Source organism: Physcomitrium patens, chromosome 14 (assembly GCF_059467195.1).
Source record: "Physcomitrium patens ecotype Gransden chromosome 14, ASM5946719v1, whole genome shotgun sequence".
In the NCBI taxonomy this organism is placed as follows: domain Eukaryota; kingdom Viridiplantae; phylum Streptophyta; class Bryopsida; order Funariales; family Funariaceae; genus Physcomitrium; species Physcomitrium patens.
The window spans coordinates 10,162,192-10,216,302 of record NC_143423.1 but is presented as its reverse complement, the minus strand read 5'-3'; the positions used below and the strand labels follow the sequence as shown (position 1 = coordinate 10,216,302).

Genomic DNA, 54,111 nt, shown 5'->3' with positions numbered 1-54,111 from the left:
CAAGTTCAATACAATCTTTTTACAAAATATATTAATATTGAAGTCTTTTATAAATTGTGTAAATTTTTATAAACTTATTATAAGTTGGAAGTATAGAACATGGTAAAAGATTAAATGAATTTTAAGAATCAGATTTAAATTAAGTTGTAGATATCAATTTGTTGTAATAAATAATTGTGACAATACTCATATGTTAATTATAGATATTTAGGTTAATTTTAAGATTTAAGTCATGTCCAAGACAAGGTTTCAGCATGATTCTATTTGGAATTGAATTGATATATGCTAAACTAAAATTGCTATTTGACCAACATTTCTAGTTGAGTCAACCATAAGCACGTGCTATTCCAAATTCTTCACCGTAGACTACTGATTATTAAAGAGTTTTTATAGTATTTTTGTAGAATGTCACAATCTGTATCCACTTAAATCAATATTAAATCATTTACAATCAATGGAAACATCACCAAGTGCAATCTAATATGGTGATAAAATAATTTATAATTTTTTGATACTAATATTTCCTTGACACCGCCTTACACATGACTTTTATTTCAAAAAGTTTTATTGTAGTATCAATGACCGGCTTTTGTCACAACCTTTACAAATGGTTTTATCCTTTTTTTTGTAACATAAAATATAACAGAAATCTTTGATGTTGCTTGTATTCCAAAAATGAATATATATATATATATATATATATATATTTATATAGCCCTTTTATAAAGAGATAATTTATGGAATTGCAAGTCATAAAAAATATTGTTTCAATATAATTAATTTTATTATAATCTAAATCAAGTTTTAATTTGATATTTGTTAAAAAATTATTTTTGTGTCTAAATAAGGTATGTTTCTACAAATTTGTATGTTCTTTAGATTAGGATTTTATTTTTATTTTTATTTAATAAATCATGATAAACCAAGTTTTTAAAATAATTACAAATTATTTCAGTTACACTTTTAAAGAAAAATTTGCCATTTATAAATCTTTAGCTTTCAAACCCTAATAACCATGATTAATTTTTTTGAGATAAAAAACATACTAAATCCTTATAAAATAAAATAAATTTAGTTTAATTTTTTTTAATATTAAATTTCTCAACAAGCTATACTGTTTTTTAAGCAGACTGTATTTCAGATCCAAAAAAAAAAAAAAAAATCAAAGATTAGCTAAACATGTGCATATTAAATAATTTCAAAATTGTGTATGTTTTTACAAATATGATGCAATTTAATGGATGTTACATCAAAGATTATACAATTAATATGGCATTAGAGACATGAAATCTTTTGCTAGATGTAAAAGTTATTTTCAAATAATTTAATTATGTTATGAAAAAAAAAAAAAAATATATATATATATATATATATATAGACTATTTGATTAAATAAAAAAGTTTTATATTTACTCAAATGCATCAAACATTGCAGTTTAACTAAGATTTGTCTGAAATTTTATCAACTAAATACACCTACCACTGTTGTCTATTTTCTACCTACTATTAGAAACAACTATAAATTAATTACCACTGCTAATTGCAAAGATTGGCAATCGTATCCATCTTTCATGAGCATAGGCACTATCCAATAAAAAACTTGTTTATTCTTTTTTGAGGACAACAAATCCATTAGTACCTAATCCACAAATCATGTGCTTCAGGATGCTTAAAAAAATGAAGATTATTCTTTAAAAAAAATAACTCCCCAAATATCAATAAATTAAGAAAAAATAATAAAAATAATAAAATTTGATTCCAATATTCTAAAGAAATTTTTGTACATAAGATGTAGGACTTTTGGTTAAGATATTTGTGTGTTCAAAATACAACCTATTTAGATTCATTCACATGAGGTTTATCTGAAACCTAATGTACGTGTATCTAATTAAACCTTTTTTTAAAAAATGGACATAATTCTATTTTTCAAAGTAATAAAAAAAATTGAAGGAAGAAAAGGATTGAATAAATAACATTTTTTAATATATCTCAAAGCAAGTATATATATATATATATATATGTATATATATATGTTCCTTAAATCTTAAGTAAATATTTTTTAAAAATTACTTAAAAAAAAACTCGTCTACGAAAACTTCTTAAAATCCCCTAAAGACAGTCAAAGTGCCTAGACACTTGGCATGGCCACACCATGGGGCACAGCGTTCCAAGGGGAGAACTCTCGCAGGGAACCACGATCACAGGTCGGGGAACCTCCTTCAGTGTCCTGGTTATTGTTATTATTAGTGCGACTGATTATTAGTGGAGCCATGCCATGCCATGTCAGCCCTAAGCATTCCAAGCCCCATTGGCAACCAATATTACAGGGCCATAGGCTATTTAAGGAGGGGGGGGGGTAATGAGAGTGTCCACTTTTGTGTCTCTTCCCTTCATCCAAGTCAGAACAGAGTCATATCTAGATATGCCAATTTCTCATTCATTAAATCATTCATTCATTCATCCATCCATTCGCTATTTCAGGAGGCTGTGAATCCGATCCACTTTTACTTTTCGAATGGGCAGTTTATTTTATATGCTTTTATCTGTTCGTTGTTTTTCTTGAACTGGTTGTGGATGATGACACACATTCTTCCACTGTTTTCTATCTGTACTCCCAGAAGGGATAAGCACACATCAGACAAGGATTCTGGAAAGCCATTGTCTCTGTGCTTAACGAACAGACGAAGGGACGAACGAATTCATCCATCCATATGTACTGACTCTGCTCCTTTGGGAAGAAGAAGAAGAAGCTTAGGAGCATCTTCCCGACATTAAGGCTTCTCGGAACTTCTGTAAAGAGAGAGAGAGACTGAAACAGACCCCCTGGAGTAGGGTTGGGTTCCGAGGCTAAGGAGGCTTGGGCTTGGATCCATACCTGGGGAGGAGGCCATGACTGACTTTGTGAGGGTTTTGACCGCCGGACCTCTAGCTTTGGTACCAAAGGGCTTGGTAGATTTTGGAGCCTCGCAGACTGTAAGCCCCATGTACATACTAAGCTCCTGGGATCACAAAAGACATCTTTTTTGTGGTTGGAAAACATTGCCCTTATCTTTATCTTGATGCAATAGTTTAATAGTGGATGGTATGATTCAACATTACAACAAAGTTTCAAATAAAGAACTTGATAATTGGATTCATAGTGTGTTTTCTTTTTAAAAGAAGCTGTAGTTCACATTTCAATATCAATTATTATTATTATTATTAACATTTCATTAATGGCATCAATAACATTTAAATAAAAAACTATACCATATATATATATATATATATATATACACACACACACACACACATATATATATATATATATATATATATATATATATACACACACACATATATATATATATATATATATATATATATATATATACATATATATATACATATATATATACCATGGACAGTCAATCATAATTTAAAAATTTATGATAAAGTCTTAATTACTTTTATTTTTTCTTCAATTGAAAGCATGAATTTTCTTGTTTTTTTTTGTTATATATTTTATTTTCATTTATTTATTTTCATTCCATGATGTATTTGATTGTAAGATTCAATATTACCCAATCTTTTAGAAGAAGATAATGATTGATTTGGAAATTGCAAATCCATCTCAAAAGGTCAAAGAAAGAGAACTGGAGTAGTTTCAGAACACAATCTGTTCAAAGGATAAACTCTTTTGCCTCTTTTTAGTTCAATGAACACAACCATGATAGATATATTTTGTTTTTCTTTCTTTTTTATTTTTTCTTTAATTCATATATATATATATATATATATATATGAAGTGGTACATTTAACCAAAATAAGTAAATAAAATTGAGCATTTCATATACAATCCAAAGTTCAAATAAATTGTTACAAAGAATAATATTCAAATGTAGTAACAATGTTTGATGCATTAGATTTTTTAAATGTTTATTTCTTAAATTTTATATTAGGTTATTTTAAAAGATAAGATTTTATTCTTTGAAATAATAATAATTATTAAGTTAATTTATTAAAAATGGTGCTTTGTTATATGTCTTAAAAATATTTTTTATATTTTCAAGTTGTAATGTAATGTGGCATTGGGTACCAAATCTCATTAGATGTAAGTAATTTAGTTTGATTTAGTGGTTTTTTCATCTGTTAGTTTTTTTTTTTTTTTTTTAATTGACTTTGTTAATGTCAACTAGGATTTCTATTGAAGTAAAAATGAAAGTAGAATAAATTACCTTGCAGAGGATATTATCTAAGGTAAGTTATTAATGGTCAAAGGGTTGATTCTTGGTATATAAAAAGAGCATCCTATAGGATGAGGTCAAGGATCAAGAATCAAAGTCAAGAGGACAAAGTATGAATTAGAGAATATTCATAAACAATGTATAAGTGATTAGTGTTTGGCATACGAGACCTTTGTGGTTAGTAAGATGCCAAAGGATTCAAGGACCATAGGATACCTTTGAGGTACGTTAGATACCAAAGGATCCTAGGACGAAAGATTATGTGTGTAAAAGTCAATGAGTGGAAGTTGTCTTGTAGGACAGCAACCACAACCTATAAATAATGGGTGTTAGAAGTGAGAGACATCTTACTCCATACTCTCTTTATGTACAACCTTGCTAATGCTATGTGTTGTGACTTCGAAGTTTTATTTCTTCAATAGGTTATGGGCCCACTCACCTTTATTTGTGAGTTTTGAAGTTCTTTGAAGTTGTTTTGTTGTTATGAGGAGTAGATCTTATGGTTGTTGCTGATGTTAGAGTTTGGTATCTTCTAAATCTCTTTTTGCATCTAGTTCTTGATGTAGTTATGCACTTACTTGTTGTTAAGTGCATTCATGGTCTTGGAGATTGTTTTACACTTCAGAATGTTGTTTTAGAACAATAGTGGTGTATTTCTTTGCTGATCTATCTCATTGATACACTAACATTGAATTTTCATGTGCTTAAGTTTCTAATAGATCTTCTTATAGTCATAAGAAGTATTATGAGACATTAGAGGTGATAAAAGAGTGGCAAAGCTTGTATGAGAGTTTTTGATAGTGTGTAAGACTTGTGAGAAGTCTTATAAGTGAAGTTGAGAGTGATTAAAGAGTGAAATCACTAGTTTACTCACAAAGAGAGCATTTTAGGATTCTAAGGCAACAACACCTTCTTGTTGATTTTGAGAGTTCTATATTCTCTTTTCTTAATTTTCTTTGATACACTCCTTTTTTAGACATGGCTTCAAATGAGGGTGACAGTTTGACAGTGATTGAGAAGTTTAGAGGTAACAACTTCTACCATTAGAAGAAAAAAATGGAGCTTTTGCTAGCTTCATTGGACCTTTAGGATATTGTTGATGAAAGTGAAGAGCCTCCTAGTGATGATGCTGATGTCAAGGTGAAAAAAGACTACAAACGACATGAAAGGAAGGCTTTTGGCATGATTATAATAAATATTGATGATGCAAACTTTTCACATGTAATTGCTTGTAACGGACTAGCGGAAGTATGAAAGACTCTTTGCAATATCTATGAAAGTAGAAACCTTGCTAATATTCTATGGACAATGAGGAAGTTCTTAACGGTAAAGATGGAAGAATGAGATGACCTCATGGCTCGTATCAACATGATAAAAATACTTACAAAGCAACTAACAGTTATTGATATGTCAGTCGATGATAGAGAAATTGTGTTTACATTGTGTCATGGACATACTCATGTAAGCTAGTAATTACATATACAAATAGGTAGAAGTAAATAAAAGTAGGTAAAAGTAAGTTAATTCTATAGTATTTAATACGAAAGCTTCCTAGAAGCTTGATAGATGCTGCTTTGACTTCATAGGTGTCTTTAATTGATTTTTTGGATTAGAAACATGGTCAAAAAGTTGGCCATGCGCCACACATGTTGTTAGCTTGAAGATCAAGCTAACTATGTAGTCCACACATAGAAAAACTTGCCTTGTAAGTCAAGGCATGTATCCTACAAAGTCAACACATATTGGAGGTCCTATAGAATGTCACCACGTAGCCCCTAGTTAGATAGTATATATAGAGACAAGAGTGAAGCCTTCTTCACTCTTATCAACTCCTTTCTTGCTTCTAGTTTAGTTTCAAGGGTCTCTAGTTTTCTTGTCTTTTGGTAATAGCCATTCTAGTTTCTCTTTCAATATACATACTTATTTATTTATATTTTGTTACCTTTCTTTGAATGAAGACTCACTTGACTGGATTGTTTTTTCATCGAGTTCTTGTCCTTGACAGATTGACAAGAATACACCTAAAATATGATAGCTTTGTCTAATCTTCATTAAGAGTGGATTATCCCTTTTTTTTGATAAGATATAAGCATATTAGAAGTTGCGGATTACCCTCTTCTAAACTGATATTGTCCTTAGTATTTTTTTTGTTCTCAAGTCCTCTCTTCTATTTGTCTTGAGCAATATTAGACATCTTCTCTTTTCTAAATGTTATCCTGGCAGAACTTGTTGAAATGAAGAATACAATGGCACAAATGCAAGAGCAATTGAGGGAGTTAATGCTTGCGATGCATCAACTCAATTTACCACTACAAGGAGCTACAAGATTGGCAGGAAGTATAGATATAGAAATGGTTGGAGCTTTTTCAAAATCTGCATCAAACCATGTCCTTTCTCCTATGGTGGAATGCCCTTATAGTGTTAGAGAACCATGAATTGTCTTATCCAAGAAGTTTGATGGCACCAAATTCAAGTTTCCAGGATTTATCAATCAAGTGTAACTTGTGATTGAACTTCAACCCCAAAGCTATCCAACTCTAGGATCGCAAATTAGATTTATTGGTACGCTTCTTTTAGGTTCAGCACTATCGTGGTTTTCATCTTTTCTTAAACGACGAGATCCAGTACTAGATAATTTAGAGGATTTTTTGGCGGAATTTTGATCCATGTATGGAGAACATGATGTAATTTGTGTTGCAACCAATAAGATCCATATTTTACGACAAGGCTATTGATCAGTAACGTTGTATGCTTCACAGTTTTGACAACTTGCAATTGATATCAAGTGGGATGATGCTGCACTTATTAGCCAATTTCTCTATGGATTACAATATGAGGTAAAAAAATTAATGCTCAACTTATCTGATCCTCAAACATTGAATCAAGCAATTGACTTTGCTGTGAAGTGTGACAATCGTCTTTTTGAATTTTGATCTGAGAATCGACCTCAACGTTACTATAATTCAATGGCAACACCAACACCTCTTCAACACATACATTCGGAAGTAGAGGATATGCAAATTGATGTAGTACATTTCAAACCTCTTACTGAGCAAGAAAAGACTCGTTGTCGTGAAGAAGGATTATATTTATATTGTGTAGAATCAAAGCACACTGCTCAACATTGTCCAAAGAAACGACACAATCACAAAATGAGGAGTATCATTGTGAAAGAAGACAATATGTTGGAAAACGAGTTTGTCTAGCTATAATAGGGATTGTGTGGCTGAAACCTTGTACAACATGTAGTAAAGGTCCTATTCTCTCCTCAGAGCCCTCTCCTTGTTTTACATTAAATATTATTTTAGGACCTAAACATTACAAAGTCTCTGCCTTGTTAGATTCAAGAGCCTTAGCGTATTTTTTAGATGAAGAATTTACTAAAAGACATAGCATATCTTTAGTAAAGAAAACTAAACCTGTTCATGTAGAAATCATAGATGGTCGTCCATTATCTTCTGGAGATATTATTCACGAAATCCTTCCTATAGAAGTAATAATCAATAGTCATAATTATTTTGTAGTATTTAATATCATTAGATCTCCCTCTAATCCAGTCATTTTAAATTTATCGTGGTTAAAAAAATACAACCCTCAAATAGATTGGATTTCTCGAACTCTTACTTTCTCTAAAAGTATAACTAACAATGTGGTAGAGAGTCATAAGTCTAGTTCAATTAAACCTATATTTATAGGTGTGAAAACTTTTTTGCATGCTGCTATGAAAGAATCACCATATATTATTTATGCCACACCTATTGTTAGTAGTGAAAAGACTTCAAGTGGCATTGTAAGCCAATATCAAGAATTTCAAGATGTATTCGAAAAAAAGAATGTGGATACACTCCCGTAACATCGTCTCTATGATTGTTCAATTGACCTTCAAGAAGGAGCACAACCTCCATTTGGACCAATCTATAATTTATCACAAAATGAATTGACTAAACTCAAGGAGTATATTGAAGAAAATCTAGCCAAAAATTTCATACACCATTCTAAATCTCCAGCAGGAGCTCCAATTCTATTTGTGAAGAAAAAAGATGGATCATTGCGGATGTGTGTTGATTATCGAGGACTCAACAAGATTACTATCAAGAACATGTATCCACTACCTTTAATATCTGGACTTCTTGATCAGCTGAATCAAGCTAAGATCTATACAAAAATAGATCTTTGAGGAGCATACAATCTAGTATGCATCAAAGAAGGAGATAGATGGAAGATTACGTTTCGAACTAGGTATGGACATTTTGAATACAACATCATGCCTTTTGGACTTACAAATGCACCAGCAGCTTTTCAACATCTATGAATGATGTTTTTTGAGAGTTTTTGGACGATTTTATGGTCTGTTATCTAGACGACATCTTGATCTATTCTAAGAATCCAGAAGAACATGAACTTCATTTTCGTCGTGTATTACAAAAATTAAAAGATACAAGACTCTATGCCAAGATAGAAAAGAGTGTATTCGACACTACTCAAGTTGATTTCTTAGGTTACATCATTTCAAATGATGGACTTATGATGGATCCTGAGAAAGTTCAAACTATTATAGATTAGAAGATCCCAAAAACGGTAAGAGATGTCCAATGTTTTTTAGGATTTGCTAATTACTTTCAGATCTTCATCAAAGACTTCTCTCAAGTTGCAGCTCCACTTACATGTTTGACTTGTAAAGACAAACTCCAATGGAATGAAGAAGCGGAAGTTGCTTTTGAATCTTTGAAGACAGCGTTTGTTTTTGTACCAATCTTGTATCGTGTTGATTTTTCCAAAGCATTCTTTATGGAAATAGATGCATCAGACTTTGCTCAGGGTGTGATTTTATCACAAATAGGAACAGATGACAAACTTCATCCAGTAGCCTTTCATTCAAAAAAATTCTCAGCAGCAGAAATCAATTATGAGATCCACGACAAAGAACTTCTTGTCATTTTAGATTCTTTTCAAGAATGGCATCATTATCTAGAAGGCGCTTCCAGTCCAATCACCGTGTAGACGGATCACAAGAACCTCAAATATTTTATGTCAGTATCCATATTAAATTATCGTTAAGCTCGTTGGAGCATGTCTTTATCAAGATTCGAGTTCATTATCACTTATCGGCTAGAAAAACAACAAGGTTTGTTTGATGCCTTGTTTAGACATTCTTATCTTGTACCAAAAGAAGGAGATATAGCTTTTCAGCAACAAAGAACGGTTCTCTTGAAGCCGGAGCAATTTCATCTTCGAGCAATAAAATCAACATTGACTGTTGATTTAACTTATATCAAACAAGTCCAGTTAAGTATATCTTCATACTCTCTTATTCATGATATCAAGAATAATTCTTCTAAATCTCATGATACCTCTAAATTTGAATTCAAGAACAACCTACTCTATTTCAAAGGATGCTTACATGTTCCAGAAAGAGAAGCACGTTTACGTGTTCTTCAAGCTTGTCACGACTTCCCAATAGCAGGACATTTTAGATATAATAAGACTTTGGAGCTGATATCTAGGGATTTTTGGTGGCCTCAAATGTGGAAGGCAGTCAAAGATTTTGTACAATCATGTGATGTTTGCTTCAGATCAAAAACTCCTCATCATCGATTTTTTGAACTTCTTTAGCCATTACCCATTCCAGAACAACCATGGTCTTCTATTTCTATGGACTTCATCATGGATCTTCCAATCTCAGGTTCTTATGATTCTATATTCGTGATAGTAGATCGTTTTACCAAGATGGCACATTTTGTACCATGTACAAAATCTATCACAGGTGAAGAAACAGCTAAGCTCTTTTTTGACATTATCTATCGCTATCATGGATTACCCAAGAATATTATATCAGATAGGGGAACTCAATTTATAACAAGATTTTGGCGGACTCTTTTGAAGATTCTAAAAGTAAATATAAAACTATCTTCGACATTCCATGCTCAAACTGATGGACAAATGAAGCATGTTAATCAAGTTTTGGAGCAATATTTAAGATGTACCATTAACTACCAACAAGATGATTGAACAACTCTTTCGCCATTGGCAGAGTTTGTTTATAATAACACGGTACATTCTTCTACAAAACAAACACCTTTCTTTGCTAATTATAATTATCATCCACGACTTGATACTTTTGACTTTTCAAAAGTTGATAATCTTGTTGTGAAAGATTTACCGATTCATTTATTAGAGCTACATGAAATGATGAAGGCACAGTTAAAAGAGACTCAAGAACAACAAAAGATCAATGCGGATGTCTATCAAAAGGAACAACCACTATTTTTCTTAGGTAATAAGGTATGGCTACTTCGTCGCTATATCAAGACCACTTGTCTTTGTGACAAGTTAGACTCTCGAAGGCTGGGACCATTTTTTATTTGTGCACAAATCAATCCAGTTGCATATTGTTTACATCTATCGGAGTCAATGAAAATCCATCTAGTATTCCATGTGTCTCTTCTTGAATCATATAAGACAGTGGACATACCAAGAAGACGATAAGCTCCACCTCCTCCTATAGAAGTAGACAATAATGAAGAGTTTGAAGTAGAAGAAGTCTTAGATTCAAGGCGGCGCCAAAATAAATTAAAATATCTTGTCCATTGGTACGGATATGATATTAGTGAATGTACATGGGAGCCAATAAAGAATCTTGCAAATGCAGCCAAGGCAGTGGAGGCTTTTCATGGACGACATCCATCAAAATCAAGATGAAAACCTTCTTTATAAAAGAAACAACATCTAGGCAAGATAACATTCTACTTTCAATCCTGGTTCATAGCTTCTTTGTAGTTGTGACGTTCAAGAGATGGAGAATCAACAACCAGTGGATTCGACTCAAGAGCCTTCATTTGTTGACCTGCCGGATGAGACATTACGATTGTCACAACCTTCAAGACGACGTAATCGAGATGAAGATCTTCAAGAACGACATGTTCTTCCTCGAATAGATGGCGAGATACAACGCGTTTGATATCATGATTTGGGAAGGGACTCCCGATGTTTGGTGATTTTGCTAGAGGTAGGAACAACTCCTGATGGTGTTCCAAATGTTTTATTCGAAGGAAGTTATGAAGGCTTCAACAATGATAAAATAAGAGGGTGGTCTTCCCCCCCTGGTATGGGACACTACCAATGGTTGAGAGGCCCTATCAATCATCTTCGAAGAGAACAAAGATCAGAGTATGTGGCGAATATAATTTGTCACATCATAGATTTTTTCAACATATGATGACCGCTCTTCGTGGAACTCATCCTTAGAAAGGACGGTAATGTCACAAACATACTCATCTAAGCTAGTAATTACATATACAAATAAGTAGAAATAAGTAAAAGTAAGTAAACATAAGTTAATTCTATAGTAATTAATATGAAAGCTTTCTAAAAGCTTCATAGATGCTACTTTGACTTCATAGGTGTCTTTAATTGACTTTTTGGATTAAAAACGTGGTCAATAAGTTGGCCATGTACTACACATGTTACCTTGAAGATCAAGCTAACTATGTGGCCCACACGTAGAAAAACTTGCCTTGTAAGTCAAGGCATATGTCCTACAAAGTCAACATATATTAGAGGTCCTATAGAATATTGCCACGTAGCCCCTAATTAGATAGTATATATAGAGATAAGAGTGAAGCCTTCTTTACTCTTGTCAACTCCTTTCTTGCTTCTAATTTAGTTTTAAGGGTATCTAGTTTTCTTGTCTTTTGGCAATAGCCATTATAGTTTCTCTTTCAATATACATACTTATTTATTTATATTTTGTTACCTTTCTTTGAGCAAAGGCTCACTTGTCTGGATTATTTTTTCATGGAGTTCTTATTGTTGACACATTGGTCATGAGCCTTTCTAAATCTTACAACTACCTCATTATGGCATTGAAGTCTATCATCATGAAGGAACTTACCATGAATTATGTCTCATTAAGACTTATACATGAAGTAACCAAGAGGAAAGAAAAGGAGCTTGATAGTGATGATTTGGCTCTATTTTCAAGACAAGGCAAAGGTAGCTTTCCACACCAACGTGATAATTCAAAAAGCAACGTAAGGAATTGCTATATTTGTGGAAAACTAAGTCATTTTACTAAAATTGCTACAAGGCCAAGAGAAGAGATAGGAAAAATGAAAATAATGCTAGTGATAGTTTTATTGGAGATGATTATGCTTTCATGGCAAGTGAAGGAGCTTCTATGGTTGCCATGTCTAAGTGGATTATAGATTCGGGTGCCATTAAGTACATGATACTATACAAGTTTATTTGACACTTATGAAGCAATTCCAACAACAAAAATATAGTTGGGAGATAATGGTATGGTGCAAGCCATTGGAATTGGCTCCATTGTGGTGGAGATTGTCTTGAAGGACCAAATCAAGAGGATCAAATGGAAGGAAGTCTTATATGTGCCAAAGATGAAGAAGAACCTTCTTTCGATGAGTAAACTTATATCACATGGTTGTAAAGTTCAATTTGACATGGATGGATATTTTGTGAAGACATTGAGTGGACAACATGTTACCAAAGGCCTTAGAGATGGCATCCTCTACTTCATCAATTGTAAGAAGGTAAATGGAGTTGAAGTGGGGGCATATACTGATTTTCCACAAAATCAAGACAAGTTTGGCATTTGGCATCAATGACTTAATCATTTGAATGCCAAAAGAATGAAGGAACCCCAATCTATGGTAAGTAGCTTGGATCTTGGTCAATTCAGCCACAATGCTATGATACTTGCTTGTGAAGGTTGTATCCAAGGCAAATAACAAACGACTTGATTTCTAAGTGGAATTGCTACATATGCAAGCAAATTATTGGAGATGGTTCATTCTGATGTTTGTGGACCAATGAAGATACCATCAATTGGAGGAGCAAGGTATTTTGTGATATTTATTGATGATTTCTCAAGAAAGGTGTGGATATACATCATTAAAGCCAAGAGTGAGTGTTTCTCAAGGTTTAAAGAATTCAAGGCATTTATGGAGAAGCAATATCAGTGCAACATAAAAATATTGCACATGGACAATGGAGGTGAATATATGTCAAAGCATTTTGATGAATTTTTGAGAAATCAAGGTATTGTAAGACAAACCTTTACTCTGTACACTCCACAACAAAATGGGGTTGCTGAAAGAGCAAATCACACCATTGTAGAGATGGCAAGGAGTATACTTCATGCACAAAACCTTGGGCATGAATATTGGGAAGAAGCTGTGGTCAATGCAAAGTATACAAGGAATAGATGTGCAACAAGTATACTCACATCAATAACTCCCCAAGAAGCTTAGAGTGGCAAGAAACCTTGTGTTTCACACATGAGGATCTTTGGATGCATTGCTTATGCAAAGATACTAGATTGCATGAGGTCTAAACTTGATGCAAAGAGTAGAAAATGTGTATTTGTTGGATATTGTGAAGGTACCAAAGTATATAAGCTCATATATTTAGAAACCAAGAAAATCATTAAAAATCGTGATGTAGAGTTTTTGGAGTACTTGGAGATGTATCCAAGTGGGAGTAATGGTGTGTTTGTGGACACATCTTTAGATTCAGCAATGAAAGAAGAAGAAGATGATGATGATGATACTGAAGATGGTGGAATTTCAAATCAAGATGAAGAATCAATGAAGGTAGATCATGAGGTGCCTATAATTGCTAAAACCAGCAATGAAGACAATCAAGATGTTGAAGATGATGATGGTGATAAGGAGTATCAACCTTTAAGTGTGAAGAGACAAGTTTTAAGAGAAAAGAAGATTGCAAGAGCTATTGGAGTGCATGAAGGTGAATCTTCATCAAGTGAAAGGAGATATCCTTTAAGAGATCGAAAACAACTTGGTGCATGGTAGAAAAGCCACATCTTTCCTCAAGTAAGTGAAGAATATGCCATTCTTGCACTCTTTGCTGATCCATTGAAATTGTTTGATGCAATGAAGTCCACGGATGCTATGAAGTGGGAGAATGCCATAGAAGAAGAGTACAAATCACTCATGGATAATAGAACATGGAAATTGACTCAACTTCCACCAAATCGATCTTCAATTGGTTGTAAGTGGGTATTTAGAATCAAAAGGGATGCAATGGGTAATATTATGAGATACAAGCCTAGGTTGGTTGCCAAAGTATATTCACAAGTTACTGGAGTTGATTTCAATGAGACATTTGTTCCCGTGGCCAAATTCCCCACCATTAGAACTATTGTGGCAATTGGGGCAGCAATGGACTTAGAGATGCATCAAATGGATGTGAAGACGGATTTCTTGAATGGAAAGTTGGAAGAAGATATCTACATAGATCAATCTCAAGGATTTTTTGAAGATGGCAAATAAGACCTTGTTTGTAAGTTGAAAAAATCCTTGTATGAGCTAAAGCAATCTCCAAGGGTATGGTACCAACGTATTGTTACATTCTTTGTAAATGAAGGGTTTGTAAGGAGTGAAGCTGATCATTCATTGTTTGTGATGCAATCAAATGAGTTCATATTGATTGTCATCCTCTATGTTGATGATTTGATCATCTCAATCAATACTATGAAGATGATAGATTGATTGAAGGCAAAGTTAGAAAAAAAATATTAGATGAGTGATTTGGAAGATCTTCACTATTATTTAGAAGTGGAGTTTGTGAGAGATTGTGCTAAGAAGACCATTACAATGAATCAAAGTAAGTACATTGAAGAGGTGTTGAAACGATTCAACATGGAGTAGTGTAAGCCTATTGGAACACTTTTGGAGGCCAATTTGAAGTTGGTGAAGCTCACGGAAGAAGAGTTTGCTGAAGTTGAAGGATAAATGCAAGGTGTTCCATACAAGATAGCAATGGGCTCACTAATGTATGCCATGGTTGGCACAAGGGTGGATCTTGCATATGCGGTAAGTGTTGTGAGTCAACACATGTCAAAGGTTAGACCAATCCATTGGGCAACCATCAAAAGAATTATGAGGTACTTAAAAGGTACTTTGAACTTCAAATTATATCTTGGAGGTGATAACATTACTATGCATGGTTATTGTAATGCGGATTGGGCTGGAGATGCAAATGATAGAAGGTCAACTATGGGATATGTATTCTTTTTTGGAGTGGGAGCAATTTCATGGAATTGTAAAAGATAACCAATAATTACAAGGTCAACAATGGAAGGGGAATACATGGCAGCAAGCCATGGTGCAATGGAGGTAATATGGCTAAGACAACTTTTAGACGACATTGGAGATGTGCAAATGGAAGCAACTTCAATGAAGTGTGACAACCAAGGATATCTTATATTTACAAAGAATCCAAAAAATCATTCAAGGACCAAGCACATTGACATTCAACATCACTTCATAAGAGAAAAGATTGAAATGTGAATGATTGATATGAAGTATTGTGCAATGGAAGATATGCTTTTGATTTGTTAACAAAAGCATTAGTAAAGGATAGACATCACATGTTAACTAAGGCATTTGGATTAAAAGTCTTTTGACCAATAGCAAAGTGGGAGTGTTGAAGTAAAAGTGAAAGTAGAATAAATTATCATATGAAAGATATTACCTAAGGTAAGTTACTAATGGTCAAAGAATTGACTCTTGGTGTATAAAAAGAGCATCCTATAGAATGAGGTCAAGGATCAAGAGTCAAAGTCAAGAGGACAAAGTATGAACTAAAGAATATCGATAAACAATGTATGAGTAATTAGTGTTTGGCATACGAGACCTTTGTGGTTAGTAAGATGCCAAAGGATCCAAGGATCATAGGATACCCTTGAGGTATGTTAGATAATAAAGGATCTTAGGACCATAGGATACCCTTAAGGTATGTTAGATACCAAAGGATCCTAGGATCAAGGATCATGTGTGTAAAAGTCAATGAGTGGAAGTTGTCTTGTAGAACAGCAACCACAACCTATAAGTAATGGGTGTTGGAAGTGAGAGACATCTTACTCCATACTCTCTTTATATACAACCTTGCTGATGCTATGTATTGTGACTTCAAAGTTCTATTTCTTCAATAGTTTCAATACTTAGGCAAAAAAATTCCTTGATTTGATATTCTTGTGAAGTCAAATTTTGTGAGTCTTAAGGATATGAATTTCAAAAAACTAAAAAATCAATAAATTCTTGTATTACTCAAAAGACTAAAAAATTATTCAAAGATGGTATAATATTAAATTAAAATGGGTATTACTAAATACAAGAAGATTAAAAAGTCTTGAAATGAGATTAAGTATTAGAAAAGCATTGACAAGAGTGAAGAAGGCTTCACTCTTGCATTCATATATACTATCTAATTATGAGCTATATGTTAATATTCTATAGGACTTCCAATATGTGTTAAATTTGTAAGATACATGTTTTAACTTACAAGGCAAGTTTTTTACATGTATGCCACATTATTAGCTTAAACCATAAGCTATCTATATGTGCAACACATAACTTATTTATTGATTAAATTTTTAATCTATCAATCAACTATAAACATGTATAAAATCAAATACACATCTATAAAGCTTCTAAGAAGCTACACCATAAGAAAATATCAAATCTATCTACATTTATTTTCTACCTAATACTTCCTATTTAGATAAATATAAATGTCCGTGATATTTTCCTCCTTCCTTTTCTCCTATTAAGAATGAGTTTTATGAGGAAAATTCATCATATGTTGCAAAAGTCTAAAAAGTAACAAATTTTGTTTGCCATATACTTTGAACTTTGTTCCTTTAGAAGGTGGTTGATAGGTCTTCTCAGCTATTGATAATGCTTCATACTAAGGCAAGGAGACCACCTAATTCTTTGAACATTACTCACTTCTTTGTAACTCCCTTCAAATAAAATATTTGAAATACCATCATAAGTTGTTCTTACTTCTAATAAAATCACCAAATATTGGAAGTCTCTTCTAAGGTTGTAATACCAAATGAGTTATATTTTGCCATCTATTTAAGAAAAAATATGTTATTCTTAAAAAACTTCATCTCTATTATGTCATCTTAAAGGATGTCTCATTTTATAAATCATCAATCAATAGCTCTTGAGCTGAATCTACTAGTTGTTGATTCTATATCTCTTTAGTACCACATATACATAAAAATTAAAAACAAAAAAATCTTAAATCATTAATCCTTTTAAAGCAAAGATTTTTTTATTTTTCATCTTGGTTTTGATAGATAATGATAAAAAACATCAACCTTCTTTATTGCATTTGCAAGATTCTTTGTTAACTTCCATATACTTTCACTAATATCATATCTATGCCAATGAATAAGATATTTCAACATATTTTGATATCATGTGGCCTTTGTCTCTTTTTCAATGTTGTATTGTGGTTTGGCTACCATGTGAAAATAATGCATATATATATATATATATATATAATTTACTATATAATGTATTGAGAGTGACATTATTAAATTTTAGTTGATTACAAAACATGATTAGATTGTTTCTTTGAAATAATAAGTCTAAAAGAGCTACTATCAAGATTAATTTTAATATTAATAATAGTTTTTATATACTTAAAGCTATCTTTATTATAATTTTTTTATTTGGTGTTTAGGACACATACTATGATTAAACTCATTAGAAAAAAGATTGGAGATGAATTTTTATATAAAAAAGGATAGTTAAGCCATCTATATGAATGAATGGAGATGGATGATGAAATTTCTATTCTTATTGGCCAAAAGTCATGTCCAATGGGCTTTAAGGAGGCTATTTAAGACCTTATTAGATATTAGGGTCATTTTTTTGAGAAAATTCAAATATCAAATATTAGGATCGTCAACTTTAGGATTTTGAATATGGTTTTGGTGCAAATTTTGTGTAATTTAGAATTTTTATAAAAGACATATAAGTACTCAAATTCAAGGTATTGATTTTGTATCTATTATCATTCTTTAAGATATAGTATATGCATATAAAGGGCTTTTGAGGATCAAATTGTACAATTTAAAAGTTGATTTAAAGAATTACATTTTGCATATAAAAAACAAAAGATTTGGATTGATTTAGAGGAGAAACAACTACTTGAAGAGAATGCTTTCAAATTGAGGTTTGTCTATGAACCAATTTTATGAGTAATTTGATTCTAGCCAAATCTCAGGCATTTAGACAAATCTTTGGCTAAAACTTTTTAAAAAATTATATTACTATATTTTTAAGCTATATACAAAATTTTGTGATATTTAAATTTTGGATTTTTGAGATATAAAGAAAATAATACTTGAATGCTTGTAAATTGAGATTTAGAGTACTTGCTGGTATTTTCAAGATATTAGAGGATCAAAAGTAGATCTATTATTGATTGTTTTTGGTGGTAAATTTTGAGGATACAGGCTATATTTTCAATAAATATTAAAATAAATTAAATAGTTGAATTAAGAGATATCGGATCATAAATTTCAAGAAAAAAATAAAGACTTTACAAATAAAGAAGGTGTGGGAGGTTTTTGGCGATATTTTTGGATTTTTTTGTATAAATCAAAGGATTTTTGAGAGCTAAGACTTCATATATATGTTAAAAATGAACATATAGAGTTATGATAAAATTTTGATTTTAAGATGAATTTTGAAAGGAGATAATGGATTTTCTTTGAAATTATAGAAAATCTAACTTCCTAGCAAATGACTAGTTATGATTTGGTATATCAAAGGATGTTAGAAAATTTCTAGATGCTCTAAAAAGCCTTATGTATAAATTTTCTTGAATATTAAAGGTTTTTATTAGTAGAATATTTTTTGATATTGTTATATTTATTTATCTTTTATATTAAAAATAAATTATTTATTAGAGCTTATCCAATAAATTAAAGCTAACTTTTCTACAATTAAATAACTATTATATTTTCATGAATCATACTGTATAATACCGAGATATTTATTGTCTTATATGATTTAAGAAGAGATACATGAAATATGTAATGGATTTTGATAAATTCTTGTAGATATAATTAATAAGCAATTGAATTGATTTATTTAAAAATAGAAAATGGTCTAAGCCTATAATAATCCAACTTGCCATAAAGATGGCTAGTCTTGATAACGCAATAAAATAATCATTCTTTATTATTAATATGAAATTAAAATTGCTCCTTGCAATAGGCAACTGCGTTGATCTTTTATTGTTCTTGAGCTTCTTTTAATTGTGCCTATATTGTTGTATAAAACTAAGATAAATAATTTTCCAAATCTTTTATTATAGGATAAAAAAATTTTACAAAGTCAAAACACTAAATTATGGAGGATAATCATAATTAATAATTAAAAAAATATTCTGTAAAAGAATGTACCATGTTTTTATAAGAAAAATTTGTCAATGATAAAAGAATTATCTAATCATATTGTTGATAGTTGATGGTTGTCATGGACATATATATTTATTCTAATATTTACCTATATGATTAAATAGAAGTAAATAAAAGTAGATTAATTTTTTAATAACTTTTAGAAAGGTTTTTTAAAAGCTTTATAGATGTGGTTTTGACTTTATATATGTTTATAGTTTATTGATAGTTTAGAACCTTAATTGATAAGTGAACTACATATCTTATCTTTTAGAAGCTTATGAAACAAGATAACTTTGTAGCGCAAATATAAGAAACTTATCTTATAAGTTAAGATACATTGTCATGATGTAGTATGACTAATAGGTGAAAAGGATGAAAAAATTATTATATTATAAAATATCTTACTTCAAATATTATAACAAATTATCTTAGAAAATAGACAATAGTCCAAAAGAAAGTAAACTAAAGATATATATGCTATTTTTTTACAAAGTAGACTTCCATTTACTATGTAAGGCCATGAATAAGGCAAAATAAGGTAGATTAGAAAAATAAAAGATATGAGCATATATAGAAAAAATTTAGGAAATTTTTTTAGCAAAAATTAATCCAACAGGGCTAAATTTGATATCCAAGGAGGATTAGTTATCAATCTGGATTAAAATCAGATCCGAAACACAAAACTAGACACTTATAGCAATTTTAGAATTATTTTATAATTCAAAGAGTGGGATTTGAGAGCAGACTTGATAGAAGTTTTTTTAGGCATTTATTTTGAATGATTTGAGTATGTAATGACTTTGTAAGAGCTTTGCAAAGTCACAATTGTTTTGGGTGATTCTAGAATTTGTAAAATAAAAATGGTATTACGTTTTGGAGAATTTCATAGGTTTGATAGTTGATCTAAATTTCAAATTTTGAAGACTTATAAGAATAGTTTTTTGGAGTGTATGCTATAAGTTTAAGCTTGATCTAACAATTGAATTGAAGGTTATTGAATTTCAAGTAGGTTGAAATCTTGGAAATTGGACTTTGAAGGGCAATTAGGATTTCTAAGATCTTTAGCAATCCAATAATTGGAATGAAATACAATTTGTGTATGATGGCAATAGACTTGATTTGCTAAATATATGTGAAATTTAATAACAATCAAATAGTTTGAAAAGGAGATATTGATATTAGAACTTCAATATTTAGATTGGAGTAAGAGGTTAGCCAATATTCAAGCAGATTTTGGAATTTTTCTTCCATTTGATAAGTATGATTATCTTTAAATTTGGTATAGTATTTTTTAATTAAGAGATTAAGAGATTTGTAAATTTCAAGATTAAAAATTTAATCAATAGATATTAAGATTCTTATCTATCTTAGGATTTGATTTAGGATTTAGGATTTATTTAGGATTTGATTTAAGGTTTAGGATTTACTTAGGATTTAATTTGAGGTTTAAGATTTTTGTAGGAATTGGTTTAGAATTTAGAATTTTTTAAAGATTTGGTTTAAAGAGTAGGATTTGCCTAAGTTTTGGTTTAGAATTTAGGATTTTTTTAAGATTTAGTTTAAAGATTAGGATTTGTTTAGGATTTGGTTTAGGATTTAGGATTTTTTTAGAATTTAGTTTAAGAATTAGGATTTGTCTAGGATTTGATTTAGGATATGGATTAGGATTTAAGATTTATCAAAGGTTTGATTTAAAATTTAGATTTTTATTTAGGGTTTGATTTAAAATTTAAGTTTTTTCTAGAATTTGGTTTAGAATTTTGAGTTTATCTAGGATTTAGTTTAGAATTTAGGATTTAATTAGGATTTAATTTAGAATTTAAGATTTTCTTAGGATTTAAGATTTGGCTTAAAATTTGATTGAAGTCTATTAGGATTTTAATTAGGATTAAATTAGGACTTAATTAAGATTTATTTAAGATATATTTGTGATTATTCTAATATTCCTTTAAGATTTCTTAAGAATTCTTTTAAGGTTTATGGTAGGTTTCTTTTGAATTCTTTGAAATTTCTTATTATTTCTTTTGTAATTTCTTTAAGATTTCTTTTGAATTTGATTAAAGCTTTTTTAGTATTTTTATGGATTTGATTAGAGTTATTTAATATTATATTTAAAATAGGATTTTTTTGTAGCAATTTCCATTCTATCTTCTACAGCTAGGTATTCCATGCATTCTTGAGCAAGACTTCACGTAATACGACAATTTGTCTTATAAAGACAACACATATTGGAGATCCTAAAAAACATTGTCATGTAGCTTTTAGTTAGATAGTATATATAGAGACAAGAGTGAAGCCTTCTTTACTCTTGTTAATATATTTTTAGTCCTTAGTTTTATTTGAAGACTTTTTAGTCTTTTTTTCTTTGGCAATAGCCATTCTAATTCAATATATTAGTATCTTTGAATGACTTTTTAATCTTTTTGAGTGACATAGTGTGTATTAAATTTTTTTTCTTTAAAATTCATGTCTTTGATAGTTTGACAAGATTGCTAATTCATAGTTTTGTCTTGTTTTAAAAGTGAGTGAATTATTCTACTTTTATTATTGTATTTTTAAGATTATAAACTATCCACTTTTAAATAAATAATTTAATTTTTTAAAATTATTTATAAAAAAAAAATTAAATCACCTCTCTTTTAAAAAACTTTCATTTGTCATTAGAAGTTGTAGATTACTATCCTTTAATTTGACTCATAGATTTATTAAGTTGTTTAAAATAAAAATAAAAAATCATAGATATTACTTGATAAAAATAAAAATAGATTTATAACTATTACAAATCTTTATGAGCTTGTTAATACTCTTAAAATAGAAATTTTATGCATGACTAATGTCAATTGTACCAATGTCATATCAAAATTGTCATTACAAGATTGTCAATACTCTTAGAATAGAAATTTTACACATTAGAACAAGATTAAAATTTCAAGGATTTTTACAACAAGTTAAGCTTTATTTAAGATTCTATTCTTTCTAATATCTTCATGGATTTATTCAAGTTGGATTCATAAAAATACTTCATAGAAGAGCCTACTTTTAATTAGCACCTTTGATAGAAAAGGATTCATGACCTCTTTATGATTTGAATTCATTTTTAGAAATATTTGTAGCCACATTTGGAGAAAAAGATTGAAAAAGAATAGCAAAGACCAATCAAGGTTTTGAATCAATTTTGATATGAGTTGAAGGATAACATCAAAGATTTGTTATTAATAATACTAAAAGAATATTTTTAAAATAATTTATTATTCAAGCCATTGCATATAATAATAGTATATTTAAAAGATATTAAAAATAAAAATTTGATTTAAGAGGATTAATGCAAATAATGATGGCAATTCCTAAGCTTTCAGAAATATATTCATTAAGGTTGGAATCAATGCAAATTGATGTAGTATATTTTAAACCTTTCATTGAGTAAAAAAAGATTTGATATCTTTAAAAGGTTTACATTTATATTATGGAAAAACTAAGTATATTACTCAATATTGACCAAAGAAGTAATGCAATTACAAAATGAAAAACATGATTACCAAAGATGACAATGTGTCTAAAAAAGAGCTTCTCTACCTACAATAGAGACCATGTGACTGGAATCATGTGCAATATCTAGTAAAGATCTTATTCTCTCCTTAGATCCCTCACCTTGTTTTATAATAGATGTATGTTTAAGATCTAAAAATCATAAATTCTTTATTTTATTAGATTCAAGAGCCTTAGCTTATTTTATAAATGAAGACTTTATCAAAAAATAAGAAATATTTTTAGTCAAAAAAATTATATTTTTATATGTTGAAGTCATAGATGATCGTTTTTATCTTTTAGAAATATTATATATAAGATTGTTTCTTTAGATGTAGCAATTAAAGACCATAATAGCATAGTAATATTTAATATGATAAGATCTCTTTTCAAACTAGTTATTTTAAAATTATCATGATTGAAAAAGTATAATTATTAGATAGATTGGATTTTTTGTAATCTTAAATTTTTTTGTAGTTTAATCCAAAATTTTGTTAGTTAATTAGAATTAATACATTCAAATTTCTACTAGTAGATATGTTAGCTTGCAAGCATACAACAAAAAAGGTCATCTTTTGCTATACATGCTATGCCTATTTTTGTTGATAGAAAAATGTCAAGTAATATTCCTAGTCAATATCAAGATTTTTAGGATATTTTTGAAAAACAAATACAAATATTCTTCCAAAGCATTGATTCAATGATTATTCAATTGATTTTCAAGAAAGAGATCAATCACCATTTGGATCAATTTACAACTTATCATACACTGAATTAGTTGCATTAAAGAAATACATTGACAAGAACTTGGCTAAAAATTTTATACGTCATTCAAAATCTCCAAGAAGAGCTCTTATCTTATTTGTAAAGATTAAAGATAGATCTTTATGGACGTAAGTAGATTATTGAAGACTTAATAAGATTACATCAAGAATAGATATTATATATCTCTGATTTTAAGATTCTTGACTAACTCAATTAAACAAAGATCTATACAAAAATAGATCTATAAGGAGTATATAATTTGATCCCCATCAAAGAACAAGATGAATGAAAGCTTACTTTTCAAACTAAGTATGGATATTTTAAATATAATATTATATCTTTTGGAGTTACAAATGCACTAGCTACTTTTTGACATTTCATGAATGATATTTTTTGTGAGTTGTTTGATAATTTTTTTGTATGCTATTTAAGATCATTTGATGCTTTGAATTTTTTTTTTTTTTTTTTAATTTTTGTACTAATTTTGTATTGCATTGACTTTATATAGGTATTTTTTATGAAAACAAATGCATCAGTCTTTGCCTTGGATGTGATATTATTATAAATGAAAGGAAATGATAAATTCCATCTAATAGCTTTTCACTATAAGAAATTTTTAGCAACAAAGATCAACTATGAAATTCACAATAAAAAATTTCTTGCAATTCTGCATTCTTTTCAAGAATGGCATCATTATCTAGAAAGTACTTTCAATCTTATCATTGTGTATAAAGTTTATAAGAACCTTAAGTATTTTAAATCAACATGGATGTTGAATCATTACCAAGCTTCTTGAAGCATGTTATTATCAAGATTTGATTTTAAGATCATATATTGAGTTGAAAAAAATAAGCTTTGTTACATATATTTTTTAGACATTTTTATCTTGCAAAAGAAAGAGATGCACCTTTTGATCAAAAAAGAATGGTCATCTTGGAGCTTAAGAAATTTCATCTTAAAGCAATAAAATCAACATTGACTATTGATTTAATTTTTTCTAAGCAAATTCAATCAAATATATCTTCTAATCTTTGTGTTCATGATATCAAGAATATTTCTTTTAAGTCTCATGATACTTTTTAGTTTGATTTTAAATATAACTTATTTTATTTTAAAGGTCACCTTTATATTCTTAAAGAAGCAGCATGTTTATGTGTTCTTGAAGTATGACATGACTTTTCAGCAACATGACATTTTGGATACAATAAGACTTTGAAGCTTACAAAGATTTTTGATAGTTACAAATATCAAAGTCTTATTGTATCCAAAGATTTTTTATAGTTGCAAATATTAAGACTACTTGTCTTTGTGATAAGTTGGACTATTATAGGCTTGGATCTTTTTTTATTTGTAAACAAGTCATTCCTATTGTTTATTAATTACATCTATTGGAGTCTATGAAGATCTATCTTATATTCCACATGTCTCTTCTTGAGCCATATAAGATAATAAATATCTTAGATAGAAGACAAATGCCACTTCTTCTTTTAGAAGTGGATAATAATTAAGAGTTTGAGGTGGAAGAAATCTTAGATTTAAAGCAATATTGTGATGCAATATGACTATGTAGTGAAATTATAATCAAAACTAAATTTCTAATTAATATCTAATTATCTTAGTTTAATTATAATTTGAGGTATCTAAACATGGTTTTTATAAAATCTTCTTAGATTATTTTCTTATCTTAATAGTTAGTAGGTTGAAGGTTAGTTAGTAATTTTACCTTCTAGGTTGTAGAGACTCTTCTACTACCTTAAAAAGATCATAAATTGATAAAATTAGATTAGAAGAGATAAATAATTAGTATAATTGGTACTAGGGTTAAGTTGAGAGTAGTTTTGGGCTAAAAAATCCTTAAGATAGGATTTAAAATTGCTAAATCCTTAGTTCGTGGAATTGGTGTAGCATCTATAGTTCAAAATTTGATATTATTTGGATTATTAGATATGCTAAGTGTATACAAAATTTTGTGATAATTTAATAGTGTAGTTTAGAGTTATCTGATTTTTAGCACAAGAGGGTTTTGAAAGTTGGCAATTTGGGGTTGGATAGAGCTTCTATGATATCTAGAGATCTACTAGTCGGATCAAGCTGAAATTTGGTTTGGTATTGAAGGACTTAAAGATCAAGCTACATACCAATTTTGAGTCAAAGTTAATGGTTGGAAAGAGAGAAATCACTATTGGGATTTTTGCTTCACTTTTCAAGTTGGCAGCAGAGTGACATTAGTATAACTTTTGGAGGTTTTTTTACAATCTATAAGTTGCATTTGGCTGAAAATTCTTGAGCATATAGAAGACTTATATTGACAATTGCATGCAAAATTTTGCATCAAGTGGATGGTCAGATGAGATGTTATAGCTTGTTAAAGCTTATTGGTTAGAATAGGGGCTTATAAGAAAAATCTAAATTGCTTAAATATGAAAGTAACAAGGTAATTGAGATTTATGTATGATTAAGACTACTAAGAAGAATATTTTTTAGCACTTTTGGATTAAAATTTAGATTATATGCTTCTCATATGGGTGAAATCTATTAAGATTTCTTGGATACTTGTGAAATACAACCTCACCTTCTAGAACTAGGTGCCTAGTGCATTCCTAAACAAGACAACTTATAGTACGACATCAATGCCAAAATAGATTGGAATATCTTATTCATTAGTACAAATATGATATTAGTGAATACACATGAGAGTCAGTAAAAGATCTTAGAAATGCAGCAAAGAATATTGAGGCTTTTCATTAATAGCATTTATCAAAAGTAAGATAAAAAAATAGCAAAATCTATTAAAGATAATGATTACTCCTCATGAAACTCATCTCTAGAAAAGAGATAATATCATAGACATATGTATCCATTCCAATATCTACCTATATGATTAAATTGAAATAAGTAATAATAAATCAATTTCATAATATCTTTTAAAATAGCTTTATAGATGAAATGTTGACTTTACATGTCTTTGTACTTGATTGATAGATTAGAAACTTGATTGACAAGTTAATCACATATCACACATATTGGTAGTTTATAGAACAAGCTAATTATATAGCATATATATAAAAAACTTACTTTATAAGTTAAAATATATGTCTTACAAAGTCAATACATATTAGAGGTCATGTAGAACATTGCCACAAAGCTCCTTGTTAGATAGTATATATGGAGGCAAAAACAAAGCCTTATTTACTCTTATTAAAGCCTTTCTAGTCTTTAGTCTTATTTCAAGATTTTTTTATTTTCTTATCTTCGGCAACAACCATTCTAGTTCAATATATTACCATCTTTGAGTGACTTTTTAATCTTTTTCAGTGACATAAGAGTATATTGAGTTTTTTTTCTTTGAAATTCATGTCCTTGATAATGATACACCTTGAATATTATTCCAAAACTTGGTTTATTTACTTCATTTTTCTATTGATTTGGAAATAAGAAGTTAAAAATATTTTCATGTCCATCTTTAAGATCTTCAAAAGAATTTTTTAAAATCTCGATACAAATTGAATACCTCTATTCAATATAATATTTTTAGATAATTTATGATAGTGATACATATTGTCAATGAAAAGCTTAGTTGTTTCTTTACTTGTGATAGCCTTTATACATGGTATAAAATATAGCATCTTGTTTAAATAATCTATTATCACAAATATAGAATCATACAAATGTCAAATTAGAAGATCCATGATAAAATCTATAGAATTAAAAGACTATAATTGTATTGGAATAGGTAATGGTTGAAGAAGATTATAAAATCGATGAAGATAAATTTTTGATCTTGAAAAAATATTACATGATTGTATAGAGTCTTTGACTGTCTTAAATATTTGAAGCCATCAAAAATCTTTAATTATTACCTCCAAAGTTTTGTTGTATCTAAAATATTTGGCCATTGGAAAGTTGTGATAAACTTAAAAAATATGCAATTATGCTTTGCCTTCTGGAATATATCATCATCTTCAAAAAAGAGCAAATTGTTCTTAAATTTAAACTTAAAAGTATCATAAGCCTTGGAAGAATTAATTTTAATATCATAAATAATAAGATCAGAGGGCATATTTAATTAAATTACTTAAAAAAAGTTGAATCAAAAATCAATATTTATTTCATTGCTTAAAGATGAAAATACTTTGACTTCAAGAAAATTATTTTTTATTGATCAAAAGCTACATCTTTTTTTTTAATAAAAGATAAAAATATTTAAAAAAGGCAATTGACAAACCTTTTTGTTTTTGAAATCAATAAGTGATTTCAAAGTCAAATCTTCATAAAAAAATGTTCCAATAAGCTTGGCAATGATTCAAAATATATGTTGCCATAAAATACTTAAGATTCTTGTGATCTGTATATATGGTGACTAGATTGAAAGTATCTTTTAGATAATAATGCTTTTCTTAAAATGAATCCTTGATTGCAAGATTTTTTTTGTCATAGATCTTATAATTGATCTCAATTGTTGAAAATTTCTTGGAATGAAAAGCTATTAGATGGAGCTTATCATTTGCTCTTGTTTGCAATAATTATACTGTCATGTTATATATTCTTGCTTGAAAATGCACCAAGCACCTAATTTTCAAAAGTAAGTAGAAATACAACAATAATCCTATTAAGTCTAATAGAATCTTAAATAAACTTTAAATAATCTTTAATAATCCTAATCAAATTTTAATCAAATCAAAATGAATTTAAAAGAAATTACAAAAGAAATATAAAAAAATAATAAATTAATTTTTTTTAAAATAAAATAAAAATTATAAAAATATATATAAATAATTTTTTTAAAAAAATAAAAATAAAATTAAAAAATATTAGAAATAAAAAAATTTAAAGAAGTAATAAAAAATCTTTAAAAAAATATAAAAATAGAAATTTAAGATAAATCCTAAATAAATCCTAATTTAATCCTAATTAATTCAAATTAAAATCTAATAAATTATGATCAAACCTTAGATCAAATCCTAATTAAATCTTAATCAAAGTCTTAATTAAAATCTTAGATTAAATCTTAATTAAATTTTAGGTCAAAGCTTAATAAAATCCTAATAAAATCCTAGAAAAATCCTAAATTTTAATCAAATCTTAGACCCTAGATCAACCTTAAGAAAATCCCAAGTAATCTTAATCAATTATTATAGATGTTTGAAATCTCAATAAATATTATTTGAATTGTAGATCCTAATTAAAATTTTATCTAAATTTTAATGAACAAGCCATTAAGAAGTATACAAAATTTGAAAAGAATTAGACTTATCAATTACAAGAAAACCTCTCAAAATCTCTTTATTGTTAGTCGCCTTCCTTCTCTGATTTGAATGTTAATCTTTTAACAAACTTTTCTCCTTACTAAACCATTAACTTGCTCTATAAATTGAATTATATGTAAATATTTAAGTTTAAGCTAGTTTCACTAATTTTTTCTTCATTCAAATAGGAAAATATTACCAAATCTTGGAATCTCTCACTTATCCTAAATTTCAATTATTTAAGACCATAACCTAAAAAAATCTTATATTTTTCAATCCAATTATTTAATTATTCTCAAATTTCTTATATACATTAATAAAAATTACAACAACAAACCATAAAAATTTAAACTCCAAACATACAATGAAACTCACAAAACCTTGAAATTTATAAAAAAAATTTATTTTTCAAAATCTAAATCCGTTGAGTACATTACTAACTTTAAAAATCCTTCAAAATCTCAATATTTATGCAAATAATATAAAACTAGCATTTTAAATTTTTTTCACTTGTTTGCTCTTTAGTTTTACTTTAAAATTAAAAATAATCCTATAAATAGTATAGGTGCTTGGTTTTGTGCTTCATCATCTAATTTGACCTTAATTGACAACCAATCCTCTTTGGATACCAATTCTTATTTTTTTGAGGTAATTTTTGCTAAAATAAACTCCTAAATCATTTTATATATGCTTATATTTTTATTTTCTAATCTATCTTATTTTTTCTTATTTATTTCTAAATAAAGTAAATAAAATTTATTTTTATTAAAGATAGTTCTAATACTATAAGATTTTATTACTGACCTATTTTTTATCTATATTTTTTTATTATATATTTTTAATTAAACTCTTTTATAATAATTTTTTTTTTCACCTAATGGCTAATTAATACACAACACCACACCCATAACAAAGTCTGATATGTCTATTTTCATGAAAAATGTCTTAAAAAAGTTGATGTAGTATAAGATTAGTGCAAAAATAAATGTTGTCATTAATGCTTCAAAAGATATTTTGACTTCTTTCCTCTACTCAAGTTTGTCTTTAAAAGTCAAACATATAAGAAGAACCTTAATTTGAGATTTTTTTTTATATAAATTCGGTAATAATTAGCAAATTCCAAAAAATATTCTACATCAATGACTATTTTTGAAATCTTTCAATCCATGAAAATTTAGACCTTTTTATGATCCATTATGAAGTCATTGTTTGAAATGATGTTTTCTAGGAAGTCAACTTGAGTAATGTAAAATATATATCTTTTCATTTTGGCATATAATCTTACATCTTTTAGTTTTTGTAATACATGACAAATATAAAGTTTATGCACTTTTATATTCTTAGAGTAGATTAAATGTTGTCTTGATAATATATGACAAAGTCATCAAGAAACTCATGAAAAATATCATTTATTAAATGTTGAAAAGCAAATAGTGCATTTGTGAGTCTAAAATAGATGACATTATATTCAAAATATCCATATCTAGTTTGAAATATAATTTTAGATTCATCTCCTTCTTTAATGAATACCAAGTTATATGCATATTTTAGATCTATTTTGTATAGATCTTTTCTTGATTCAATTCATTAAAAAGACTTAAAATCAAAGATAGAAGATATTTATTTTTGATAGTGATCTTATTGACTCCTTAATAGTTAATATATATTTGCAAAGATATGTCTTTTTCTTCACAAATAAGATAGATGCCCTTACTGGAGATTTAAAATGGCATATGAAGCTCTTAGTTAAATTCTTGTTAATATATTCTTTAAGAGCAACAAACTTTTTTTGTAAATAAGTATAGATTGGTTCAAATAGAATCTTAAAGATCAATGGAACAATTATAGAAACAATGCTTTGGAAAAATATCTACATTTTTTTATTCATAAACATCTTAATTATATTAGTACTAGCTTAAAATGCTACTTAAAATCTTTTTTCCATCAAAAATAGGTATGACGTCTTTAGCAAAATCTCATCCTTCATTTGTAGCATGTGTGAAAGTTCTAATATCTATTAATAAGGATTTGGATGTATTAGACTTACGAATTTCTATTTAACTAACAAAATATTGAACTAAACTATAAAAAAAAATTAAGGTTACAAGAAATCTGATCTATTTAAGAGTTACACTGCTCTAGCCATGATAATTTTAAAATAAATAGATTAAAAAGATATCTAATTACATTAAATATTATCAAGCTATTATGATCTTTAGTTGCTATATTTTTTAAAAAATAAATTATAAGTAATGTCATTAATCAACAATAAATGATCATCTATGTTTTTTAAATATATAAGTTTTTTTTTTTTTATTAAAGATATTTCTTATTTTTTAATAAAGGCTTCAATCATAAAAAAAAATTAAAGCTTCTAAATCTAATATAATAAAGACTTTGTGATTTTTTGGTCCTAAATAAACTTCTATTGTAAAACAAGATGAAGGATCTAAAGAAAAAATATGATCTTTATTAGGTATTATACAAGATTTCAGCTACATAGTTCCTATTGTAGTTAGAAAAATTTATTTTTTGACACATCATCTTCTTTGGCAACTATGCTACTCATTCTATAATTACATTACTTCTTTGGACAATATTAAGCAGTGTGTTTAAGTTCTCCACAATATAAGTATAATCTTTCTTGAAGAAGTCTAATCTTTTTTTGTTTAATAAGAGGTTTGAAACATACTATGTCAATTTGTATAAATTTCGACTTATATAAATAAGCTTATGTAAACTTAACAGTTGTTGCCATGGCTTAATTTATATTTCTTCAACCAAATCGTTGTTCTTGACATCTTTCAAAGAATAAATTATTGCATGTAATAGCTTGAGCAATAAATTAGACCAATGAGTTTGTACTTGGTATTATCAACAATAAATCTTTGACATTGTCTTTCAATTCATATGAAAATTCATTGATAAATGCTTTATCATTCCAATCCATGTTGCAAATAAGATTTTGGAATTTTACAACATATATGGTGGCTAAATGTGATTTTTATTGTAAAGATAGAAATTTGGTCTTTGCTATTCTTTTCAATCATTTCTTTCAATTGTAGCTATAAACACTTTTAAAAATGAATTTAAATTATAAATTAATTATAAATTCTTTTTTATTTTTATCAAAGATATAAACCAAAAGAGAACATTCTTAGATAGAAGTGTATCTATGAATCTAACTTGAATAAATTTATTAAGATATTGGAAAGACTACAATCTTAAAGAGAGCTTCAATTATTATAGAAATCCTTGAAACTTTGATCTTGTTTTGTCAAACTTCTCTAGCATACTTATTCTTACTTCCTTCATATTTGTAAAAATAAGGCTTTCTGCATTTAATTATGAACTTAATCTACTTGCTTCTTTCAATTGCACAACTTATTGTACAGTTTGAGCCTCGATATTGACTTTTTTCATAGGTATAGAAATAGTATCTTTATAGTTTACATTAAATATATGTGATATTTCAATGCTAAAAGTGTTGATCAGCTTATAAAGATTTGAAGAAATTACAAATCTATTCTTACTTTTGCTGTGAATAGCCATATTTTTTTCTTCTATAGATGAATCAAATAACTTATTAGCAAAATTAGAGGAAAATAACCTGTAACCTCTAATACCAAATGAAAAATTCTACATAGAAGGATAGTTCACTATCTTTAAAAAAAACAATTAGTGTTAAAAAAATAAAAGTCAATTTAAAAAGAGGTAGATTGAAACCTTTAAATCGCAATGATAGAAGTGAAATAATTCACTCACTTTTAAAACAAAATAAGAATAATAAATTAGCACTCTTATCAAAAATATCAAGGATATGAATTGCAAAGAACTAAAAGATCAATAAATTCTTGTATCACTTAAAAAGACTAAAAAATCATTCAAAGATGGTATAATATTAAATTAGAATGGCTATTGCAAAAGATAAAAAAACTAAAAAGTCTTAAAACAAGTCTAAGGACTAGAAAGGTGTTGAAAAGAATGAAGAAGACTTCACTCTTGCATCCAAATATACTATCTAACTACAAGCTACATAATGACATTCTATAGGACTTCAAATACATGTCCAATTTGTAAGATATATGTCTTAACTTGCAAGGAAAGTTCCCTATATGTGTGCCACATTGTTAGCTTGTATCACAAGCTATCTACTCATTTAATACATGGCTAACTTGGCCAAATTTTTAATCTATCAATCAAACATGTATAAAGTCCAATATGTATTTATGAAGCTTCTAAGAAACTAAGCCACAAGATAATATCAAAACTACCTACATTTATTTTCTACCTAACACTTCTTATCTAGATAAATATGTATGTTTGTGATATATAGTAAGAAAAATCTTTCATTAATATTTTTATAATAATGAAATATAAAAAAAATAATATTTTGTAAAATTTTAAAAAACAAGTAACAACATATAGCTAACTTTGAGCCAACATTGGTCTTCCTTAACAATTTCTTAAAGACATCCAAACTATGTGATGTTATATTAAAAGTAATTGGAATCAAGATATTTATGACACGAAGAAATTGTTTCTGATTTAAACATGCATCTAAATAATTTAAATTATATTTTTAATACATCTACAATGAATTCTATGTCCTAATTAAGAAAAAAAAACAAAAACAAAAACAAAAACAAACTAGCACATGTTGATTATATGATAATGGAGTCAAAATATTTTAAATGAATGCACCAAATTATGAAAAATACTGTACTATGTAACCTTTGCATCATCTACAACAACAAAATTGGTTGTATCAAGCTAATGATAATTGACTACAACAGTTATGTTTTTCTTATTCTAAGCTGGAGACAATCTATTCTTAAAGTGAATGGTTTTATGAATTAAAGTCGGTTTTCATCACAAGCATGGACTTTTTTTTAGTTCTAAATTAAAATATTTTCTCTTAAATAGCCTGGATATAGTTTTTTCAATACAAAGGTATTAAAAAATATTTTTAGATTAAATATTTTTTGACTTGTGAAGAAGTGAATTTGAAAGCTGGAATCCTGCTTTTGTATTTCAGCATCATTCCTTTTTAATTTGATGATATGGTAAAATTTTAAAACATATTTTTTATACATATTTTAAAATAAATTCAACACTTGTGCATCTCTATCTAACAGGGTCACATTTCATGGATTAAAATTGGTCATACTACTCCCAAAAGCTCATTCATGTCACAAATTCAAACAAAGAACTTCATTGCTATGAGTACTACAAAGATTCAAACTTGATTTTCCAAGACATAAGGCATACAATTTTCATACTTTTTTCAAAGAGAAAAATAGTAGAAAAGAAGTCACAGTATGAAAGAAATTGATTTACATGCACGAAGTTTGAAAGTAGCGAAGGAAACCCACTTTGAACACCAGATCCTTCTTCTACATTCTTTCATGTAATAAAAGATTGTAAAGCCTTCATATTTATTTGAACCTTTTTAATTTATAACAAACTAGTAACTAATCCATGCCCAGCCTAGGCTTTTTTCTTTTTCTTTTTTCAAGCTTTCTTTTTAATTAATACACATTAACTACTTTTAATCATTTGATAATACAAGAAAATTAAAGTGATGAAAAGTAAAAGATCTAGTAGAAAGGTTACTTCTCTAAGTCTATTATATATATATTTATTTATTTATTTATTTATTTATTTTAAATCATGGTCTTGAATGGCATGCGTTAGGAACCTTTGTCTTTTTTTTAGAAAGAACATGGATTTGAATGAGTGTAAGGATGGCCATGTTCATGTTTCCAATGAACACAATCTAAGGTTCACCCAATACATGTTGGACTTCATTCACCCCACAAAGTATTTTATATGGCTACTTGTGGCAATCATAGTAGCTTTGCACTGTATTTATGTTGATAGAATATTCAAGTAAGACAATTTCATTTCATATGAATTGATTACATATATGTAGACCATGAATGAGAAAAGAAAAGAGAATTATAGTGCTTCAATAGAATTTTAGTGATGTCAAGGTACATTTATAATGATTTTCTAGGCATTAACAACTCAACTAACAAATCACCAAAAGTGAACTTCAATTTTTAGTTCTTGTGGGACATGTCTAAAACCTCATGATTCAAGTGCTTATTTTTTATTTTATAATATAAAATAAAAAATCTGTTGAATATGTAATTGTTTCTCAGCATCCGATTGAAAAGAAAACACGTAATTTATAAAATTTCACACTGACTTGGTAAATTGCTATAACTATACACTGACCATCATTTAATACAACTGCTATAAGCTGTGAATTAGAAAAAAAATTATAAGCCACAACATATGAGAAAGTTAAACTACACTACTAAGTAATAATTAAATAAATCAAATTTAAATTTACTTGTTATTAAAATTCTAAGGCTCACAATTCTGTTGTCCGAAATAGTGATATGGTGTTAAAATTACTTGTATGTTAAACATGCATGTTTTCATATCATCATATACAAACTCATATATGAGTTTAAATATATATATATATATATATATATATACACTCACAAATGATTCAATGTGCCAGTTGTTGTATTTGATTTTATACGTATCCATATACATATATGTTTATTAATCATAGGCAACTATAAGTTGATTTTAAAGGAAGATTATAAAAAAATATAAAAACAGTATATATATATATATATATATATATATATATGTACTAATCTAAAATTTTAAATTAAAAACTTCAAAAAAAAAAAGTTGGTTTTTAGAATTTCATTTAATGCATGTCTGATAAGAGAGCTATATCTTATACAAAAAGTAATATTTGTATGTGTGCATTTATCATTTATCTGAAGAAAAATGTATCTATTCAAGAATTCATCCATCATGAATATACAAGGCTGCTATGGGAGAGGGATAGAATGTCATTTGGAAGACATTTGGAAGACATTTGGAAGAAATGTCTAACAAAACATTTATAGTCTCATTAATGAATATTTGTGACAAAAAATGATTATACAAAAGGGTGAATTTTTTTGTATATGAAAGAAGAGATGTGTCTAGTATTATTATTGGCATATTATATGATTGGAAGAGAAAAATTCTTTGGTAACATTTTCAACACAATTTTTCAATTTATTTATTTTGATACAATTCTCATTGTTGATTTTTTTTTAATTATTTGTTTGTTTTATTGGTTTTGAAATAATCAATGAAATGGAGCTAATAGGTTTTATTTAGTATTACTTTATTATTTTCTTTAGTGTCTTGGGGGATGTCTCAATGGCACTTGCCATTTTGCTTGTGTGAGCATAAGAGGATATCTTGTGGCATTCAAGCTCTTCACATATGCAATCATGGAGTTATAGAAAAGACTTGTAGCAGTGTTAGAACTTTCTTTTGGATGCACCAAACTAGCTATATATATATATATATATATAAATCCAAATTTTGGGATACACTTATACATTTACAATAATTTTTAATATTATTATTATGATCTTTATTTTTATTTTTATTTTTATTTTTTTTGTGTGTGTGTGTGTGTTATGTATGGAATTTACATTTGTATAGTTCTTGGTTACACTGTGTGCATTGTGATTCATTAATGTACATTATTGTACATCAATTGTATTGACATAGTAGCACCAAAACAAAGGGCCTCAATTGTAGTATTCATGTGTATTCAATTGTAAAAGATATACACTTACATTCATACTAGGATATCTTACATTTGTGAACAATAGTACAAGGAAGGTCGGGGGGGGGGGGGATATTTGGAATAACATCATGAAACATTCAAGTAAAATTGTTCAAAAAGAGGAGAATGATACACACAAAAAGTAAAAAAGCACTGGGCCATGATGGGGTAGTATTCAGATGCTCACCATAGCAATATTAATATTACCGTGCCCATGTTGTGCCAAAATCCACCACAAGAGATAAAATGATTTAACAAACCAACAAGCGAACGAACGAACGAACGAACGAGCTCGCCCGGACCCACAGCCGCGGCGGAAGCACGCTCGGTGACAAAGGGGTGCACCGTCCCCGAAGCTTTTAGCTCACCGGAAATGATTAGCGGACCCAGCAGCAGATTTCATGAATGACGTCGGGTGGAGTGGAATAGAGTAGAATAGAGTAGAGTAGTGTAGAGTAGAGTGGAGCCCTGCTGTAGTGGAGACAGTGAGTGAGCGTAGTAGTAGTAGAGGCACCTGGACACTACCCCTAGGGTAGCCACATAGAGGGGAATCCAACACCATCGCCAACTTTACCAGGACCTCGACCTGATGCAGGAACAACACCAACAACAAAATATGTAGAAAACCCAAAAAGGAAATATATGGAAAACTTACCCACATACCATTGAACCGCGCCGGCTGGATGTCCCTTCGTGGCCGTGACCCTAGTTAGTAACCCACCAGGGTCAATTCCTAGACTTCCTAATCATGGAGCGGGAGGTGGGACGCGGAAGTGAGTGACACACGATGGGGCTTCAGCGTCGAGTTATGAAGATCTTATCGCGTAATAACCCAACTGATACGATCTCGAATGAATACGGGAGAGAGGGCTGCGGAGGTGGGAAGCGTCGCGTGATTTCGACTCTCATTCACTGCGACTGGGTTTGTTTTTGAATTTTGGGAATGCGGTGGCGAGCGTGGAGCCGGCCCTAGGGCTGTAAATAGCTCCGTTGTAGTCTGCTGTCGTGAACATCTTTTATTTCATGAATAGTGGGTTGTTGTTGTTGATGATGTTGTTGTCGTCATTGTTGTATTTGTGAGGAACTGGCTAGCGATGTTGGTGTGGGGTTATCAGGTGTGAAGTTACCGCCCAAGCTGTTGCTCCAGCGGCAGAAGGATGATAGATCAAACTATTGATGTTTCTGTATTTTACTGCGCAATCTTTGTGAAAAATTACACTGCTGCTGCCGAATTTCAGGCGTTGTTACTTCATGATACCTCTTGGTTTCAGGCGTTTTCTGTTGTCGACTGGTTCTCACTTAAGGTGGTGGAGTTATAACACGACTTGTGGTCAGAGCAGATAACGCTCGCAGGACCTTTGCGTGGAGATTCCATACTGTGTGATTTTTAGCTCAGTGGTCAAATTGATTACACCCTATCCAAGCCACAAACGATCTCTAGTGACGTAAAAATCTCCCATCATAATCTCCAACTTTCGATCCAGAAGAAATCAGTACTGGTATCTAGAATGCGCACTGCGAGCTAGAGCCGTGTGCGTTCTGACACGAAATGCGACGCCTAACCAGTCTTCTACCAGATTGAAAGGTTTGTCAGTACTTTGACCTGTCATGCTGCGCTAGGCGAGCCAATCGAATTGAACTAATACGATCCTTCTCTCTACGTGGTAACAATACCAGTCTATCAAGCATGGGATCGCCAACATGACACGAGACAGTGCAGATAGTGTATAGGTTAATGAATAGCAATGCGAACGAAGCGCTAGTTTGATGTGGCAGTTTCGTGTTTCTTGCAGTCATCGATCAGATCGCTCTCCTACTTGTGGTCTCCGATCTCATCGTCTCTCATATCAGCATTCTTGTGCAATAATCCAAGCAAATCTATAGCTAATGGCGCCAACGGTTCCCTCCGAAGACCATACCGCTGTGAAGGTAGTTACTTACATCCTTTTCGAATGGCTTGTCATGCGTATGAAAGTAGCGGAGATTATACCCAGGTCGATTTTCCCGCTTCAGTTCAAGAGCATAGAAATTATCATGAACAGGCATTATTATCTCGAGTTTTCCAGGGATCCATTCACCTACTGGTTGCAAGTGCTGAACGTCAGGTGGCTGCCGCATTTGGACAAGCGAAACCCCCCTGAGTGTATTCCTCTTCTCCTATGCGATAAAGTCGTGGGCCATGGTTCAGGTTTCTACCGCGTCATTACGGAATCATGCCCAGACTACGAGTATCTCATAAGGTTCCATATGTGCCGCGTCTAAGATCTGCTACCAGGGTGTCCACGAGCAAGGTCCTATCATTGTCCCATAACACAGAAGTATGTATACTCTTCCCAATGAAATTTGCTAAGTCATAAGCAGATGACGATGCTGCACAAGCACCTGAAACAGAAGCGTCACCTCCTAAGCTTCATACTTTCTAGAGAGATCTCCCCGAGAACGAGAACTCCGATACACTCTGCGGTATACATCGGCAACTGGACTTTTACTTTTCTTTTTTTTCTTCACATGGTACACTTAACCTTTGACTGTGAACTTGTGCACTTATTCGAGTTCTTTCTGGAGAGCGTAGAGTTACGTCATCGATTATGGCCGACCATCGATTCCTACGTCGACCGCCATCAGGGACTCAGTGGTTGATGAGGGCTAGTCGGTCTCCGCAAGCAAAACCAACATCGTCTTCTGTGAACTTGACGTTCCTGGAACAACTACATCAGCTTTGTTGTCCTATTGATCATGGAATTAATGTATTGAACTGTAGTCCGATAACTGCAGCGTCATTATCGATCGAGAAAAAGTTTTGATCTCTTCGCTGAAGCATTGTCTCATCTTGACTTGCATCAAACTATACCATATCTTTCTTCTCAACACAAGTAGGTGAATCATATGGACATCGTAGGAGTAAACCCAGCAAGTCTATGAATCCCATGCACATGTGCCGAGTCATAGTCTTCAAATCATTTTAATTCACAGCTTTCCTGACTGTGGCTTGACATGGTACCAGTTGTGGCAAGTGGACGCCGTTTGCCACTGATATAAGCATCACCTCTATCAATTAACGCCTACACTACGCCTCATCCTGACCTGGTATGTCGAAGGCGGCAATTTCTATATTGTTCTTGCAATTGAGCAAATTTCGATCTGAGCATCGAACAAAGGCAAGCACACCAGAGGCTGTGAAACAGGTCACATGAAGATAGACAAATAGGAGTGAAACTCACGACTTGCTATTACGATTGTCCATGTGGAGAGTGTTCATAAAATATGAATCCAAGCAAATGGATAACTCAGAATGATGGTGTAGAATGAACACGCAGCATGGATACTGTATTGCCATTGTATTTAGTAACGCTGTTTTTGTTGCTAAATAATCACTTTTTTTGTTGAAATGATTTGTATAGTGTTGGGTTGTGAACAATAACTTTCAAAGCTGCTTTTGGAAGATTCATATGTTTTTGTAACATGAGATTTTGTTTTCGACTGTAGTCAACCGGGAATTAGACTATGAACTTGGCTGTTGGGTGAAAATTTAATATCCTGTATTAAGGTCTTGATGTGAAAAGTTAATCGGCAATTCATAGTTCATCAGGGAGTTTAGTATTTGTATACAGTTTCTGTACATGGTATTGGTTATAAAAATTTAAAACACATTTAGGCCAAAACACATAACAAGGATGACATGAATGTTAAGATATAACTCATTTGACTCTAAAATGTAATTTAAGTCATTTTTAAAAAGTGCACGCATGAAATCAGTTTGGGCCTGCCAAAAGAAAAATAATTCTACAAAACTGGGAAAATTTTACGTATTACTATTCTCCATGAATGGTAGGTGTGTTTTTGTATATGTACTCTTTTTTAAATGTTTCCACTTAAATTTCCAATTCTGATATTTAAAATTTGAAAAAAAAATAGTAATAAATATTATCATTTTCATTAATACTGAAATGAAATGGATCTTTTCATATTAGTGTTATGATTTACAATATAAGGTTTTCGTCTTTTTAATAACACATGCATGGATTTACACATAATTCCAAAATATGTAAATTGGGTGTTTAAAAATAAAAAATAATTGTTGTATTAAATCTTGAACTACTTTAAATTAAGTTTTTACAATTTGAAAATATGTTTTGTGCATCAATAGAATACAAGGTTATTATCATATTATTATCCTATATATAATAAAAGTTAGTATTTAAATTTTGAGCTATTTTCGATATATATATATATATATATATATATTCTTAGTAATAGTGTTTTAATATTTCATAATTACGAGTAATTTATCTAACAAACTGGCTGTGGTTCTTTTTTCCTTTTTCCCTTTTTTCCTAAGCATGAAATATTAACAAATTGATAAAATCATATCTAAATATCTAACATTATTCACAATATCAATTCATAGTAATTTTCTTGATGAAATTATAGCTAAAAAATGTAAAAGCATTTAAGATTTTATTATAAAAATTCTTTTTCTAATGTAAATTAATTACGACATTGAAAATTTTCCAGTTAAAGAATACCACCCATTGCATAAATTGTTACATACTGTACAATAAAAATCATGAATTACTGCCGTCAATCTAAAAGAAAAAAACTATTTCATTTTTCACAACCACATCCTAAAATCCAATTAACTAACTTTTACACATATAACATTGGAAACTACATCAAGCTTTAGTTCAACTTGGATGATGGGTTCTAAAATATTTCAGAATTACCAATATTTGAGGAAAAAAAAAAAAAAAAAAAAAAAAAATTGCATCATAAACTTGCCTAAAATAATTTCATATGAAACATCTAAAAACATTTTGAATTTTTTTGAGGATGGATTTGAAAACAACATTATAATGTTGAATTTCTAACAATATTGTGATTAATACTAGAAATTCAAATATTATTTAAAATAAATTGGCAAACTGAAAAGAAATTAAAATGGTACATTAAGTAGATTGTAAAACTTAGAAAGTAAGTAAATTAGTTTTGAATTCTTAAAGCACCATGGTGGTTACAAAGGTCCAAGGTCCTTTCTTCATATTTAAATAAAAATAGAGTCCAATCAAACTTCTTACAACTTATGAAACAGAAAACATCAAAGAATATAATGGAATAATAATATGGAATAATAATAATAATAATAATAATCAAATTTAAATTTCAAGTTTAAAAATAATAAAAACTTTACCTATTTTTGTTTTATTCATCGTCACTCACAACAAAGCAGAAATATCTTTGTAAAGCTCCTGCTTGTTGAATTCCAACTTATACTTTAAAATGATTATAAGATAACCCAATTAAAATTTTAAAAATTAAATATGAAAAATCTATGTTGATAAAAGGTATAAGCTTGATGTTTTAAACATGAGAAGTTAAAATTCCCTTAATATGTTTCAAAAAAATCAAAAATACTAAAATTGTCACTTTATCAACATAAAGGTTTAGTTTAAAGTATCAATGAATATAATATCAACTTTCAAAAAACTAAAGGCATTGTATATTTTTGTGTTTATTTTTTTATAAAAAATAAATACAAATAAAGAGATTGTATTGAAACCATTGTTAACCTTCTTTTCCTTTTAAAAATTTTTTTAAATAAAAAGTTGCATAAATTTTTAATTTTCTATATTTTACATAGTTTTGTATTTAAGCCTTGTTTGCTTACAAGCATTGTTTTTATATTCTTGTACTGTTTAGTTTACAACTTACCGAAAAATTCAAAAATTAAGAACAGAGATTGATTACACTGAAACATAGAATTATAGAAAATAAATGAAAATAAAAATAAAGCTAAAATAGTAGGACAGGAAAATTGTTCACAAATTGAACAAGAAACAAAATTGAGGAAAAAATTAGGCAAGACTTCAGATATCCCCATTGTCAATTCTACCTGCAATATTGGAAGCCACTTTATGTCCAAATTTCTAATCAAGCTGTTGTTAGAAGATATCACATGAGAATAAATCAGGGAAATGTTGGCAAAGAATGCTACAAAGTAGGTGAGGGACATGCGTGAAATAACCAAAAGAACCAGAACTTCATCCGAATATCTGCAGTTAGTTTTTCAGAGAATCTTTGAAATCGTTTTTGGAAGCAACCACTGCCACATCCAAGCAATGAAGCCTATTTGTTATTAGTTTTAGAATGAGGTATTTGTAGTAAGGAATAGTAGAAGAAAATTGGATCATGTACATTCTTAATCGAATTTGTTTCTGAAACATTCCGCGATTGCACACCCTATTAATATAATTGTAAGTGGCACTTAAATATTCTTTAGAGAACGTAAATAGTTGTATGTTCTTATAACAGCACTGTCAACATCTTCTATTCTTGTAAACTCTCAACATAGTAGGAATCATTGTAACATAGCTAGGGTTGGTAGAATGGAAATATGCCCTTGACAGTATATTAAACAGTAGAATATACTTTGCAATCTCAAACATTCGATTGCTCTACTCATAATACTCTCATGACTAACAACATAGTCGAAAAGAGCTCACAATTAAGAATAATACTTCACAACAGTAGCATTCAACATGAAGAACATCAGGGCCCCTATCAGATTGCAAGCTTAGTTCAAAGTGTACACGCCAAGATGTGTGAGTTAAGCCAACTTTCAACAGCAAAGACAAGCTGAACCAAGTTCTTGTATTCACAAAAGGGTGATAAAAGTAGACGGAGAAGAACGAACAAGTGCTCCACTTATGTTGAGCTGAAGATACTACTATCAAATTAGGAATGCTGTACAAACTTCAAAATTTGTATTTACTTATGACCGAAGTTGCATTTAGGTTAAGGCAGTGAAAAAAATTAAAAGATTCAGACGAACTTCAGAGGTCCACCCACTGCAAATTCAACGGGCCCACTCAATTAAAGTAGGTTCTCCTAAAAATTGTCAGCCTCTATTTTAGAATACAACGGATATGCCTGAACGAATGCAGTACGTGCATTGCAGAGTCGACACTTGTCAACACACCTGGACTCCGTTTACCTGCACATCCAAGCTGTAGGTTTAGAAAGAATGTAGGATTCAAATTGGTTAAGTCGCACATCAGAGCAGTAATGTCTTGTAATGGCAAACCTTTCGAGTGAAATTCCATTAAATTCCAACACGGTATTCTTCAAAAACTACATTTTAGGAGCATCTTTACTAGCGCAGCAAGCAATATTGTAATGATTTAGACAAAACATGTGACATAGACCCTTACTCTAGACAAAGCCATAAATTTTTTTTAACATGATGCGCACATGTTTAAGGATATGATATGGAACCTGCTAAACGCAAGAATTGATGATTGAGGGATAGGACTACTTGCCTGTCACTACAAGCTCCACTCCTCAGGGAAGCAAGCTACAGACGCACCTCCACAAAGAGTAACTGCTGCATGTCAGGAGCTACAACCGGGATATCTCCAGCCTCAGTAGCTTCAGGTCACTCAGAAACAACACTGCTACAGTCGGAAGCTACTGATTTGTGCACAGATGATACGTAGCCATGGCTACATCCTGCCACATCAGCTGCAGAACCTGGCATGAGCTTTTAGGTCCCTTGAGTGGCACATTCAGTCACCCTAGCAGTCTCTGAACCGTCCTCCTTGGATCCTCCAGCTGAGCTAGGATCAGTGACAGATTTACCCGTATTTGCTGCCGCTGCTGATCCAAGTCGCTCCCCTGCATTAGCAGTCGCTTGCGCTGAACCCTTGCCTGTTGTTGATATCGCAGTTGCAAGAGAGATAGGCATAAGACAGAGTCCCTTACTCTGTAAATATTGCATTGCGGAGCCCATATCATCCTCCATCATGCGCGTCACTTGCCTTTCAGTCAAAGCTAACCCATCTTGAGCGGGGTTAGGTATACCGGAAGACCCAGCTGATGCAGCGAAAGTGTTTGCACCCTATCATTCCGGCAAAAGTACTCATTTCAGCCCGCAGTGGTGAAAGTAAACGCTAAGACATCTAAGCTTGAACTAAAAAAATAACTCTTGTGTAGAGAGAGCAGTTCAATCCATTACAAAACAATAAATGTTAAGTACATACCTCAGAAGGCAGGTCATTATTAACAAGTGAAGGAAGTGCACCAGCACCTCCTAATCGACTCATACTTAGAACCTGCCATAACCACCATCCGACAAAATTTGGTTCAAGAATATTCAGAACGAAGCAGATCACAAAACAGAAACGCTGTTTCATAGAGATGGTGGGCCACTCATATAAAGCTATGCTGGATACCCTCCTCATGTGACGGGCATCATTTAAATAGCAAAATGTCAAGCCAGCAACCACATATATTTTGACTAGATAATACTAACAGTCATACCTTCACTTGAAGTTGCAGGAACTTGACATAGTCGATGATTTCATCCAGCATAGACGCCTTATCAGTCTGTTAATAAACAGCAGTGAGATAAGATTAAATAGCAAAGACTTCATCTGTCTTTCATGCTGTACATAAGTAGGTAGAGAAAGATACACTAATGCACCTATGTTTTCACCACGTGGCTAAACCATACATATACAACTGATTCAGAGCACAAAAAAGTGAAAGGCAGGTTCGAACGATGCCGCACCTTGTTAGAGTTGGGAACAAGTTCTTGCAAGGCTTTCATGCGCTCAGCGATTCTCTCTCGGCGAAGCTATTATCCACACCCGATCAAAGACGAGATCAAGATATGTCAATGCAGGCAAAGCATCACTATATCTGTCATGAACTAACAATATGGAGTACACGGGATCCGAATACATTGCTTCTGGAATTTCCTTTTCTTATCATAAATCGACATAGTGCCTCCTATCATCGCCATGCAACTCCCTGAGAAGGTAATTTTAAAAACATCAGAAAAGACAATAAATCAAGAATACTCATACCCGTTCAGCAATACTGTGCGGATCAGTTGCTTGACCACGACGTGCTCGCACTCGTGGTCTAGCCCCTATGCCAGGCAGTGGCTGTCCCGAGGGGACACCTCCTGGGTTGGCATACCCAGACCCTTGGGCACTTCCAGTTGACATAACTCCCTGCTAACCAAGAAAACATTCATCAACACAACAAACCAACCGAAAAGGTGAGTAATATGTGAAACTGATACAAAGAAAAAGTACAGAAATATCCGCTGATGTTGAGCAAGCTCCTTAGAAAAACAGTATAAGGATATACACAAAAGACACCAAGTTGAGACGAGACACCAGGAACACTGAAAGGATACGCCAGCACAGGACTCTACTTCGTGGTATGGATTTCAAACATGACACAGAAATGATTTGGCGCCGCTAACTGACGAAGTCAACAAATACTTAATGCTGCATAGCCGAAAGTGAAGCGCCAAAGGTTACCCATTAGGTTATTTCCTCGTACAGCAGTGCCCACCTTGGCTACGAGCTACACTTACTGTACCAGGTTGCATCGTTCATTGAGCGGTCAATATCGCGCTGCAGCTTCAGATGGTACGAAAAAAGTTCATCACCGCCCTAAAGTTTACAATTGAAAAAGTAGTACAGTACTATAACAAGCAGATTACCAAACAATGGCAGAGAGGAAAACTTGAACATAGGGGAGAAAGAAAGAAAGAGAGAGAAAAAAAAAAAAAAAAAAAAAAAAAAAAAAAAAAAAAGGAGAGATAATAAATTGCGATTAAATGTAGCCCCTGCAAGATACATCAACGATCACAAAGAAACTTCGATGTGTTCAAGTGAACTAAGATTTGCAAATCTGAACTCACTTCTCCAAGATAAATAAACGAGGAATCAGCACATATAAAGGTGAGGAAACCGATCATGAATACATGCCCACAGTAAAAATCCAACATCACAGACTACTACAAATTTCCCTAGATAAACTGGGCATTCAACCACAGTCTCTAAAGTCTCGGACCCTATGCATAAATAAACTTCCTGAGCTTGCAGAGCTGATTTGATGCAAACATTCGATTAGATTAAAATATAACAAAAATCCGAATGGCAGATAGAAACAGTGACCTATATTACCACAAAATTCAGTTTATTCATGAGAAATTCAATGAATATGTTATTCTTCACAAATTCTCAAGGTAGTCTCAAGCATCACCTGAAGATAGCATACTCACACCTTGTAACTTAACATGAGTCTGACGGTCAAATTCACGGCTCCGACTCCGAAAAAGGTGACTCCATGGCTCGACAGATACAATGTGATGTTAGAATACAGGGAGGAGAGATGTTTAAAAGCGTACAGTGGTCCTGGGGCGACCATCGTCGTCGTCCCGGAATCGTTTCCCAAGGGCGTTGTGCGAGTCCATCCCTCCGACCAGCAACACATTCTCTGCCTTGGCTTGAGGAAAGTTCATGGGCAGTGGTGACACCCCGCTGCCGCTGCCGCCACCGCCACCACCATACGGCTGCTGAAGATGGCTGGGCGAGACCATCAACTGGTCGCTTTTGCCTTGCTGTGGGCCGGAATCTTCACTTGCACTGCTTCCCAGTGACACTGACCGCGTTAACGAATCCCCATGCACAGCCGCGCCATTACGAGCCTCCCTCCCCACGGGCATGGCAACCTCACCTCTAGCTCCACCACCCTGCTGCTGTTGCTGTTGATGGTGGTGGCGAATCTGCACCTCTGACAAGCCATAATCGACACCCTCATTCCCCTTCTTACTCAACCCCACTCCAGAAGATATCCCTCCCACTCCAAACCCCTTCCCCGCCGCTGAACCCACATTGTAATCCCACGACCCGCCTCTGCCACCCGCCCCCATGTCAAACATCCCTCCACCCGGAATCCCAAACATGTGCTCCAGAAATTCGCCCATGACAGGACCGCCACCCCCTCCAGCCCCCTGCTGCTGGCTTCCCATTCCAGGATGTTGAAACCCCATCCCCCCGTGGTGATGCCCTCCTCCGTGCACCTGGTGCTGCTGCTGCTGCTGCTGCATAGCCATCATCATCGTTGTACTCGGCTGCTGCGCCATCGCTCCCTCTCCACGACTTCACAATCCCCGAACTACTAACCCCACCTCGCCTTCTGACGCAAGACACCAAATGCACCTCCCACTCTCAAACACTTACACACCCAACAACTCCTCTCCTTCAACCAAACCCCTAACCACGCACACCCCTACAAATGGCCAAATAATGTCAACCCCCAAGTCAAGGAACCATGCTCTTGAACAGTGAAATAGGCTCCAGACTCACCTACGGAAGACGAACTAATAAAAAGAAGCACAGCTTTCCATTCAAGGAGAGGTGGCGATGCAAGGAGGTGTGGCATCTGCCTCTGAGATGCTGTTTCTTGGCAGAGAAAAAGGCGCAGATTGCGGGAATTTTACCCTTGCAGGGCCCGGTGAGCGATGGAAGCAGCCCTCAAGCAAAAGCAAGAGGAGAAAAGCAATTCAATCGGACCAGTAATAAAGTATCATCAACGCTGCGCCCACCCTGCTGCACACTCTCCCCCTCAGTCACGTCCACTGAGGGCTCTGACACCATGCTTTTTCTTCTTCTTCTTCTTCTTCTTCTTCTTCTTCTACATAGCATGCTCCATCGCCGCTCCTATCTAGCTAGGTCGGTACTGGAAGAAACCCACTGTTGCGACGAGAGATCCCGTCTGCGCATCCAACGCTATCCCCAGATCCCTTTAATCCCCTAGCATCATAACGAACGAATGATACTCGTCCCACCCCCGTCGCTGCGGTATCGATTATTGGTCGTATATCGTCGGGGCTCGGATGGAGTATGGTATCAAGGAGTCAGACACAGGCCGAGAGTTATGGACGGGGAGTGTGCATGCGTGCGAGCGTGCGCACGCCGTCTCGGTGGTCGGTGTCTTTTGCGACCCCAAAGGGTCACTAGCAAATGAGACCCGATCAAACCTTGTGAAATCTCCTCCCCTTCGTGGATGGCTGGACTTCTACCTCCCTCAGGTCAAATCTACCGAGCCAATTCGATCACCTGGAACTAGGTTTTCGCTTACGACCTCGGGGCTTTGTAAACTCACCCTGACTCGTTACGGCCACTCCGAACGCTTGCCCAGCTGGTGGGATTACCACTTCCTGAGGTGTGGGGCGTGTCCCTCTGAGGGTCCCGCCCTTGGGTGCTCCTTACCTCTGCTGCAAGGCCTATTTTTCTCCATTGCCCACCTGCACCGAATTTTCTAAATTTGGCCCGACATTTTCTCTTGTTGAAGACCATGGACAATTTACCGTAACGATGGGATGCTATCTCTTTCTCCCCGCAAATTACTGTTCTGCTGCCTCGTCAATTCAGTGCGTCGATAGAATATGCCTTCTGCATCGTTCACCGGTCCTACTTACTCGGCCCACGCCATTTCCCTCGCTGCTTAGAATCTCGGCTTCTTTTGCCCTGGACAGCATGACTTCTCGCTTTGAGAAATGATGTTTAGGTTGAGCAATGCGGCGCAGCTCTTAGATGAGAGGCTGGTTCTCAAAGTAATTCTCATGAAGGCGTTGCCGATAACAGCATGGTACAGTCTCCTAGAGAACGTCTAGCAAAGTAAAAACGCATGGGGAAAAATGGATGTCGGAGAGTGATCTCGGGGGCATCGTCTGAGGAATGTAGTTATTTTAGGATGTACACACAATCAATGAGCCCAAGTTCCTCTGTACCCAGCAAATCCAAGAGCAATTCCTTCGACATTGCCACTAGGGTTCGGCTCAACGATGCGGCTGAATCTCAAAAGTAACTATGCCAGGGCAGAAGCTCAACACCCATCTTCTAAATATCAACATGTGTTGCCACATGTTACTTCCCCACCATCTCATCACTAGAATTCCCACCACACATCGCCCGGGGCTTATATTTAACCGCTTCGGTCAACAAATCAACAAATCAACCATTTTTAACGAGGGGCATCTCCGGCAGTCCCCAAACAGCAAGATCCTCCAAGATCTTTCACTATTTCCAGTGAGCCCTGCCCAGAGGATGATGGTGCTGAGGATGAAGATGAAGATGATGTTCCTCCAGATCGCGCACAATACCGTCGAGCTCTCCCTCGCAAATGGGAGCTTTTCCATTATCCGACCGTCTTGTGCGGTTCTAGATAGAGTATTGCAGCGACGCAGCACCCATTTCCTAATGAAAGGCTGGTGCCAGGGCTGTGAGATTTTGTGTTGGGCACGAATGTTGCGTGAATCTGCGACGCTGCTTGCAACGCGAGGAAGGGGGACGGGTTGAAGCTCCACAGACTACCAACAACTCCAACGTTCCTTATGCACATTCATTAATTCATCCATCCAAACATTCATCCATCATCAAATTCATCCATGCCCACATGCATTCATCCTGAGATTCAATCATCCGACTCGTTCATTGACATCCATGAACATTCATCTATTATTCATTCAGCTACATTTATTCATTCACTGAGCCCGAAAAGGGGGGACTGGCGTGAGCCTCAATTCTGGGAAGGTGATATCAATCCACGTGGCGCTTGTTCAGGCTCGTCGCTTGGTCGCAATTCTTGATTTTTTGTATAAATAAATAAATAACCTCTTTTGAATTGTTGTTGTTGTTAGTTAGTTAGTTAGTTATTTATTATTTAAATAAAATTATTCTAAATTATGTGGGTACACCCTCTTCCTATAGAAATTTGAATAGATTTTACAGAATAGACGTTTGACATTTTTTAAATAATTAGGAGGTAGTATAGAAAAAAATATAACTTGGCAGTTAGCCCTTACAAGTAAGAATTTTGTTCCACTTGATGATGCTGCATGTAATTATTATACCTTGTTTTGTGGCTCTAATTCATCTTTTTGCCAAACTTTGCAAAAAAATATAAATAAATAAATAAATAAATAAATGTTTTTAAGAGATACTTACAAATGTTTTGCAAAGTTGTATCTCAACTAGATTTATGATAATTTATAAAGTAATTAAGTATAATTAGGGCTACCTTAAAATCTATCCATAATTTACTCTTACATATCTTATCATTGTGTTGTTTCTACATGGTCTAAAAACAAGTTCTTGCTTTGAGGGGCTACAAAGTATACATATCTTTAATTTGCACAAGGATTTCTCAAAAAGTTGCTTATTGTAGATTCAATGTAGACAAAGAGCTATTTCTTGGCTACTTCTTACTTAATTAATATAATAGACTAGTTTCTTATTCTTATTTTTCTTGGCTACAATATATTTCTAAAAAACTGTAATATTGATTTTATTATTAAAATGTAATGATTAAAACTATTATTTATTTATCTTCTTATTTTTTTACACCAAGCATTGACTACTGCTACTTTATGCTAAACAAACCAAAATTAGAATAGATTGTTTTTAGCTCTAGTTTTACAATACAATTTTTTCTTTTTAAAAAAAAATCTTTATCGATTCCTTCAAAACTACTAAGTAGAAGTTGAAATAAAAATTAAGTTTTAAAGCTAAAGAATTTATTGTTCAAAGATAGGTTGAAATGATTTTCTAAAAAAATTAGTAAGTAAAACATTTATCTAAATAATCTATCTCAAGCATTAATATATTAATGTCAAATTCTATAAGATAATTTAGATTAAGAATTGAAAAATCTTTGATATTAGAAGAATATCTTAAGAAAATAATCTTATCTTTATTTGCATTATGGAAATCAATATTATTGAAATATTCATCTCCTATAATGGCTTCCATCACTGCATCTTATTATTAGATAGATTAATTAAGTATTCTTTTATACTTCCATATAGAGAATCCAAAGAAGCATATAGAAAAATTGATATTGTCTTGATTATTAATAGTGTGGTAGATCTACACCACTTTTTATTAGCTTTGTACACAACTTGTATGTCATCTTGTTAAGATTTTGAACTTAAAAGATTACAATTTTTTAACTCTAATATAAAAAAAACTAATCTAATTTTAATTTATATGAATTTAAATAAATCTATGTTGCAATAACAATCAAAATTTCTTCAGTTGATCTTCTAAAATCTAATAGTAGAGAGAACATAACATGTAATTAAAGCTCTAAAATTAAATAAAAACCTTTGAAGAAGTAGGTGGTTTACTATTGCTTAATGTGTCTTAGGAAATTTTTGCCTCTTTATTTTTTTCTTGTAAAAGGAAATTATAGAAGTTGTGATTATTAACACTAAATAAATTGAAATGATATTATGTTAAAAACATAAAGATACCTTATTGTTGTGACTTCATGGTGATCACTTTTAGTATTTTAATAGGATATATTATAAGTTTTTTTCATATATATATATATATATATATATATATATGTGTATTTTAATCTATTATATATCTATGAAGAGCAACTTAGGTTATATTGCATAACTTACCTATATGAAGTTCTAAGTTGACTTGAACATCTTGGCAAACTAGGGCATTGATACCAAGGCTACTTTCCTCTTTTAATGCAATAATGTAGAACATATCTATAGTTATAATAGTGGCGTTTTAAAACTTCTATAATGACCTATGACATACAAACACAATCTACTAAAAGATAGTTTACATTTAAATGAAACTTAAATATTGATTTTAAGTTTTAAATACCCTTAAATGCATTAAAAAAGCCACATGGTCTTAAAATTTTTATTATCTTAAGTTTTAAAATATATATAATGTTTTTATGTATATATAATGAAAAATGTTTATTTAATTCTGTTTTTGAAAAATAATTATAGAAATATATTCCTAATTCACAAACAAGTGAGTATTAGTTTTATCATTTTGAGTTGCAAGCTTATTGCAAAAAATTCTTAGTAAAAGTTTTATATTCAAGGTATTAGACAAAATAAGTGGCATTAGGATATTACTGTAGAGAATTCTGAAAACACAAAGATCTAGACATAAATATGTGTTGTAAAATATGAATTTTCTTTCAAAAAGAAGAAAAATATGATTCTTTGTTATACCTCTCATTTTGATTTTAGTACATGACATTAATCAAGTGTCATATGCAAAAGTGGCAAAAACATTTTGGTCAAGACCTTCTTTATCCATGTTCTACAAGGCAACATGTGCAACTTTGGAATAGGTTCTAAAAAATCCAGCTACCCAAAAAAGATACAACACGATAGTCCGATTCTTCTTCCAAAAATAACTTTCCACAGCTCTATTGCAACAACTACGTGAATATATATATATATATATATATGTATATATACATACACACAACAAATCTTCAAAAAATGGCACTGTGCAGAATGGTGAGAAATGATTCAAAACAACAGTAACAAACCCACTCTGTGAACTGGAAACGAAGACGTGCTTGACGCAAAGGCGATGCTGTGCAATTCAATGCACTCATATCATCATCCGCACCTCGGGATCCGTAGCATTCGTGGTGACGACGTTACGGAAGGAATCCGTTTCCGTGTGTGTATAATACAACGCCTCTTCCGGGGCAGTAGTGTTCATGACGAGATATGTTTCGGGAAGGATCCATGCACGTGATCGCCACGAGTGACGAAAGCCATCACGCAGCGCTGGAGGATGATTGCGTTACGGAGCTTGATCTGGTCCTGCATTCGGGATGCCTAGGTCGTAGACATGCAGCGTCATAATTGGCACCACAGGTGCTCTAACCAACGGAGGCTGCTTTTCAGGAACAATGGGGACGAGGAGTTTCCTGGCACAGAGTCTCGTTCTGTGTCGGTTTCTGTCGAACCCACTTGGGTTTTTGAACTGGGTTGTGGTTAATTCAAGTGTGGGAGCTGCAAGATTAGTAGACTATATCGAGGAATCCATGAGGAAAACAATAAGTTTGACTGGTATTCGATGGTGCTATGTGAAGCAGCAACATCGACCGCTGTTGGTGATGTAATCTAGGTTCCAAAGTGTGAAGAAAAGTCCAGAGAAGGCTGGTGTAGCATCTGATGCACATGCTCTGATGAGTCCACGTTACGTTGCGAGACAATGTGAGTTCGATGGCGTTAATCAGCGTTACAGAGTAGGATTTCATTGTCCAAAGTTCTAGAATTCTTTTGTCAACGTTAATTACTCCGCCACATGAAATATGAATTGATTCAGGTTCGCCTTGATGGATGTGTGTGTGTGTGAGATTTTGTTTGTTTGTTTGTGCTCACATGTGTTGAGCAAGTACTTTGGTTTAGGTTTATAAAGAGAGGAGAACATTAGTTGTCAAGGTCTTAACATCCTATTCTTTGGGTATATATTGAGACTGTGTAATGTAAAAATTACTATTTATTGTATGTTTATAAGAAAGTTGGAGAATCATCCATTCTACTAAGTGGAATCACTAAATTTTGGCTATCTTATTTCTAAACGAAATTGGCATAGTAATTTGATTATTTTTTAAATTCTTTTCTATTTTTTAATATTTTTCGTTGGTATTTTGGAGTTCTTAGCTAGATAATATTTTAAAAAATTTATATCATACTATATATCATTTTTTTAAAAAATAAAATTTATTAAATTTTTATATTTTTATATTTATAAATTATTTCTTTAAAACCATAGAACTAATTTTTGTAGAAATTTCTTGT

General features: G+C 31.6%; 1 protein-coding gene across 2 annotated transcripts; it reads right to left on the bottom strand.

Annotated features, from left to right (window-relative positions):
* Positions 1-43,282: 43,282 nt before the first annotated feature.
* On the bottom strand, positions 43,283-47,773 carry LOC112291530 (uncharacterized). 2 transcript variants are annotated; one of them, XM_024539076.3, is made up of 7 exons: positions 46,873-47,773; positions 45,533-45,682; positions 45,235-45,300; positions 44,985-45,050; positions 44,705-44,776; positions 43,985-44,562; positions 43,283-43,659 (listed from the first exon to the last, which is right to left on the bottom strand). In XM_024539076.3, exons 1-6 carry the CDS (start codon positions 47,608-47,610, stop codon positions 44,209-44,211), a joined length of 1,446 nt encoding a protein of 481 aa, XP_024394844.1. In that variant the 5' UTR covers positions 47,611-47,773; the 3' UTR covers positions 43,283-43,659; positions 43,985-44,208. The 2 variants fall into 2 exon arrangements, with proteins under 2 accessions (XP_024394844.1, XP_024394843.1); XM_024539075.3 differs by having other exon boundaries at positions 45,533-45,685; positions 46,873-47,762.
* Between the last annotated feature and the right edge of the window lie 6,338 nt (positions 47,774-54,111).

Bases quoted from the DNA above. Each gene is read 5' to 3' on its own strand.
- LOC112291530 (XM_024539075.3), bottom strand. From the start codon at position 47,610: ATGGCGCAGCAGCCGAGTACAACGATGATGATGGCTATGCAGCAGCAG. The intron at 45,686-46,872 runs GTACGCTTTTAA...TTTCTTGGTTAG, and splicing joins ATGGTCGCCCCAGGACCACT to CAGGGAGTTATGTCAACTGG. The intron at 44,777-44,984 runs GTATGACTGTTA...TGGTTATGGCAG, and splicing joins TCCTGCAACTTCAAGTGAAG to GTTCTAAGTATGAGTCGATT.